This window comes from Amblyraja radiata, chromosome 10 (assembly GCF_010909765.2).
Source record: "Amblyraja radiata isolate CabotCenter1 chromosome 10, sAmbRad1.1.pri, whole genome shotgun sequence".
NCBI lineage: Eukaryota > Metazoa > Chordata > Chondrichthyes > Rajiformes > Rajidae > Amblyraja > Amblyraja radiata.
Window position 1 is genome coordinate 68,217,918 of NC_045965.1, and position 72,089 is coordinate 68,290,006.

General features: G+C 48.4%; 1 protein-coding gene and 1 long non-coding RNA gene across 2 annotated transcripts; one reads left to right on the forward strand and one right to left on the reverse strand.

Moving 5' to 3' along the window:
- Positions 1 to 6,104: 6,104 nt before the first annotated feature.
- LOC116978069 lies at positions 6,105 to 19,439 on the reverse strand. The gene is made up of 3 exons (XR_004413370.1): positions 19,308 to 19,439; positions 7,293 to 7,297; positions 6,105 to 6,115 (listed from the first exon to the last, which is right to left on the reverse strand). It is a non-coding gene; the product is annotated as an uncharacterized LOC116978069 (long non-coding RNA).
- Positions 19,440 to 19,996: 557 nt separating this feature from the next.
- On the forward strand, positions 19,997 to 54,451 carry LOC116977421 (vitellogenin-like). Its single transcript, XM_033027849.1, has 34 exons — positions 19,997 to 20,036; positions 21,088 to 21,111; positions 21,207 to 21,358; positions 24,128 to 24,379; positions 25,999 to 26,160; positions 26,952 to 27,100; positions 28,018 to 28,165; positions 29,395 to 29,552; positions 31,499 to 31,664; positions 32,606 to 32,731; positions 32,900 to 33,118; positions 33,936 to 34,153; positions 34,329 to 34,426; positions 35,760 to 35,884; positions 35,973 to 36,074; positions 36,449 to 36,576; positions 37,345 to 37,508; positions 38,702 to 38,786; positions 38,896 to 39,081; positions 40,057 to 40,207; positions 41,030 to 41,252; positions 42,200 to 42,363; positions 43,129 to 44,274; positions 45,768 to 45,905; positions 46,837 to 47,049; positions 48,784 to 48,926; positions 49,571 to 49,709; positions 49,917 to 50,046; positions 50,598 to 50,790; positions 51,600 to 51,685; positions 52,421 to 52,515; positions 52,600 to 52,750; positions 52,840 to 53,001; positions 54,200 to 54,451. The coding sequence occupies exons 1-34, from the start codon at positions 19,997 to 19,999 to the stop codon at positions 54,298 to 54,300; spliced, it is 5,937 nt and encodes a 1,978-aa protein (XP_032883740.1). The 3' UTR covers positions 54,301 to 54,451.
- Positions 54,452 to 72,089: the final 17,638 nt, after the last annotated feature.

The window sequence follows — 72,089 nt, forward strand, 5'->3', positions numbered from 1 at the left end:
CTCGACTCCAACGGAAGAGCATTCCATCTGGGGGGGGGCAGCAACAAGGCGGTAGGACCGCTTACCGGGCGCTCCGCCATCCCCGACACCGTGCCGAGCCCAGTCCCGCTAGCGCCTGAGCAGCGGACTGGATGTAAAGCTACCGAAGAAGCGTCCGGCCGGTGGCTTCCGACTTGTCGGATGGGGACGTCTCTCCACCCGCACGGGGGAGAGACAGCCGCCTGAGCCGCTTGGAGCGGCTCCTGGAGCAGGTGCTCCAGCGAGACGCGCTGCGTGAGGGGCGCTCTTGCAGGGGGAGTTCAGGCACTCCCTCCACAGTGCCTTGTGCACTGTCCATTGCTTCCTCCTTACCCGAGGGTAGCTTTGGTGACCAGGACTGGGCTGGTCAAGAAGAGGGGACGCTGGCTGAAGATGTCGGGAGTATGCAAGGGGTGCAGGAACAGGAAGAGCTGCTGGGTGTGGTGGACCGCTACGTGGCAGCCCCACGTGCAGGAAGCCCGTTAAAGGCCAAACTAGCGGCCAGCATTAACCACCTCTCCAACAGGCCCCTACAGGAGCAGGTGGTCAATGAGGCCTTAGAAACGTATACAGCTCCAGAGAACTGTGAGTCCCTTAAAGTGCCGGCTGTAAACAGCCAAAACTGGGGGCACGTTGGGGCAAATATTCGGAACCAGGAGCTAAAACTGCAGCGGATCCTCAGGCTCCTGACGTCAGCCATCACATCGTTTGCTCGTTCCGTGGACAATACGGAGATGACCACAACCTTCGTAAACAAATCATAAGACCTGCCATAAATCCTAAATTTGCGGGGTTGTGCAAAACCCCAGCCACTGAGCCAGACCCACTGCTCTTTGGCAAAAACCTCACAAAGCAAATGAAGGATATGGAAGAGGCCTTAAAAAACTTTCGGTCTCATGAGGGCAGGCCCCAGGACGAGCAAACCAAAAACAATAATTCCCAAGCGGCAGCACCCCATCGCGTCCACCAGTCGACGTCTACCATATGGGACTGGTGAAAGCTCGGGGTCTGCATTCTATCACTGGAAGTCTTCTTTAGACCAGGGCCCAGAGTGGACCCCATGGAAAATGCGCCACCCCCCAACATCACCGCAACGTCAGACAACGCGCAAGACTCGTTGGACCGGGAGAAAACAGAAGAAATACCCATAACCATGGAGGTAGGTGGGTCAGGTTCCTACCAGCGCATAGAAAGTAGGGGCTTAATACTAACAGGGGGGAGATTACACCTGTTTAAAGAAGCACGGGAGTCTATCACGAGTGGTCAGTGTATACTCAATGGCATTAGTGGATACAAAATATAATTCATACTAGAAAAATTGCCACCAGTTCAACATTCACCCCAGAGGGTATTTTCCCTCTCAGTTAAAGAAAAACGAGAGGGACAAGCTGAACTGGTGAGACTAATTACAAAGGGTATCATTGAAAAAACAAAACATGAACCCTTGGAATTCGTATCAAATATATTCACTAAACCCAAAAAAGATGGTGGATGTCGCATCATCATTGACTTAACTTCACTAAATATGTTTGTTAATTTCAAAATGGAAACTTTTGTTACTGCCAAACAACTAATTTCCAAAGGATACTTCATGGCAAGCATTGATCTTAAAGATGCTTACTGTTCAGTACCATTCACAAGGATCATCGCAGATACCTGAAATTTACCTGGATGGGGCAGCAATGGCAGTTTAAAGCATTACCCAATGGCTTAACATCAGCCCCAAGATTATTCACCAAGAGACAAAAACATATTGTCATGGCATATCTTGATGATATCTTAATAGTAGGCAAGACCATGGAATTGACTATGTCAGCTGTATCAGCTACCAAACAGTTGTTCGAAATCCTGGGATTGTCTTACATCCAGATAAACCTAAGTTGAAGCCATTCACAATCATGCACTACTTGGGCTTCACAATTAATTCAGTCTACGTGACTGTAACATTGCCAAGAGACAAAACAGTTGAATTGGCACAATCATGCAACAATTTAATGGTCAACGAATGACCAACTATTCGACAAGTAGCAGAGTAATTGGGAAAATGGTAGCAGCATTTCCGGCTACACAATTCGGACTTTTGCACTATCAAAACTTACAAAGAGCAAAGGTACAGGCACCAAAACGACATGCAGGTCATTATGATCATGTCATGAAGTTACCCACTGAAGCAATATCAGAACTACAGTGGTGGGCAAAAAACGTTTGGCATAGTTTCAGCCCTATTATCATCACTAACCCTACGTTAGTTATCCAAACAGGTGCCAGTGCTCAAGGCTGGGGAGCAACTAACTCCATATCCAGCACAGGTGGTAAATGGACTAACCCAGAGTCGTCATTACTACTTACACTGGGCATTAATTATCTAGAGATGTTGGGTGCCTTTTATGGTTTAAAAGCATATGCATCAAATATGCATCACTTGCATGTACGGTTACAAATAGATAATACTACGGTGGTGGCCTACATTAACCATATGGGCGGCATAAAATCGTTATCATGCGACAAGTTGGTCAACACAATTTGGCAATGGTGTGTCGAAAGACATATTTGGCTATCAGCAACTTACCTGCCAGGTAAGCTAAATACAGTGGCAGACACCAGCTCACGTAAATTTAATGACAACATCGAATGGATGTTAAACCCAAAAAAATTTGCAAAAGTTGTCAAGCAATATGGCACGCCAGATATCGATTTATTTGCATCAAGGCTAAATCACCAGGTACCTATGTATGTCGCTTGGGAACCAGACCCTGAGGCAGCAGCGGTAGATGCGTTCGCGCTGGATTGGGGAAATTCTTCTTCTATGCATTTCCTCCCTTCTGCCTCATTAGTCGGGTACTACGCAAAATACAAATGGACTCTGCTTCAGGTATTTTGATAGTACACGACTGGCCTACGCAGCCATGGTTCCCAATACTCCATGACATGGTTGTTGAAACTCCGATGGTATTCCCCAGTGACCCAGAGTTATTAACACCCAGTGTCGGGCATAAGCCACCCGTGCCATGAAAAAAAAAAAATCAAACTCGTGGGTTGCAGATTCTGCACAGACCACTTCTGGGACTGGGATTATCATAACAAACCGTCGACACCATGTCAGCATCCCTCCGAACATCCACTAAAAAACAGCACTTGTCCAGCATCAAAAAAAAAATGTTTTTAAATGGGAGAAGTACTGCTTGGATACAGGGACCACCTACTCAACCGCTACAGTTACCAACGTACTGGAATTCCTGGCGAACCTTCATCACGATGAAGGACTCAGCTACAGAGCCATCAACACAGCTAGAAGTGCCCTGTCTGTCTATTTAAAACAAGCTCCAGGACAACAGGCCATGGGGTCCCACCCGCTGGTGGTCAAACTAATGAAGGGTATTTATAACTCTAACCCCCTAGACCAAGGTACACCCATATATGGGATGTCAGTGTGGTCCTGACATACCTCAGGGGATGGCCACCAGCCAGATCCCTCAACCTGGAACAATCTATGCTCAATACACTCATGTTGATGGCACTTGTATCTGCACAGAGGGTCCAGTCACTACACCTATTGCGACTGGACACCATGCTCACAGCTCCAGACCAGATCTCTGTCATTATCCAGGGACTGATCAAACAGAGCAGACCAGGAACACCTAATCCAGTCGTGGAATTCCGGGCTTACCCGCCAGAACCACGGTTATGTGCCATGACCCACCTACTGTCCTACATAGACACAACCAAAAATATTCAAGGGAGTGGAAAAGCCTTGTGGGTCAGTCATAAAAAACCTTATGGTCGGGTGACGAGCCAAACCATTTCGAGATGGCTCAAGCAGGTACTAAAAGCTGCCGGGATAAACACTAACATGTACAAATCTCACTCCACCAGGGCATCATCCACGTCGACGGCCAAAAGAATGGACGTGCCTATAGACCACACCCTGGCTACAGCAGGATGGTCGGGGGAAAGACTGTTCAGAATTTTTAAATAATAAGCCGTTGGCAAAACCTGCTTTATTTGCAGAAATTTTTTTACAGACTGCAAATATTTAATTTAAGCCCAGGGGAGCAATTTAATTTCTTTGTTGTTATTGTTAAAAAATACCATTGTGTTTTTTCTACAAACAGATTCATTGGTTAATTACGATAACACACTTCCTCCCTCAAGGACTTCGGCAGTGAGTGAAGTAATAACTGTTACACGGTTTGAAATCACAGAGCTTTAAAATCTTCACGTAGTCACTCACGTGACTCCGAAGTAAAATAGTAAGATTAAACGAGAACTTACCAGTTTGAAGTTTGATTTGTATTTTATGAGGAGTTACGATGAGGGATTACGTGCCCTCCGCTCCCACCCTCAATAATATGGGTCAAACTGATAACTGATGTCTCCTTTTCTTTACTATGTTTATTTCAATAACTGCGTCTATCTGTGATTCCACACCGCTGCTTTGAAGTATGCCGCGCATGCGCGCTGAGCGGGTTCTTCACGTAATCCCTCATCGTAACTCCTCATAAAATACAGATCAAACTTCAAACTGGTAAGTTCTCGTTTAATCTTACTATTTTACTTCGGAGTCACGTGAGTGACTACGTGAAGAACCCGTCCAGCATGCATGCGCGACATGAGCGTTCACGCAGTGCAACAGCGACGAACAGGAGTACAGGGCGCTCCCGCTACAGCTTAAAAAAGACGGACCGTCAGGTAAATTTATTCTGAGGTCGTATTTTCGATAAAAGTTGCTTTGCTTTGTCTCACCAGGTCGAGACAACTGGAAACATGAGCAAAACAAGGCAAGCAAAAAAGACCGCCCCCCGTTCGACTCCAACAGAGGAGAGTTCCATCAGTGGGGGGCGAGAGGCGGCAGGACCGCACACCCTGCGGTCCGCTATTCCTAACACCGAGCCGAGCCCAGTCCCGCTAGCGCAGCCTGAGCAGCGGGCTGGAAGTAAATCAACGCGGAAGACAAACCGGCCGGTAATGTCCGACACCTCGGACGAGGACTTCTCACCGCCCGAGAGCGACAGAGACAGCGGCCTGAACCGCATGGAGCGGCTCATGGAGCAAATGCTCCAGCGAGACTTGCTTAGGGAGCTGGAGCAGTCTCGCAAAGGGAGTTCAGGCACTCCCGCCACAGTGCCTCACAAGGCACTGGCCATCGCTTCCCCCTCAGCCGAGGGCAGCGTTGGCGACCAGGGCTGGGCTGGTCAAGAAGAAGGGTCACTGGCCGAAGATGTCGGGAGTATGCTTGGGGTACAGGACCAGGAATAGCTGCTACGTGGCAGCTCCACGAGCAGAGCCAAAACTAGCGGCCAGCATAGACTACCTGTCCTTCAAACCCCTACAAGAGCAGGTAGTCAATGAGGCACTAGAGCTGTTTTCGGCCCCAGAAACTTGGGCCTCGCTCAACGTGCCGGCCGTCAACAGCCAAATCTGGGGGCACGTTGGGCAGAACATCCGCAACCAAGAACTAAAATTACAGCGGATTTTCAGGCTCCTGACGTCAGCCATCACTTCTTATGCTCGTTCCGTGGATGGGGGGGGGGAAATGACCACAAACCAGCAAGATACATTAGCTCTGCTGTGTAACACCCAATTCGAGATCAACAAAGGAGATAATAAGACCTGCCCTCAACCCGAAATTCGCAGGGTTGTGCAAAACACCGGCCTCAGAGCCACAAATCCTGCTCTTCGGTAAGGACCTCTCTAAAAAAGTGAAGGACCTGGAAGAAGAGTCCAAAACATTTGGCCTCATGAGGGCAGGCCCCGGGACGAGCAGAGCCACAAAACCCAAGCGGCAGTACCCCACCGCGTCCACCAGTCGACGTCAGCCTCATGGGACTGGTGAAAGCTCGGGGTCCGCACATTACCCCCGAAAGCCTTTTTTAGGCCAGGGCCCAGAGCGGACCCCATGGAAAATGCGCCACCCCCAACCAGCAGCACATCAGACAACACATCGTCCAACGAAGAAATAGAAGAAACACCCATAACCATGGAGGTAGGTGGGTCTGGTTCCTATCAGCATATAAAAAGTGGGGGATCTATACTAACAGGGCGGAGATTACACCTGTTTGTGGAAGCATGGAGGTCTATCACGAATGATAAATATATACTCAACAGCATTCGTAGTCTGAAGAAGGGTTTCGGCCCGAAACGTCGCCTATTTCCTTCGCTCCATAGATGCTGCTGCACCCGCTGAGTTTCCCCAGCAATTTTGTGTACCTTCGATATTCCAGCATCTGCAGTTCCCTTTTGAACAGCATTCGTGTAGAATTTGTTCAAGAAAACATGCCACCAGTTCAGCATACACCCCAAAGGGTCTTTACCCTCTCAGTTAAAGAAAAACTAGAGGGCCAAGCAGAACTGGTGAGGCTACTCACAAAGGGTATCATTGAAAAAATCAAACATGAACCCTTGGAATATGTCTCAAATATATTCACTAAAACTAAAAAAGATGGTGGACGTCGCATCATAATTGACTTAACTTCACTAAATATGTTTGTTAAGTATATACATTTCAAAATGGAAACGTTTGTAACTGCCAAACAACTGATTTCCAAAGGATACTTCATGGCAAGCATCGACCTTAAAGACGCTTACCCATTCAAAAGGATCATCGCAGATACCTGAAATTTACCTGGATGGGGCAACTATGACAGTTTAAAACGTTGCCTAATAGTTTAACATCAGCCCCAAGATTATTCACCAAGATATTAAAACCAGCCTTGGCAATATTAAGAAAACAGAAACATATTGTCATGGCATATCTTGATGACATCTTAATAGTAGGCAAAACCATGGAATTGGCTATATCAGCTGTGTCAGCTACCAAACAATTGTTTGAAACCTTGGGATTTGTCTTACATCCAGATAAATCTAAGTTGACGCCATCCACAACCATGGACTATCTGGGATTCACAATTAACTCAGTCCACATGTCTGTAACTTTGCCAAAAGACAAAGCAGCAGAATTGGCACAAACATGTAACAATTTAATGGTCAACGATCGATCAACCATTCGACAAGTGGCAAGAGTAATTGGAAAAATGGTAGCAGCATTTCCAGCTACACAATTTGGACCTCTGCACTATCAAAACTTACAAAGAGCAAAAGTGCAGTCAGTAAAACGACATGCAGGTCACTTTGACCGAGTCATGAAATTACCCACTGAAGCAAAATCAGTTACAGTGGTGGGTAGGGAACATTTGGCATAGTTCCAGCCCTATCATCATCATTAACCCTATGTTAATTGTTCAAACAGATGCCAGTGCTCAAGGCTGGGGAGCAACTAATACTATATCCAGCACAGGTGGTAGATGGACTAATCTAGAATCATCTTTACTACAGACACTGGGCATAAATTATCAGGAAATGTTGGGTGCATTTTATGGCTTAAAAGCATATTCAACAAATATGCATCACTTGCATGTTCGATTACAAATAGATAATACCACGGTGGTGGCCTATATTAACCATATGGGCGGTATAAAATCGATATCATGTGACAATTTGCTCAACACAATCTGGCAATGGTGTGTGGACAGACATATTTGGCTATCAGCAACTTACCTACCAGGTAAGCTAAATACAGTGGCAGACACCAGATCACGCAAATTCAATGATAACACCGAATGGATGTTAAATCCCAAAGCATTTGCTAAAATTACAAAGCAATATGGCACGCCAGATATCGATCTGTTTGCATCCAGACTAAATCACCAGGTACCAATGTATGTCGCTTGGGAACCAGACCCTGAGGCATCAGCGAATGATGCGTTTGCACTGGACTGGGGGAAATTCTTCTTTTATGCTTTTCCTCCCTTCTGCCTCATCAGTCGGGTACTACGCAAAATACAGATGGACTCTGCTTCAGGTATTTTGATAGTACCCGACAGGACTACACAGCCATGGTTCCCAGTGGTCCTCGACATGGTCGTCGAGACCCCAATGACTTTTCCCAGTAGCCCAGACTTGTTAACTCACCCAGTATCAGGCATAAGCCACCCATGCCACGATAAAATTAAACTCCTGGGTTGTAGATTTTTAAAAGGCCTCTGCTGGGCCTGGGATTGTCAGAAAACACCATCAACACAATGACAGCATCCCACCGCATATCCACAAGGAAACAATACTTGTCAAACATCAAGAAGTGGGAAAGATACTGTTCGAACACAGGAACCACATACTCAACTACAACTGTAACCAATGTACTGGAGTTCCTGGCAGGCCTTCACCACAATGAAGGACTCAGCTACAGCGCCATTAATACAGCCAGAAGTGCTCTGTCAGCCTATTTAATTCAGGCACCAGGACAACAGGCCATGGGGTCCCACCCGCTGGTGATCAAGCTCATGAGAGGCATATTTAACTCTAAACCCCCCAGACCTAGGTACACCCAAATCTGGGATGTCAGTGTGGTCCTGACATACCTTAGGGAATGGTCACCAGCCAGTGCCCTCACCCTGGAACAATTAATCCTGAAGACGGTCATGCTGATGGCACTTGTCTCAGCACAAAGAGTCCAGTCCCTTCATCTATTACGATTGGACAACATGGTTGTAACACAAGACCGTGTCTCATTTACCATCCAGGGGCTGGTCAAACAGAGCAGACCAGGAACATCAAGCCCAGTCATGGAATTCCGGGCTTACCCACCCCACGGTTATGTGTCATGACCCACTTATTGAACTATATTGACACAACAAGAATTCCCCGAGGGAGAGAAAAAGCCTTATGGGTCAGCAACAAGACACCTCATGGTCGGGTGACGAGCCAAATTATTTCAAGATGGCTCAAGCAGGTGCTGAAAGCCGCTGGTGTAAATACTAACGTGTATAAATCTCACTCCACCAGGGCAGCATCCACATTGCCGGCTAAGAGGATGGACGTGCCTATGGACCACATCCTGGCTACAGCGGGGTGGTCTGTGGAAAAAAAAAAAACGTTCCAAACTTTTTATAATAAGCCGTTGGCAGAATCTGCATCATTTGCAGAAAAAATATTAGAATCTGCAGATATATAATTTAAGCCCAGGGGAGCAATTTGTTTTTGTTATTGTTTAATAAACACCATTATTGTTTTTACAAACCGATTCATGGTTGATTACGATAACATACTTCCTCCCTCGAATGACTTCGGCAGTGAGTGAAGTATGAACTGTTACACAGTTTGAAATCACAGAGCTTTAAAATCTTCCTGGACGGGTTCTTCACGTAGTCACTCACGTGACTCCGAAGTAAAATAGTAAGATTAAACGAGAACTTACCAGTTCGAAGTTTGATCTGTATTTTATAAGGAGTTACGATGAGGGATTATGTGCCCTCCGCTCCCACCCTCAACTATAGAGATCAACTGATATTTAAGTTCTCCTTTTCTTTACTATGTTTATTTCAATTATTGTGTCTTTCTGTGATTCCACACCGCTGCTTTGAAGTATGTCGCGCATGCGTGCTGGACGGGTTCTTCACGTAATCCCTCATCGTAACTCCTCATAAAATACAGATCAAACTTCGAACTGGTAAGTTCTCGTTTAATCTTACTATTATACCATCTACCACCTGTACTGGATATAGTATTAGTTGCTCCCCAGCCTTGAGCACTGGCATCTGTTTGTATTGTTAATGTTGGATTATTGATAATGATGGGACTGGAACTATGCCAAATGTTCTCTTTCCACCATTGTAACTCTGATATTGCTTTGATTGGTAATTTCATGGTTCGGTCAAAGTGACCTGTAAGTTGTTTTAACGCTTGCACCTTTGCTCTTTGTAGGTTTTGATAATGCATAGGTCTAAACTGGGTAGCTGGAAATGCTGCTACTAATTTCCCAATTACTCTTGCCACTTGCTGAATGGTTGGTTGATTGGTAACCATTAATTTGTTACAGGCTTGTGCCAATTCTGCTGCTTTTTCATTTGGCAACGTTACAGACATGTGGACTGAGTTAATTGTGAATCCCAGATCGTCCATAGTTGTGGATGGCGTCAACTTAGATTTATCTGGATGTATGACAAACCCCAAGGTTTCAAATAAATGTTTAGTAGCTAATACTGCTGAATTAGCTAATTCCATGGTTTTGCCTATTATCAAAATATCATCAAGATATGTCATAACAATATGTTTTTGTTTCCTTAGTATTGCCAGGGCTGGTTTTAATATCTTGATAAACAGTCTTGGGGCTGATGTTAAATCATTAGGCAACGATTTGTACTGCCATTGTTGCCCCATCCAGTTAAATTTTAGGTATCTACGATGATCCTTATGAATGGGTACTGAATAGTATGCATCTTTTAAGTCGATGCTTGCCATAAAGTATCCTTTGGATATCAATTGTTTGGCAGTTACAAATGTTTCCATTTTAAAGTGTATATACCTAACAAAAGTATTCAACATGGTTAAGTCAATGATGATGCGACATCCACCATCTTTTTTGGTTTTAGTAAATATATTTGATACGAATTCCAAACGTTCATGTTTAGATTTCTCTATGATTCCTTTTGTATGTAACCTCACCAGTTCTGCTTGACCCTCGCATTTTTCTTTTAGTGAGAGGGTAAATCCCTTTGTAGTGCATCCTGAACTGGTGGCATACTTTCTTGAATGAATTCAAGTTTATATCCTTGAATACGTTTTAGTATATAATTGCCAAGTGTGATAGTCCTCCATGCTTCCAAAAACAGGTGTAACCTCCCCCCTGTTAGCAAAGGCCCCCTTTTATGTACTGGTAGGAACCAGACCCACCTACCTCCATTGTTATTGGTAGAATGTTCACTTCTTGGGCTTCTGGTTCTTTGTTTGTCGGGGTGGTGCTGTGTGGGGGTGGTGCATCTTCCATGGGGTCCGCTCTGGGCCCTGTCCTAAAAAAGACTTCCGGGAATGATATGCGGGCCCCATTCTTTCACCATTCTTTCACCAGTGGATGCGTAGGGGTACTGCCGTCTGGGTTGCATGGTCTTGCTCATTCCGGGGCCTGCCCTCATGAGTCCAAATGCCTTGGATTCTTCATCCAGATCTTTTAGTTGCTTTGGTAGGTCTTTGCCAAATAGCAGGATCTGTGGCTGTGAGTTCGGCGTTTTACACAGTCCTGCAAATTTTGGGTTGAGGGCAGGTCTTATGGCCACCTTCCGGAGGTTGTTGATCTCATACTGTGTGTTGCACAGCAGAGCCAGGGTGTCTTGTTGGTTGTTTGTCATGTCAATCCCGTCCACGGAATGAGCATATGATGTTATAGCCGACGTCAGGAGCTTCAGTATTTTTTGTAATTTGAGTTCTTGGGTTCGGATACCCTGCCCAATGTACCCCCAGATTTGTCTGTTAACGGCTGGTACATTGAGTGATATGCAATTTTCGGGAGGCTTATATATCCATCGCCTCATTGATTACCTGTTCTTGGAGTGGATTAAAGGACAGGTAGTCAATACTGGCCGCCAGTTTGGGCTGTAACGGCCGTCCCGCTCGCGGTGTTGCCGCGTAGCGGTTCACCACTCCCAGCAGCTCTTCCTGATCCTGTACCCCCAGCACACTGCCGTGTTCTTCAGCCAGTGACCCCTGTTCTTGACCAGCCCAGTCCTGGTCGCCAATGCTCCCCTCTGCTGAGGGTGATGCGATGGCCAGTGCTTGTAATGCACTGGAGCGGGAGTGCTTGTGCTCCCTTGACGAGCTTGCCCCATCTCCCGGAGCTGTAACATAGAAACATAGAAATTAGGTGCAGGAGTTCGGCCATTCGGCCCTTCGAGCCTGCACCGCCATTCAATATGATCATGGCTGATCATCCAACTCAGTATCCCGTACCTGCCTTCTCTCCATACCCTCTGATCCCCTTAGCCACAAGGGCCACATCTAACTCCCTCTTAAATATAGCCAATGAACTGGCCTCGACTACCCTCTGTGGCAGGGAGTTCCAGAGATTCACCACTCTCTGTGTGAAAAAAGTTCTTCTCATCTCGGTTTTAAAGGATTTCCCCCTTATCCTTAAGCTGTGACCCCTTGTCCTGGACTTCCCCAACATCGGGAGCAATCTTCCTGCATCGGGAGCATCTAGCCTGTCCAACCCCTTAAGGATTTTGTAAGTTTCTATAAGATCCCCTCTCAATCTCCTAAATTCTAGAGAGTATAAACCAAGTCTATCCAGTCTTTCTTCATAAGACAGTCCTGACATCCCAGGAATCAGTCTGGTGAACCTTCTCTGCACTCCCTCTATGGCAATAATGTCCTTCCTCAGATTTGGAGACCAAAACTGTACGCAATACTCCAGGTGTGGTCTCACCAAGACCCTGTACAACTGCAGTAGAACCTCCCTGCTCCTATACTCAAATCCTTTTGCTATGAAAGCTAACATACCATTCGCTTTCTTCACTGCCTGCTGCACCTGCATGCCCACTTTCAATGACTGGTGTACCATGACACCCAGGTCTCGCTGCATCTCCCCTTTTCCTAGTCGGCCACCATTTAGATAATAGTCTGCTTTCCTGTTTTTGCCACCAAAATGGATAACCTCACATTTATCCACATTATACTGCATCTGCCAAACATTTGCCCACTCACCCAGCCTATCCAAGTCACCTTGCAGTCTCCTAGCATCCTCCTCACAGCTAACACTGCCCCCCAGCTTAGTGTCATCCGCAAACTTGGAGATATTGCCTTCAATTCCCTCATCCAGATCATTAATATATATTGTAACGAGTCGACCTGAAATGTCATGGAGTCGTAGAGTCATTCAGCACAGAAACAGGTCCCTCATCCTAACTCGTTCATACTGACCAAGATACCACATTTAAGCTAGTCATATTTGCCAATGTTTCGTCCCTCTGATCCTGTCCTATCCATGTATCTGTCCAAATGACCATTAAACGTTGTTTTAGTCCCAGCCTCATCCACCTCCTCTGGCAGCTCGTTCCATACACCTACCATCCTCTGAGTGAAATAGTTGCCCCTCATGTCTCTTTTGAAACTTCTCCCTCACACCTCAAACCTACATCCTCTGCACGTCTTTGGGATGTGGGGGGAATCCGGAGTACCCAGAGGAAACCCACGTGGTCCCGGGCAGATATGCAAACTCGACACAGACAGCAGCCGAGGTCAGGATGGAGCCCGGGTTCCTGGCACTGAGAGGCAGTGGCTCCACCCGCTGTATCACACATGATCACAGCTGATCTGATACACACCTCATATCTTCAGTGCCAGTTCCCCCATCTTCCAAACATTTCTCTCCCTCCTTTAGGTTTAGGGTAATCATAGAAACCTAGAAACATGGAATTAGGTGTAGGAATAGGCCATTCGGCCCTGCAGGCCAGCACCGCCATTCAATGTGATCATGGCTGATCATCCAGAATCAGTGCCCCCTGTTCCAACTTGGCAGATGACACAAAGCTGGGTGGCAGTGTGAGCCGTGGGGAGGATGTTATGAGGCTGCATGGATACTTGGACAGGTTGGGTGAGTGGGCAGAAGCATGGCAGATGCAGTATAATGTAGATAAATGTGAGGTTATCCACTTTGGTGGCAAGAACAGGAAGGCAGATTATTATATGAATGGTGTCAGATTAGGAAAAGGAGAGGTGTAATGGGACATGGGTGTGCTTGTACATCAATCACTGAAAGTAAGCATGCAGGTACAGCAGGCAGTGAAGAAAGCCAATGGCATGTTGGCCTTCATTGCGAGAGGATTTGAGTTTAGGAGCAAGGATGTCCTACTGCAGTTGTTCAGGACCCTGGTGAGATCGCACCTGGAGTATTGTGTGCAATTTTGATCTCCGAATTTGAAGAAGGACATTAGTGCTATTGAGGGAGTATAAAGTTCTTAAAGGATTGTACAGGCTAGATGCAGGAAAAATTGTATCGATGTTGGGTGAGTCCAAAACCAGGGGTCACAGTGTAAGAATAAGGCCTACCCCTTATTCTTACACTGTGACCCCTGGTTCTGGACTCCCCCAACATGGGGAACATTTTTCCTGCATCTACCCTGTCCAATCCCATAAGAATTTTATATGTTACTAGATCAAGTGCAGACCCGTTGGGTCTGTTTCCCCAACGGCGTTTGTGTGGGGGGGGGGGGGGGGGGGTGAGAAGAGGGGAGGGAGGGGAGGGGAGAGGAGGAGGAGGAAACGGGATAGATTTGGGAGGGAAAGGAGAGCTGGGGTAGGGGGTGAGAGATGGGGAGAGATGTAGGGGAGGGGGGATGGGGAAGAGGGGAGGAGGGAGGGAGGGGGGAGAGGGGGGGGGGGAGAGAGGGGAAAGAGTGGGAGGGAGAGTGGAGGGGAAGGGGGGAGAAGTGGAAGAGTGGGAAGGGAGGAGGAGAGGGGTAGGGGGAGTGATGGAAAAGGGATAGGGGAAGGGGGTGTGGGGGAGAGGGAAGGGGTGGGGGAGAGAGGGATGGGAGAGGGGTGAGGAGAGGGGGAGGGGGCGGAGAGAAGGGGGAGAGAAGTGGTAGAGTGGGGAGGGAGGGAGGGGTAGAGGGGTAGCGGGAGTGGTGGAAGAGAGACGGGGGAGTGGTGGAAGAGGGACAGAGGGGTAGGGGAAGGGGTGGGGGAGAGAGGGGAAGAGAGAGGGGGGGGGAGGGAGAGGGTGGGTAAGGGGATAGAAGTGGATGAGTGGGGAGGGAGGGGTAGGGAAGTGGTGAAAGAGGGACAGAGGGGTAGGGTTAAGGGGGTGGTGGTAGAGAGGGAAGGGGGGTGGGGGAGAGAGGGAAGGGTGGGAGAGGGAGAGGGGTGAGGAAAGGGAAACATAGAAGCATAGAAATTAAGTGCAGGAGTAGGCCATTCGGCCCTTCGAGCCTGCACCACCATTCAATATGATCATGGCTGATCATCCAACTCAGTATCCTATACCTGCCTTCTCTCCATACCCCCTGATACCTTTAGCCACAAGGGCCACATCTAACTCCCTCTTAAATATAACAATGAACTGGCCTCAACTACCTTCTGCTGGCAGAGTGTTCCAGAGACTCACCACTATCTGTGTGAAAAATGTTTTCCTCATCTCAGTACTAAAGGATTTCCCCTTTATCCTTAAACTGTGACCCGCTTGTCCTGGACTTCCCCAACATCGGGAACAATCTTCCTGCATCACACAAATGCAATTCAGGACTTTTCTCTTCACAAGCTAAGTCAGAATGACGGTTAGTGAAGAATTCGAATAATCGCTGAGCGTTCAGATGCTGCGCGCGCCTCCTGCACCAAAGGAGGGGGGGGGGGCGTGTGTCGTCACACACAAATATCTTGTAGCGGAGAGCTCCGCTATAAGATCTTTGGTCACATACTAAGCACGTGCCTCCACAAACAGATGAGCGTCTTCTTGAATGGAGAGCGCGTGGCCGCCTCCACAAACAGTCACACACACTGAGGACCCGCCCCCACAAAAAATATTTTGTGAGGAAGGGGAGGAGGGTGGAGAGGGAGAGGGGGAGGGAGAAGAGGATGGGGGAGAGAGGTGAAGGGGGGGGGAGGGGTTGGAGCGGGCGTGCATGAGTCGAGAGAAGAAAAAAGGGCAGAGAGAGAGAGAGGCTTGTACAACATCAAAAAAGCTGGATAAACTCAGCGGGTGCAGCAGCATCTATGGACCGAAGGAAAAGGGCAACCAACGTTTTTGGCCGAAACCCTTCTTCCGGGTTTCAGCCAAAAACGTTGACCATTCAATTCGCCCCATAGATGCTGCCGCACCCGCTGAGTTTATCCAGCTTTTTTTATGTCTACCTTCGATTTTCCAGCATCTGTAGTTCCTTCTTAAAGACAGAGACTGTGCACGGTAAGGGAATGAGGAGGGAGAGGGGGAAGAGTGTGGAGGGAGGGGGAGAGTGGGATTGGAGGGGGAGAGGGGTGGGGGGAGAGAGAAGTGGAAGAGAGGGGAGGGAGGGAGGGAGGGGGAGAGGGGTAGCAGGACTGGTGGAAGAGGGACAGGGGGAGTGGTGGAAGAGGGACAGAGGGGTAGGGGAAGGGGTGGGACAGGGAGGGGAAGAGAGAGGGGTGGGGGAGGGAGAGGTGTCGGGTAAGGGGATAGAAGTGGAAGAGTGGGGAGGGAGGGGTAGGGGGAGTGGTGAAAGAAGGACAGAGGGGTAGGGGGAAGGGGGTGGTGGTAGAGAGGGAAGGGGGGTGGGGGAGAGAGGGATGGGTGGGAGAGGGAGAGGGGTGAGGAGAGGGAGACATAAACATAGAAATTAAGTGCAGGAGCAGGCCATTCGGCCCTTCTAGCCTGCACCACCATTCAATATGATCATGGCTGATCATCCAACTCAGTATCCTGTACCTGCTTTCTCTCCATACCCCCTGATCCCTTTAGCCACAAGGGCCACATCTAACTCCCTCTTAAATATAGCCAATGAACTGACCTCAACTACCTTCTGTGGCAGAGAATTCCAGAGATTCACCACTCTCTGTGTGAAAAATGTTTTTCTCATCTCTGTCCTAAAGGATTTCCCCCTTATCCTTAAACTGTGACCCCTTGTTTTGGTCTTCCCCAACATCCGGAACAATCTTCCTGCATCTAGCCTGTCCAACCCCTTAAGAATGTCATACGTTTCTATAAGATACCCCCTCAATCTTCTAAAATCTAGCGAGTACAAGGCGAGTCTATCCAGTCTTTCTTCATTTGAAAATCCTGACATTCCAGCAATCAGTCAGGTGAACCTTCTCTGTACTCCCTCTATGGCAAGAATGTCTTTGAGCATTGGGCATTGTGACATCACACGATGGAACGTTCACCATGGGCTCGGACTGGTGCTGATTCTATGGGTGAGAAGCCAGTTTATTTTTGAAATATTTGGGGGGGGGGGGAAGGATTTGATTAAAAACGTGTACTTAAACACGACAAAATGTAATGAGGTGTGGATACTTAGAAAGAAAAGTGAAATCTCAATCGAAATGGAAAAGATGTCGGCGATTCTGCGTCTGGTTTCGGAGTTGCAGGGAATCAAAGGAAGAAATGCAGTCGGAAGTCGTACATGTAAATGGATCCATTCCGATTGGACATCTGCGAGCATTTGGCATTGCGATTGGACATCTGCGAGCATTGGGCATTGTGACATCACACGATGGGAACGAATCGAAAGGCAGACAGGCAGCCGGACGGACGGCAGGCGACAGGCACACAGTTTTAATATATAACTAGACCAAGTGCAGACCTGTTGGGTCTGTTTCCCCAACGGCGTTTTGTGGGGGGAGGGAGGGGAGGGGTGGCTGCGGCATCAAACTCACATTAACCACCCCCCAAACACACAGGTGGGGGGAGGGGGAATGTGAAGAGGGGAGGGAGGGGAGAGGAGGTGGAGGAAACGGGACAGATTTGGGAGGGAAAGGTGAGCGAGGTAGGGGGTGAGAGAGGGGGATGGGGAGAGAGATGTGGGGGAGGGGGAGGATGGGGAGGTAGGAGAGGAGGGAGGGAGGGGGAGAGGGTGGGGGAGAGAGGGGAAAGAATGGGGAGGGAGAGTGGAGGGGAAGGGGGAGAGGTGGAAGAGTGGGGAGGGAGGTGGAGAGGGGTAGGGGGAGTGATGGAAGAGGGACAGAGGGGTAGGAGGAAGAGGGCGGGTGGAGAGAGGGAAGGGGGTGGCGTAGAGAGGGAAGGGGGGTGGGGGAGAGAGTGATGGGTGGGAGAGGGAGAGGGGTGAGGAGAGGGAAACATAGAACCATTGAAATTAAGTGCAGGAGTAGGCCATTCGGCCCTTCGAGCCTGCACCACCATTCAATATGATCGTGGCTGATCATCCAACTCAGTATCCTGTACCTGCCTTCTCTCCATACCCCCTGATCCCTTTAGCCACAAGGGCCACATCTAATTCCCTCTTAAATACAGCCAATGAACAGGCCTCAACTACCTTCTGTGCCAGTGAATTCCAGAGATTCACCACTCTCTGTGTGAAAAATGTTTTTCTCATCTCGGTCCTAAAAGATTTACCCCTTATCCTTAAACTGTGACCCCTTGTTCTGAACTTCCCCAAAATCTGGAACAATCTTCCTGCATCTAGCCTGTCCAACCCCTTAAGAATTTTATACATTTCTATAAGATACCCCCTTAATCTTCTAAAATCTAGCGAGTACAAGGCGAGTCTATCCAGTCTTTCTTCATATGAAAATCCTGACATCCCAGGAATCAGTCTGGTGAACCTTCTCTGTACTCCCTCTCTATGGCAACGATGTCTTTGAGCATTGGGCATTGTGACATCACACGATGGAACGTTCACCAGGGGCTGGGGCTGGTGCTGATTCTATGGGTGAGAAGCCAGTTTAGTTTTGAAATATTGGGGGGGGGAGAAGGATTTGATTAAAAACGTGCACTTAAACACGACGAAATGTAATGAGGTGCGGATACTTAGAAAGAAAAGTGAAATCTCTACCGAAATGGAAAAGATGTCGGCGATTCTGCGTCTGGTTTCGGAGTTGCAGGGAATCAAAGGAAGAAATGCGGCCGGAAGCCGTACATGTAAATTGATCCATTGCGATTGGACATCTGCGAGCATCGGTCATTGTGACATCGCACGGCGGGAACGAATCAAAAGGCAGACAGGCAGCCGGACGGACGGCAGGCAACAGGCACACAGTTTTAATATATAATAGATAGATTTTAAGTTGTCCTCTCATCCTTCTAAATTCCAGTGAATACAAGCCCAGTCGACCCGTTCTTTCATCATATGTCAGTCCTGCCACCCTGGGAATTAACCTGGTGAACCTACGCTGCACTCCCTCATCATTGTCAAGTGAACGATGTACAAAGAAAAGCTTTGTTTTACACTCCGTCCAAACAGATCAGACAATACTGGACATAGATGCAATCTAGTCAAACCAAAGTATCATACTTTTGTTTACACCCCAAGGGTGGTGGGCGTATGGAACGAGCTGCCAGAGAAGGGAGTTGAGGCTCGGACTATCACAATGATTAAGAAACAGTTTGACAGCTACATGGATAGGACAGGTTTAGATGGATGTAGGCCAAACGCGGGCAGGTGGGACTAGTGTAGATGGGAGACTTTGGCCGGGGTGGGCAAGTTGGGCCAAAGGGCCTGTTTCCACGCTGCATCACTCTATGACTCTACAATAGGCGATGCAAAGGGGAAGATATAGAATGCTGAATATCATTCTCAGCATTGTTGCAGAAGTCCCACGCCCGCAATGGGGTAGAGGTGAATCGGACAGTACTATGACTCCATGACTTTTCAGGTCGTCTCCCCCCAGTCTGAAGAAGGGTCCCGACCTGAAAGGTTCACTATCTCTTCCCTCCACAGATGCTGCCTGACCTGCTGGTTTCCTCCAGCACTTTGCGTTATGCTCCAGATTCCAGATTGATGCTTCAGAACATCTAGCATTCCTTGTGTCTCCACAACAAGGGAGAGTGAACGCTGGCGCCATTAGTTACCGCTGCTCTCTCTTTCAATTGTGTGTTGTTGATGTCCCTACTATTTTGTTTTGTTTTTTGTTTCATTCTGCTTATATGTTTTGTAATCTGCTTATTAAATTGTGTAAGGCGGTCCGTGAGAGTCTTTAAAGGCGCCCATAAGTATAATGTTAATAATAATAATAACAACATCCTTCTCCTGATCACACTTCTATATCATCACAATCATGTTGCATTTACGTGCAGAATCTAACAAGTGGACACACTTTCCCTTTGGCCGTTAGATTGGGAGGAATTGGTTGAATTGTTTACCGTTTGGAAAAGATTCTCGCAACCCAATGTCAAGCTGAACAAAGTCAACAACAAACTTGTGGAATGAACACACATCGTGTGTCACCAAAGTCACTGCGTTGATAAGGGGCGAGTTATCTCGATCTAGTCCGGTCACCCTAACCTACGTGGTCACGTCACACCTGATGTCAAGCCACATCATCTCACAAACATCTAATGGTGGCAAGTTTTCACCTCTCTTCAACATGACTCTGGATGTGTGGAGATGTGCCAAACATCTCGACCGTTGAACCCGACAAGAAGTGGCCGACTCAGCACTCGTGGTCAGCTGACCCAGAAGAGCCGGCTATATATTGGGCAGCAAAACCCAGAGAAGGCAGATTCAACATGAAGTCCCTCATCTTCCTGTTGGCTCTCGCCCTTGTGGGTAAGTCTAGGCTTTGGTCTACCTTATGCAACATAACTTCCTCAAACTCAACAGCGATAAGACAGAATTCCTCCTCATAGGCTCCAAAGCCACACTCAGCAAAATCAATAACCTCACTCTCACCATCGACGGAACCACTGCAACCTTGGCGTGATCTTTGATTCCACCCTCTCCCTTGAGCCTCACATCCGCCATGTCATTAAAACCTCTTTCTTTCATCTCCGCAACATCGCCAAACTCAGACCCTCTCTCACACCGCCCGCTGCTGAAAGACTCATCCATGCCTTCATCTCCTCCCGACTGGACTATTGCAACTCACTTCTCCTTGGCATCAGCTCCACCTACATCAACCGACTCCAACTGGTCCAGAAAGCAGCCGCCCGACTCATCACCCACACCAAATCCTGGCATCACATCACTCCAGTCCTCAAACAACTTCACTGGCTTCCCATCTCCCACCGGATCACCTACAAAATCCTGATCCTCACCTACAAAGCCCTCCACCATCTGACCCCCCCCATATCTCACTGACCTCCTCTTCCCCTACCAACCCTCACGGTCCCTCAGATCCACATCAGCCGGTCTCCTCTCCATCCACAAGTCCAACCTCCGCAGTTTTGAGGACAGAGCCTTCTCCAGGGCAGCTCCCAGGCTCTGGAACTCCCTCCCCCAACTGATCCGCAATTCCGTGTCCATCACCATCTTCCAGTCCCGCCTCAAGACCCATCTCTTCACCTCTGCCTATCCTTAGCCCCACGTCCCCCTCCCTTTTCATCTGTGCATTAATTGCCTCATATTGTGTTTTGAATTGTATTCTGTCTTTACTTTGTGTACTAGTCATGTCTCTACTATTTATTTCATTCCCCTTACATGTTTTTCCTCTACCTGCTAAATTTTTGTAAGGTGTCCTTGAGACTCTTGAAAGGCGCCCATAAATAAAATTTATTATTATCATTATTATTATTACCTTGTCCACTTCTCAAACCAACTTTGTGAGTGTCTGTTCAATTCATTTCCGATGTTCATTTCTGCTTCTTCCTTCCTTCCACAGGGAGTGATCATGTCAGTAAATATGGTACGTATATCCTTCCTCTCCCTCAAGCCGCAGAGACTTTCCTAGCCAGGCCCATCTTTATTGCCATGCTACCTTTGTTTTTTCTCTTTGTACAGATCCCAGCTTCTCCGAAAACAGCCTTCACATCTACAGGTATGAAGGTGTGATTCTGTCTGGACTGCCCGAGAGAGGATTGAACCAAGCTGGAGTTAGGCTGATCTGCAAAGTGAAAATCAGGGGCGTTGGACAAAGACAATACCTGCTGCAGGTAGGTGGACAATCCTGCAATGTTTCAGCAGCCAGAGCATGTTGTAGCGAAGGTGGACACAGAATGCTGGAGTAACTCAGCGGGACAGGCAGCATCTCTGCAGAGAAGGAATGGGTGACGTTTCAGGTCGAGAGCTTTCTTCAGTAGGGACTTGTACAACCTTCCAGCAGAAGGTTTCTTGATTAGTGCGGGTGTCAAGGGTCATGGGGAGAAGACATGAGAATGGGATTGGGAGAGAAAGATAGATCAGCCATGATTGAATGGCAGAGAAGATGCAATGGGCCAAATGGCCGACGTCTACTCCTGGAACCTATGAAGGATTTGCTTGTGTGGGAGAGAAATACCAGGGATTCTCCAGCACCATTCCTGGGGCAGAGTGTTTCACATCCGAGGAGGGAACAAAGAGACGTGTTCTGTTTTCCCTGGAGGCACTGGGGTCAGTATGGACACGGCGGGCCGAATGGCCTGTTTCCATCCCTTTATGACTCTGTTAACCAGAAACCGAATTTGATGGAAACACTCGGCAGGTCAGGCAGCATCTGTGGAAAGAGAAAAACGTTTCAGTCCAGACGCCCTTTGTCAGAACTATTTTAACAAAGCTTCACCCTGAAATGTTCGTTCCTTATTTCTCTCCACAAATGTTGCCTGACCCGCTGAGAGTTTTCAGCCATTTAGGATTTGATTTCAGATTTCATTCGTCTTGCAGTTCTTCTTTGTGTTGGTTTTCAGGGAATATTCAGTCATGGGCACGAGGTTCGAGTCCTGTCATTATTCAAGCTTGTTCTAGTTGAACCACAGTGTTCAATATTCCCAACCACATCTGGGAACAGGAAGGGAGGGAGAACTGGGCAGATGTGGAAATGTTCCACGTCACACGATGGCCAGTATTGACCACGGAGCCACACAAAGACAAACTATTCCTGCCCATCAGTGGGGAATACACAGAGATGGTCGAGGACTTTGCCAGAAGGGGTCTGGATCTTCAGGAATATTCTGACACAGGGAGGAAAACCCGGAAGACTAAAGGACGAGCGAATGAGCGGGATGGGGAAGCGATAACAGAGTTTAGTTTTGTTTATTGTCACGTGTACAATGAAAAGTTTGTTTGTCAGCATAATCTGAGGAACGACATTCTTGCCATAGAGGGAGTACAGAGAAGGTTCACCAGACTGATTCCTGGGATGGCAGGACTTTCATATGAAGAAAGACTGGATAGACTCGGCTTGTACACGCTAGAATTTAGAATATTGAGGGGGGATCTTATAGAAACTTACAAAATTCTTAAGTGGTTGGACAGGCTAGATGCAGGAAGATTATTCCCGATGTTGGGGAAGTCCAGAACTAGGGGTCACAGTTTAAGGATAAAAGGGAAGTCTTTTAGGACCGAGATGAGAAAATCATTTTTTACACAGAGAGTGTTGAATCTGTGGAATTCTCTGCCACAGAAGGTAGTTGAGGCCAGTTCATTGGCTATATTTAAGAGGGAGTTAGATGTGGCCCTTGTAGCTAAAGGGATCAGGGGGTATGGAGAGAAAGCAGGGATGGGATACTTAGTTGGATGATCAGCCATGATCATATTGAATGGCGGTGCAGGCTCGAAGGGCCGAATGGCCTACTCCTGCACCTATTTTCTATGTTTCTATGTTTGTTACGTGGTCTCTGTGGAAAGACTATACATGATTACAATCAAACCATCCACAGAGTATAGATACTGGATAAAGGGAATAACGTTTAGTTCAAGATAAAGTCCAGTAGAATCTGATTAAAGATAGTTTGAAGGTTTCCATTGAGTTTGATGGGAGGTCAGGATCACTCTCTGGTTGGTGAGAGGACGGTTCAGTTTCCCGGTAAAGTGCAGGACGTTACAGAGCTAGACTCTGTAAGGTGCCAGGAAGCTGACATCTGTTCCCTTATCTCCCAGTGTAGTTACAAGTCTAGTTCAGGAATCCTGATATGACCAGTATGTGTTCTGGTTGCACTAACAGCAGGGACATGGTTAGCAAGTTTGGTTGTGTTTGGCACACTCGCTGTGAGTGGCAGTCGTACCCTGAACTAGAGCCCACAAACAGTTGGGAATTTGGTTAACAACAAGTGTGTAATACAGTGAACATGGATCCCAGTCCCAAAGACAGTTGAATGACTGGACTTTAATAGTCCTTGCAACACAGGACAGGTTGGACACACTTGGATTGTTTACTCTGGAGCATCGGAGGCTGAGGGGAGACCTGATTATAGAAAATGATGAGAGGCAGAGATTGGGTAGAACCTTGTTCCCCAGGTGGAAATGTCAAAGACCAGAAGGTGAGAGGGGGAAGGTGCAAGGAGATGTGTGGGACAAGTGTTTTACACACAGAGAGGTGGGTGCCTGGAACACACTGCTGGGGAGATGGTGGAAGCAGATACAACAGTGATGTTTAAGAGGCATTGAGCCAGACACATGAACAGCTGGGGAATGGTGAGATAGAATCATGTGAAGTTTAAATTGGCATCATGTCTGGAACATTCAAGGTGGGCCGAAGGGCCTATGCCTGGTCTGTCCTGTTTCATGTTCTATCACATTATAACTCTTGCACAACTTGCAATCTGGTCAACTGGCTAAGCAGAACATGACTTTTCTCTGAGCTGCCTTCTTCACAAAGTATGTAGTGTGTGTGCGTGGTCTAAACTTCAATGGATGGGTGCAAACAAACACCTTCCTAATGAGTTGATCATACGATGTGGAGTTAGAACCTTGTTTGTGCATGGACTGATGTCAACTTGCTTTCTCAGATTGAAGAACCCCGCATCCAAGAACTCAATGGAATTTGGCCAAAGGACCCGTTCACTTCCGCCAAGAAGCTGACGGAACGATTGGCTCCACTCTTGACCAAAGCCGTGAAGTTCGAGTACATCAATGGACGTGTGGGGACCATCTTTGTCCCGGCCAACCTGCCTGAAGACATCCTCAACATCCACAGAGGGATCCTCAACATCTTCCAGATCACCATCAAGAAGGCTCAGTCTGCCTACGACCTGCAAGAGGTAAGGATTTGTTCTCCATCCTTACTCTCGCTCCACAGCCGCTCACTTTCACATTCCCTTTAGTTTATTGTCCCGTGTACCGAGGTACAGTGAAAAGCTTTTGTTGCGTGCTAACCAGTCAGCGGAAAGACAAGACATGATTACAATCGAGCCGTCCACAGTGTACAGATACATGAGAAGGGAATAACGTGTAGTGCAAGGTAAAGCCAGCAATGTCCTTTCAAAGATAGTCCGAGGGTCACCAATGAGGTAGATAGTAGTTCAGGATCGCTCTCTAGTTGATGTGAGGACAGTTCAGTTGCCTGATAAAAGCTGGGAAGAAACTGTCCCTGAATCTGGAGGTGTTCGTTTTCACACTTCTGTACCTCTTGCCCGATGGGAGAGGGGAGAAGAGGGAGTGACCGGGGTGAGACTGGTCCTTGATGATGCTGCTGGCGTTGCCGAGGCAGCGTGAGGTGTAGATGGAGTCAATGGAAGGGAGGATTTTTTGTATGATGATCTGTAGCAATGTTACAAAATTTTGAGATTTAAAAAATCAAGTCTTTAATTTATCCCATCAGATAAAGCATAAAAAGAAGTTTAATTTGACACCTAATTCACTTTCATATCTTCAGTATTAAAAAAGTTATGGCCATTTTCATACTCGGAAATTGGCATCTTGTTCCCTATTGCTTTTCCATTGACTTAACACAAAAGCTGTGATCGAGAACATTTAAAGGCCGATAATTTTCTTAAAATTTAAGAGAACTGAAATAAATTTTCAGTTATAGATTGAAGCATTCTGAAACAAATATGAAACAATCTTACTTAGATGACTTGAAATTAAAGCATATAATTAGTTAGTTACCTAATTGTAGCTAATTACAAAATTCAATTACTAGATCTAAACATCTATCCATTTCTTAAGAATAGATTAACATTTTTAAATAGCCTGTCCAAATAACATTCACACAATAATTCAGAATATAACATAATTTTAAAATCTCATTGTCATGGGTTTATAGGCCAAATGGAAGGAATTTAATGTTTAATACCTGTAAATTAATGGCCATTTAAATCAGCTTGCGAGTGGGTTTTACTGGAACGGGACCATTTAGAACGTTCAGTTGCGGTGAATTTATACCCCCATATCTGCAGCAAATACACTGCTGGATCTTCGGGGGGAAAATCACCGTTTCGCAACTTAAAATGTGAATTAAATACATCTTAAGCAACACTTTTATACATAAAAATAAACTCCTTTCTTTTACCTGGTCCTCCATAAAATCCGTCCCAGTTGTCGGCATTGACGGCTTCAGAAGCTGCTTTTAAAATCATTCCAGCGATTAACTTGTCAGGTGAATTTCTTTTTTTAAACACACAGAACGGCCGTAGGAACGATTCTTTAGCAAAATCTTGCACTATAACAAATATAATTCAGGACCAGGTCGGGAAAAAAACCCCGTTTTAACCCCCCCCCCCCCCCCCTCAAATGCGCCAAAATCGCGCACACGGCCAGTGGCAGAATTACAGCGCCGCTGAAGGTAAGTTTTGTAACATACCTATGATCTGGGCTGTGTCCACAATTTGCTGCTCTTCCCCCTTCTTGTCCAATAACACTTGGAGTTGCTCCCGTGCAGGCTGGGATTGAAGGGATCTGCCATGCGAGATACCTGGTCCAAGAAGACAAGAGGAAGGAACGTGTAACCATCATTAAGTCCAAGGACCTGAACAATTGCCAGGAGAAGGTGGTGAAGCACACTGGCATGGCCTACACACAACTCTGCCCCAGCTGCCAACTGGTGAGTCTTTCATTGTTCATCCATCTCAGGTCAACACAACCCAATGTGACCATCAGAGGCTTAGTTTCCTTTAGAGATACAGCACGGATACAGGCCCTTCGGCCCACCGAGGGTGTCAGGTGATATGGGGAGAAGGCAGGAGAATGGGGTTAAGGGGAGAGTTAGATCAGCCATGATTGAATGGCGGAATAGACTTAATGGGCCGAATGGCCTAATTCTGCTCCTATCACTGACGCCCGTCTAAGCATTGTAACAGCCACCTGCTTCTTACCAGAGTCCCAGTTCCCTGCTCTTTCTATCCAGCTTTGAAAAGTGCAGAGAAGATTTATGAGGATGTTGCCAGGACATGAGGACCTGAGCTACAGGGAGATGTTGGGCAGGCTTGGACTTTATTCCCAGGAGCGCAGGAAGATGAGGTGATCTTAGGAGGTGCATAAGATCATCAGGGGAATAGATAAGATGAATGCACGGTCTCTTGCCCAGAGTAGAGGAATCAAGAACCAGAGGACATAGGTTTAACGTGAGAGGGGGAAAGATTTAATAGGAATCAGGGGGGTAACATTATTACACAAAGGGTGGTGGGTGTATGGAACGAGCTGCCAGAGGAGGCAGTTGGGGATGGGACTATCACAATGTGTAAAAAACATTTGGACAGGTGCATGGATAGGGCAGGTTTGGAGGGATATGGGCCAAACGCAGGCTGGTGGGACTAATGTAGATAGGACATGTTGGTGGGCGTGGGCAAGTTGGGCTGAAGACCGGTAACCACCATGTTCTTGTCCCACCAACAGAGAGGCAGGAATATCCGAGCCTCTGTGACCTTCACCCATGTCCTGAAGCCCACTGCTGCCGGGGCCATCCTGCAGGAAGCCAAGGTCCGGGAGGTGCATCAGTTCACTCCCTTCCATGAACTGGACGGTACAATGCGCGTTGAGGCCAGGTATGTACTCACACACTAAACCCTCCGCTGACCAATGTCCAATCATTCCCATCATCACATCTCAGCCAAGACTGGTCTTTGCTTCGGATTCTCATGTCACCGCCATGATTGCTGCTCCCTCTGCTGTGTTCTGATTAAATCAACCTTGTCTGATGGACAACCAATTATTGACTGATTGATTGAATGATACAGCATGGAAACAGCCCCTTCGGCCCACCCAGTGCATGCTGACCCCCAATCACCCGTTCATACTAGTTCTATCTTATCCCACCTTCGCATCCACTCCCTGCACACTGGGGACAATTTACAGAGGCCGATTAATCTACAAACCCACACATCTTTGGGAGATGATAGCAAACTGCAGCACTCTGAGGAGACTGGGTAGTTCCCTTCAATGGTGGGGAGGTCAGTACTGTGATGGACCTTCGATGGTGGGGGGGGGGGTCAGTACTGTGATGGACCTTCGATGGTGGGGGGGGGGGTCAGTACTGTGATGGACCTTCGATGGTGGGGAAGTCAGTACTGTGATGGACCTTCGATGGTGGGGGGGGGGGTCAGTACTGTGATGGACCTTCGATGGTGGGGGGGAGGTCAGTACTGTGATGGGCCTTCGATGGTGGGGGGGGGGTCAGTACTGTGATGGACCTTCGATGGTGGGGGGGGGGAGGTCAGTACTGTGATGGGCCTTCAATGATGGGGGGGGGTCAGTACTGTGATGGACCGGCCAGTGTCCACCATTCTCTGTAGTCTCCATCATTTCTGGGCGTTGGAGTTACCTAGCCAGACCGTGATCCAAAGCTGGCACTGCCAACCGTGTGGCACTGCCCTGGGGCGGCAGTGGGCTGTAGAGCATGTTTGAGATTCCGTGGCGGCCATGTTGGTGACGGAGACCTTGTGATGAATGTTTCCCATTGCAGACAGAGCCTGATCTTGGAGCAGATCACCACAGCAACCATGAGTGAAGTGCCCGACTTCCAGATCCAACGCACCCTTCAGTTCCGCAGTGACAGCAACGTTCTCCAGCAGCCCTTCACTCTCATCCGTGACCAGAACATCATCCTTAAGGTGAAGCTCAGCGCCTCCTCACTGCTCACGGGGAGATAGGAAACCTCTAAGTATAGTTTAGTTTATTGTCACGTGTACCGAGGTACAGTGAAAATATTTTGTTGTGCCCCAACCAGTCAGCGGAAAGACAATACATGATTACAATTGAACTGTCCACAATGTACAGATACATGATAAAGGGTATAAAGTGAATAAGGTTTAGTGCAAGATAAAGCCAGTAAAGTCTAATCAAAGATAGTCTGAGGATATCCAATGAGGTAGACAATAGTTCAGGACTGCTCTCTAGCTGGTGATAGGATGGTTCAGTTGCCTGATAACAGGTGGGAAGAAGCTATCCCTGTACAAAACGTTTGTCTTATAACATCATGTAAAGGACATTTGGACGGGTTCATGGATAAGGAAGGTTTAGAGGGATGTGGGCAGGTGGTGCAAGTGTAGATGAGGCATCTTGGTCGGCGTGGGAAAGTTGGGCCATAAGATCTGTTTCCGTGCTGTGTGACTCTGTCACTCTATGTTGGTGAGACCACACTTGGAATATTGTGCTCAGTATTGGTCACCCTGCTGTGGGAAGGCAGTTGTTTGGCTGGAAAAAGAGAAGATTTACAAGGATGTTGTCAGGATTTGAGTGATTGAGGTATCGGGAGAGATTGGGCAGGATGGGACTTTATTCCTTGGAGCACAGGAAGCTGAGGGGTGATCTTATAGAGATGTATTAAATAATGAGGGGAATAGATAGGGTGAATGCACAGTCTTTTCCCCCAGAGTAGAGGAATCAAGAACCAGAGGATGTAAGTTTAAGATAAGTTTTGAGGAACTTTTACACAGAGAACTACAAAGGTTTTTCACTTGGGTGGGCTGTATGGAACCAGCTGCCAGAGGAAGTGGTTGAGGCAGGAACATGAACAACATTTAGAGGATGTGTAGGAAGGAACTGCAGATGCTGATTTACACCAACGATAGACACAAAATGCTGGAGTAACTCAGCGGGACAGGCAGCATCTCTGTATAGAAGGAATGGGTGATGTTTCAGGTTGAGACCCTTCTTCAGATGTGTGGACAGGGACATGGTGAGGTAAGGTTTAGAAGGGCTAAATGCGGGCAGGTGGGACCATTGATTGTTGATGGGACATGTTGGTCGGCAAGGACTAGTTGGACCTGTGGCTGTTTGGTGTGACTATAAGACTGTGTTAGTCCTGGACTTCACCTTGTCTCCCACTTGTTGTGTGTAGGTGAAGGACACACTGAACCACATTGCCCAACACAATGTACAGACTATCCACAGTGATGCACCCTCTCGATTCCTGGAGCTCATTCAGCTCCTGCGATCCGCGGATCATTCCAGCCTGGCTGAGATTTGGAGACTGGTGAAGAGCCAGCCTGAGTTAAGGTAAGCCATCGTATTCTGCCTCTTTGTGTGGAGAAAATAATAGTCTTGTGTAATTGCAAACTTGTTATTTAGAAGCGAGTGGCCCTAGTTCTAGATGGCTCCATGGGGGAGGGGAATCATACACTGGGTGAAAACACAACAGGATGTATCTGTTTCCATCTAGCCTTGTCTCACTCACCTACATTCCAGCCAGTGTTCGCCCAGCCTGTACAACCTTCCCTCATTACACCTGCTGACATAATACAGACAGCAGTGTCGTAGCAGTTTGCCTCACATTACCTTTCCCTGGAGACACGAGGAACTACAACTCTTTCTGACCTGTCGTTTAGTTTAGTTTATTGTCACGTGTACTGAGGTACAGTGAAATGCTTTCATGTTGCCTGCTATCCAGTCAGCAAATAGACTGTACATGATTACAATCGAGCTGTCCACAGTGTACAGATACAGGAGAAAGGGAATAACATTTAGTGGAAGATGGAGTCCGGTGAAGTTATTAAAGATAGTCCGACGGTCTCCAATGAGGTAGATGGGAGGTCAGGACCGCTCTCTTGGTGATAGGACGGTTCAGTTGCTTGATAACTGCTGGGAAGAAACTGTCCCTGAATCTGGAGGTATGCGTTCATTTTCACACTTCTGTACCTCTTGCCCGATGGGAGAGGGGAGAAGAGGGAGTGACTGGGGTGAGACTGGTCCTTGATGATGCTGCTGGCCTTGTCGTGGCAGCGTGAGGTGTAAATAGGGGAATCCTGTGCCTGAATCTTGAGCAAAGCACAAAGGAACTCAGCAGGTCAGGCAGCATAGAAACATAGAAACATAGAAATTAGGTGCAGGAGTAGGCCATTCGGCCCTTCGAGCCTGCACCGCCATTCAATATGATCATGGCTGATCATCCAACTCAGTATCCCCAGCATCTGTGGAAGGAAATGATGCAGGTGCTGTCACAACATTTAAAATACATTTAGACAAGGACATGGATAGGACAGGTTTAGAAGAGTCAAACGCGGGCAGGTCAGTAGTGTAGATGGGGCATGTTGGTCGGCATGGGCAAGTTGGGCTGAAGGGCCTGTCTCCATGCTCTATGACTCTATGAGATAACGTTTCGGGTCGGGACCCTTCTTCAAGCAAAAGGATTTGAGTATAGGAGCAGGGAGGTTCTACTGCAGTTGTACAGGGCATTGTGAGACCACACCTGGAGTATTGCGTACAGTTTTGGTCTCCAAATCTGAGGAAAGACATTCTTGCCATAGAGGGAGTACAGAGAAGGTTCACCAGACTGATTCCTGGGATGTCAGGACTTTCATATGAAGAAAGACTGGATAGACTTGGCTTGTACTCGCTAGAATTTAGAAGATTGTGGGGGGATCTTATAGAAACTTACAAAATTCTTAAGGGGTTGGACAGGTTAGATGCAGGAAGATTGTTCCCGATGTTGGGGAAGTCCAGGACAAGGGGTCACAGTTTAAGGATAAAGGGGAAATGCTTTAGGACCGAGATGAGAAAAACATTTTTCACACAGAGAGTGGTGAATCTCTGGAACTCTCTGCCACAGAAGGTAGTTGAGGCCAGTTCATTGGCTATATTTAAGAGGGAGTTAGTGTGGCTAAAGGGATCAGGGGGTATGGAGAGAAGGCAGGTACAGGATACTGAGTTGGATGATCAGCCATGATCATATTGAATGGCGGTGCAGGCTCGACGGGCCGAATGGCCTACTCCTACTCCTGCACCTATTGTCTATGTTTCTATGTTTCAAACTCAAACGTTTCTGCCATCGTTCTTCAGAAGTTTGCTTGTCAGAGTAACACGTTGCCGACAGTAATGGCTAGACTGCACAAGTGGAAAAAGGAAATCTGTGCCAGGGGGTTGACTGGAGGAAAGGTCCAGTGAGCCATCTAGAGTTGGCCAGACCAATATTGATTCAAGGAGCTTGTGTTGTTCCATGATTGCAGGCGTTGGTTCATTGAAGCACTTCCTGCCGTCGGGACGATCGACTCCCTGAGATGCCTCAAGAGCCGCATGCAAGAATCGGAGATCAGTCGCATGGAGATCCTGCAGACTTTACTGCTGGCAATGCACCAAGTCAAGACCGATCGTCCAGTTATGAACTTAGCCATCGTGAGTATTCCCATTATCCATCTGTTTGATGTCTCCTTGATGTACCAAGTCAGCAGCTCAACTGACTCAGCTCAGTTCAGTTCAGTCTATTGTCACATGTACCGAGGTACAGTGAAAAGCTTTTGTTGCAACTAACCAGTCAGGGGAAAGACAATACATGATTACAATCGAGCCATTCACAGTATACAGATACATGATAAGGGAATAACGTTTAGTGCAAGGTAACACAATGTTTAGTCACAGGGTGGTGAATCTATGGAATTCTTTGCCACAGACGGCTGTGGAGGCCAAGTCATTGGACATTTTTAAGGTGAAGCTTGACAGATTCTTGATTAGTACGGGTGTCAGGGGTTATGGGGAGAAGGCAGGAGAATGGGGTTGAGAGGGAAAGATAGATCAGCCGTGATTGAATGGAGGAGTAGACTTGATAGGTTGGATGGCCTAATTTTGCTCCTAGAACTGTTGAACTTATTGTGAGAACCTTTAGCTGTCCACACAACCTGCCTCAGTGTAAACTTCACTGAGCTGTGACCAGAGTCGCACTTAAACCTAGTTGAGGAAGGAAAGTAATTAATCTCCCAACTAGACTCAAGGGACTGCAGATGCTGGAATCCTGAGCTAAACACAAACTGCTGTCGTCTCAGCAGCTCAGGCACATTCCCTGCATCTGTCCATTGGAGGGAAGATGACATTTTGGGTCTGGACCCTTGGTCTTTAGCTGGGACTGGGTTGAAGAGGTTTAGATGGGCACGTACGTATATATGCAGGGAATGGAGGGATAGGGTTGATGTGCAGGCAGAGGAGATTCGGTTATCTCAGCATCATGTTGGGCATGGACATTGTGGGCCGAAGGGCCTGTTCCTGTGATGTACTGCTCTATGTTCTAGTCCCAGCAGCTGGAAGATTTGCTTTGACATCTCGTTTGCTTTCTCTTGCTGTAGGAGATCATCAACCTCAGTGCGATCAAAGAAATCCCGTTCCTGCGCAAGGCCACGCTCCTGGCGTACGGTTCCATGGTCTTCCGATTCTGTGCCGACAAGTCTACATGCTCCGATGATGTGTTGAAGGTGAGTTCCTGCAACCGACCCCATCTGGTCCCCGCCCCGGTCCCCCAGTCCCCCTGGTCCCCTGTCCCCCAGTCCCCCAGTCCCCCAGTCCCCCAGTCCAGACCCCCGGCCCCCCAGACCCCCCTCATGCTACTGTGCACCAGTCTAAACACAAGGCATCTCTTGCAGCCACTTCACAACCTGCTGGCTGAAGCCACCAGCCAACGTAACGATGAGAACATCGTGCTGGGCCTGAAAGCCATCGGCAATGCGGGGCAGCCCGGCAGCATCAAGAGTATCGTCAAACTGTTGCCGTCCTTCGGAACCGTCTCCACCAACCTCCCACTCAAGATCCGTGTGGACGCCATCATGGCTCTGCGCAACATCGTACACAAGGACCCCAAAACGGTACGGCTTGGTTACCTTCACTTGCGGCCAATGTCGTCTTTGTTTAGTGACATCCCCCAGATGGGCAACTTGTTGATACGCCCGGTGAATTGTGGCTGGAAGTGGACTCCAAGAGTCCAGTCAGGAGTCAAGAGTCTTGACCATCCAACTTACTACTTGCCTCATTGGGCGGCACTTGATTAGTGCGGGGGTCAGGGGTTATTGGGAGAAGGCAGGAGAATGGGGTTAGGGGGGAGAGATAGATCAGCCATGATTGAATGCTGGAGTAGACTTGATGGGCCGAATGGCCTAATTCTACTCCTATCACATGATCTTATGATCTAATGGCACGGCGGTGCAGTGGGTAAAGCCCTGCCTCACGGCGCCAGAGACCCGGGTTCGATACTGACCTCGGGTGCTGTCTGCGCGGAGTTCTCCCTGTGATCGTGTGGGTTTCCTCCGCGTGCTCCGGGTTCCTCCCACATCCCAAAGACGTGCGGGTTTGCAGGTTACGGGGGTACAATAACAACGTCTGGCCAGTTACAAGTTTGGAAAAGGTTAGGAAAAGTTTACGGATATATGGACCATGTGCGGGCAAATGGGACAAACTTAGATGGGGCATCTTGTCAATGAGGATGAGTTGGGCCGAAGGGCCTGTGTCCATGTTGTAAGCCCCCATTAATGGTCAGCATGGATGTGTTGGGCCAAAGGGCCAGTTTCAGTGCTGTAGACTCTATGACTCTATAATTGGGTTTCAGGCTGTTTCTGACCTGTAGACTCTATGACCAGTCCAGGGCAGTTACTAAGACAGGTCCTTGTCATCTCTCTCTCTCTCCAGGTACAACGCATTGCTGTGCAAATCTTCCTGAATCGCAAGAACCACCCAGAGGAGCGGATGATGGCGTGTGCCGTGCTCTTCCTCACCAAGCCTCCACTCACCCTGGTCTCCATGGTGGCCAACTCACTGCTGACTGAGACCAGCCTACAAGTGGCCAGCTTCACGCATTCACACATCAGAGCGCTATCCATGAGCTCCCTGCCCGGCATCCACTCTCTGTAAGTACCCAAGGCACTGGTTCATTCATCCATGCACGCCCGCTCCACAGTGGCAGCACCGTGCTGAGTGCTGAAGGCAGGGTGCCTCTCACCAATACATCCATCATAGAGTATAGACCTTCTCAAGGTATGAATCCGCCAGCCTAGTCAGCATCACTGCTTCTTGTTCCCACAGGGCGACCTCCTGCAATCTCGCCCTGAACATCCTCAGCCCCAAGCTTGAGCAGTTGGGCAACCGATTCAGCAAGGTTTACCGCATGGACACCTTCATGTGTAAGTACCTGGCTCCCACCCTCAGTGGCATTTTCAACGCCAGCTACAGAAACACAAAGACTGAACCATAAGAGTTTTGAATGCAAGATAGTGGCATGGAATATTGCAGCTGACAGCTGAGCCTGCAATAGGGAGTTTGCTTCATGTACATTCTCATCATTCACGGGATGTCCAACATGTCAAATGCTGCAGAACTGGCCTGTTGTTTGATTCTCATTTGTTTCATTAGTTGGGACATCATGATGCCATTGTACAAATCACTGGTGAGACCACAGTCTGGCAGCTCGTTCCCTTCACCCACCACCCACTATGTGACAGAGTTATCCCTCCGGTAATGGGAATACTGTGTGCAGTTTGTGGCACTCAGCTACAGGAAGGATGTCACTAAATTGGAAAGGGTACAGAAGAGATTGTGTAGGATGTTACCTGGACTTGAGTTACAGAGAGAGGTTGGGACGTTACTATGGAGTGTCGGAGACTGAGGGAGCAGCTTATTGGGGTGTACAAGATCATCAGGGGCACAGATAAAGTCAACACTCACAGACTTTGTCCCAGCATAGAGGATTCTAAAACTAGAGGCTACAGATGTAAGGTGAGAGAGGAGAGGTTTAAGAGGGCTGTCAGGGGCAACTATTTCCACAGAGGGTGGTCTGTATCTGGTCTGAGCTGCCAGACCTGTAGAAATAGATACAACTATGGCTTTCACAAGACTGTTGGACAAATACATGGATAGGAAAGGTCTACTGGGTCATATATGGGTCAAATGCAGGCAAATGGGATTAGCCTAATTTGCCAACTTGGTCGGAAAGGACATGTTGGGCCGAAGGGCCTGTTTCCATGCTGTGTGATCTCCACACAGTGGCGCAGCGGTAGAGTTGCTGCCTTACATCATTAGACACCCAGGTTCAATCCCGACTATGGATGCAGTCTGTGCGGAGTTTGCACGTACTCCCTGTGACCACGTGGGTTTTCTCCGGGTGCTCCGGTTTCCTCCCACACGCCAAAGACGTGCAAGTTTGTAGGTTAATTGGTTTGTGTAAATTGTCTACAATGTGTGTGTGTGTGTGTGTGGGTGTGTGTGTGTGTGTGTGTGTGTGTGTGTGTGTGTGTGTGTGTGTGTGTGTGTGTGTGTGTGTGTGTGTGTGTGTGTGTGTGTGTGTGTGTGTGTGTGTGTGTGTGTGGGGTCGTGCTAGTGTACAGGGTGGTCATTGGTCAGTGGCGACTCGGTGGGCCGAAGGGCCTGTTTCCACGTTGTATCTCGACCGTACTAAACTAATGTAAAGGTAAGAGTTTGTGTGAGGTGATAAATCATTGTTGTGTTCTTGTGCTGCAGACCGTGTGATGGCAGGAATATCGGCGAAACTACTTATGATCAAGTCATCCAGCACCGTCATTCCAACAGTCTTGATGGGCAAGATCAAGGGTCATGCTTTGGGTGGTGAGGTGGATCTCATTCAGGTAATGACTCAAGCTGTGAGGCTACAGGTGTAACACACATTGATTCAATGAATGAAGGCATTCTCACCATCTATGTCCATCCCTACAGGTTGGTTTGAGGGCTGAGGGTCTACAGGAAGTCATCACAAAGTCTCGATCAACAGACATCAGGATCACAGAGAACAGATCCATCCGTCGTATCTTGAGCAAGGTGAGGCTGGGCACCAGTACACCAACGTTATTCTCTCGCCAGTCCCAGAGTCACACAGTGTGGAAACAGGCCCTTCATCCCAACCTGCCCACGCCGACCAACATGCCCCATCCACACTAGCCACACCTGCCCACGTTTGGCCCATATCCCTCTAAACCTACCCTATCCATGTACCTGCTCAAGTGGCGATGAAATGTTATTATAGTACCGGCTTCAACTACTTACACCGGCAGCTCGTTCCCTACACCTGCTCCTCCTCTGTGTTAAAACGTTGCCCCTCAGGTTCCCATGAAACCCTTTCCCTGCTCACCTTTAACCCCTGACCTCTGCCCCTGGGGTGCCTACACTCACACCAAGTTCATTCTCTTCTCCAGATTGTTAACTGGAAGGACTTCCCCGAGGAGGAAATCCTGGGCTCAGCTTACGTCAGAGTGTTCGGACAGGAACTGGCCTTTGTCCAAATCCGCAAAGACACCATCGATCAAATTGGCCAGGTACGGAGGTGGTAGGCAAAGCCAGTGGGGGTTGGGTTTGGTTTGGTTTAGTTTATCCTCACCTGTACTGAGCTCGAGTGAAAAGCTTTTGTTAGCCTGCGATCCAGTCAATGTAAAGACTATTAATGAATACAGACGAGCCATCCACAGTACACAGATACAAGAGGAAGGGGCCAACATTGAGTGTGAGATAAAGTCCGATTATAGATAATTCAAAGATCTACAATGAGATAGATGGGAGGTCAGGACCACAACCAGCAATGTCTTCCTTCAGTTTAGCAACAGTCTTGGTTTGGTTTAGTGTGGTTTATTACCACGTGTGTCGAGCTGCAGTTAAAAGCGTTTTTGTTGCGTGCTATCCAGTCAGCGTAAAGACTGTGCATGATTACAATCGAACCGTCTACAGTGTACAGATACAGGATAAAGGGAATAACATTTAGTGGAAGATAAAGTCCAGTGAAGTCAGATTAAAGATAGCCCGAGGGTCACCAATGAGGTAGATGGGAGATCAGGACCGCTCTCTGAGAAGAAACTGTCTCTGAATCTGGAGGTGTGTGTTTTCACACTTCTGTACCTCTTGCCTGATGGGAGAGGGGAGAAGAGGGAGTGACCGGGGTGAGACTGGTCCTTGATGATGCTGCTGGCCTTGCCGAGGCAGCGTGAGGTGTAGATGGAGACAATGGAAGGGAGGTTGGTTTGTGTGTATTGATCCTAGAGGTGGGATGGTCACACTAAACACTAGCCTTGGTGTTACAGTTCATGACGGAACGCCTCAGTGACCAGTGGAGGAATTACCTGCAGCAACTCAACAACGGCATCAACTTCCAGCCCGCCAAGGCCATCATGGCCGCCGAGGTTCGCCGTGTTGTTCCGACTGCCGTCGGTCTCCCTATGGAACTCAACTTCATCTCAACTGGTCTGGCTGTGGCCAAAGGAAGCAGTAAGGCTCTCTTCCCATCTTGATGGATCCATCCTCCTGCTTCTCCATCCTGTCTCCCAGGCTGGGAACCTGAGTCCTGGAGTCATACTCAAAGCTGACCAACATGTCATAGAAACATAGGAACAGAGGACATAGGTGCAGGCGTTGGCCATTCAGCTCTTCGAACCATTCAATATGATCATGGCTGATCATCCACAATCAGTACACCGTTCCTGCTTTCTCCCCATATCCCTTGATTCAGTCTAAGAGCTGTATCTGACTCATGTCCCACCTACACTAGTGCCACCTGCTCACGTTTGGCCCACATCCCTCTAAACCTTTCCCATCCATGAACCTGTATACCTTTGTGAAAACAGAGTCTATACTGGGTCCCAGAGATGATCGAACAGTACCGTACAAGAACATCCCTTTGGCCCACAATCTTCATCAGTTCATAGGTTCTAGGAGCAGAATGAGGCCATTCAGCCCATCGTCTACTCCATCATTCAATCATAGCTGATCTATCTCTCCCTCTCAAGCCCATTCTCCTGCCTTCTCCCCATAACCCCGACACCCGTACTAATCATGAATCTGTCAATCGCTGGTCAGCGTGGACAAGTCCACACCAAACATGAAGCCTAGTTAAACTAGTTAAACTAGTCTCCTCTACCTGCACGTGATCCATATCCCTCCACACCCTAAAGCCTGTCAAACACCACTATTGTATCGGCCTCCACCACCACCCATGGCAGCGCGTTCCAGGCACCCACCACCCTCTGTGTAAAAAATCAAATGCCCCGCACATCTGCATTAAAACCTTGTCCCTCTCACCTTAAAGCTTTGCCCTCTGGTCTTTGGCATTTCCACACTGGTCAGGGTCAACCCCAGGTCGCTGGAGAGATAGATGATGGAGCAGCACTACCCGCTGCACAGTGCCCGCGCCTCTGGGGCAGATCTCGAGCCAAGAGTGTTTAATTGTCACAAGGATCAACATGCAACAATGATATTGTTACTTCCACCAGCTAAACTGGATTTGAAGCAAGTACTGAATAGGCAGCAATAAATAAATAAAACACCTAATCTGGTGCAAAAGAAATCAAAGCCCAAAGTCTGAATGTGACAAGGATAACATAAAAGGAACTTTGCGTGGTTATGGTCAACGTATAACGTTAATCACACTTAACATGGTTTTCATTCTCTTTCCCTCAATACAGTTGAAGTCCGCTCTGATCCTGCCATTTCCCGACTTCCTCAGTTACTCACCTCCAAGATTCAGCTGAAGGCTCGTCTGTCCCCAAGGTAGGGACTAGCAAGGAATTTAGTTCCTGAGATCATGACTGCCTCATTGAGCCGATGGTGCCAACCTCTGCCCTCATCCACTCACCAAGGCTTCCTTTCTTCTCTGCAGTGTGGCCATTCACACCAGGGCCTTCATGGGCATCAACATGCGTTACATCCGCTCAGGAGTGTGTCTTCAGTTCAACGTCCGTTCAACCATCCCCATGGACATAACCGCCAAGATCAACCTGAAAGAGGGCAACTTCAGGATCGACACCACTCCCGCTCAGAAGGAGAACAAGATTGTCAGCATTGAGTGAGTTCACTCACCATATCCTCTTGTTTAGCACAATGATGGGTGGCACTAAATGTATTTGTGAGCAGCACGGTGGGACAGCGGTAGAGTTGCTGCCTTACAGCACTTACAGCACTAGAGATCCCGGTTTAATCCTGACTACGGGTGCTGTCTGTACAGAGTTTGTGCGTTATCCCCATGACCATGTGCGTTTTCTCCGAGATCTTCAGTTTCCTCCCACACTCCAAAGACGTACTGGTTTGTAGGTTAATTGGCTTGGTATAAATGCAAATTGTCCCCAGTGTGTGTAGGGTATTGTTAGTGTGCGGGGATCGCCGGTCGATGGGGCGAAGGGCCTGTTTTCATGCTAAACTAAACGAAACTAAATTATCTCTAAACTAAACCTAATTATCCCAGGGATGATAGGGTTAACATATGATGAGCGTTTGTCGGCACTGGGCCTGCACTCGCTGGAGTTTACAAGAATGACGGGGAATGTAGAGGATGTTTCCACTAGTGGGAGAGTCTAAGACCAGAGACCATAACCTCAGAATAAAAGATCGTACCTTTAAGAAAGAAATATGGAGGAATTTCTTTATTCAGACGGTGATGAATCTGTGGAATTCTTTGCCACAGACGGCTGTGGGGACCATCAAGGGTTATATTTAAGGCAGAGACAGATTGTTGATTAGTCCGGGTGTCAGAGGTTATGGGGAGAAGGCAGGAGAATGGGGTTAGGAAGGAGAGATAGATCAGCCATGATTGAATAGCGGAGTAGACTTGATGGGCCGAAAGGCCTAATTCTGCTCCTGTCACCTCTGAACTTGTGAACATATGTCTGACCGTGAGCTGTACAGTACAGCGTGATCTTGTGCGGCTGGGCAAGTGGTCTGAGGAACGGCAAATGCAGTTTAATGCAGGACATTTAGTGTTTGTGTTTATGGCCCATTGCTGTTTGCGTTTGCATTATTTACTGACATGATCTACGATATCCAGTTCTCAGGTTTATGCCATCTCAGCGAATATGGAGAACCTTTCCTCAGTGAGACGGGTGCCCATCTTGCCTCGGTCGACAAGAAGGGACATTTCCAGCCAAAGATTCCAGTCGTCGGCTCAGTCAGGGAGAGTTCCAGATGAGAGGAATGTAGTAAGTATTCTCCACAAAATACACGCTTCACAGGTCGTGTTCTCTTCCATGTGGTGAGGTACAGCTACATTGCGAACCTTGCTCGCAGCAGCATCACACACACACATACACTCAGACACACAACAAAACAGTCTTTCATTGTCCTATGTGCTGGAAACACAACAATGGAATTCCTACTTGCTGCAGTTTAACCGGTCTGTAAACTCAAGGCTTAAAGATAACACAATTCACCAAAAAAAACATAAATTGAAAAAACCTAATATTAATGCAAAAATCCAAAGTCCTTAGTGTAACCAAGTCAGTTCATAGACGTCAATAACACACATTGTACAGAAATTACATATAAAGTATGCAAAGTACACATACATTACATATAAATGACACATAAATCACACATAAATTACACATAAATCACACATAAATTACACATAAATCACACATAAATTTTCCATCACGTTTACAAGCCAGTGAAAAGAAAATGATTGTGAAAACATGAGACATTAGTGTAAACCACAATTAGGTAGCATCCTCAGTAGTGCCAGAGTTAGTCCATAGTGTTCCGTTGTTGAGGTGGGATTAGGGATGTGTGGGTGGGTTCAAGAACCTGATGGTTGTGGGAAAGTATCTGTTGCTGAGCCTGGTGATGTGGGTCGTGAGGCTTGTGTACCTCCTGCCCATCGGCTGCAGTGAGAAGGGGGCACCGTGATGAGAGATGCCGCCATCTTCAGGCAGCTCCTGGTGTCGATGCTTTTTAATTCCCCGCCCGTGCAGCGTTAATGCAAAATTCTTGATTCTCCTGGCTCATCACCATTGTGTCCACAGGCACAGGTCGCCCCAGAAACCCTTGCTGACCAAATCCCATGCTCTGGAGAGGATCAGCGTCCGAGGTTGCCCAACAAAGCTGCCTATCGTGCGTGCATGAGAGCGGACAAGATCGGAGTGCAGGCTTGTATTGATGGAAGAATGGAGAATGCTCTTTCCATCAAACACATCCCACTGTACCGACTGATTGGCCGATACCAGCTGAATATCACCATTATCCCAGGTGAACGAACATTCATCTCCCTCCTTTAACAAACCTCCAACAAAAAGTCTTTGTTGTTCCAGGTCATCAGCAGAGTCACAGAGTGATACAGCACAGAAACAGGCCCTTCGGCCCACCACGTCCATGCTGACCTTTATGTCCATCTACACTAATCGCACTTGCCTTCTTTGGTTTAGTTGAGTTTATTATTGTCCCGTGTACCGAGGTACAGTGAAAAGCTTTTGTTGCGTACCATCCAGTCAGCGGGAAGACTATACATGATTACAATCGAGCCGTCCACAGTATACAGATACAGGAGAAAGAGAACAAGATTTAGTGCAAAGATATAACACGGAGGTCAGATAAAGTCCAAGTTAATGATAGATGGGAGGTCAGGACCATTCTCTAGTTGGTGAGAGGACGGTTCAGTTGCCTGATAACAGCCGGGAAGAAACTGTCCCTGAATCTGGAGGTGTGTGTTTTCACACTTCTGTACCTCTTGCCTTAGAGGGGAGAAGAGGGAGTGACCGGGGTGAGACTGGTCCTTGATGATGCTGCTGGCCTTGCCGAGGCAGCGTGAGGTGTAGATGGAGTCGATGGAAGGGAGGTTGGTTTGTGTGATGGTCTGGGCTGCGTCCACAACTCTCTACAATACCAATGCCTGACACCAAGTGTCTATCTATGTGCCCCGTAAACATAGTGAATGTATCTGATTCCTCGGGCAGTGAGTTCCAGATTTCAACCACTCTCTGTGTGAAAAATCCTCGGCTTCCCTTTAAATCTCCTTCCTGGCACCTTCAACGTCAAGCTAATGGTAAAGTAGAGATCATGTCCTCCTTAGTTGGCCAATGTTGGTGTGGTAGTAGCTGACTCGAAGAACCTTACGGTAGAACCTTGTAGGTTAACGGGATTGGGACGAGTCTTTGCTAACAAGGGTGTGATGATCTTCATCTTGTCTCATCTTGCAGTCAGCTCAGGAGCAGACATTGAGAAGATTGTGCTGGAGATACAGACTGGAGCCAAGTCTCTGACCAAGATGATAAAGCTGGAGGATAAGGAGACAAGAATGGAGCAAACTCCATCTGTAATGAGCTCAGATAGACTGGGGAGGATTCTGATGAAGCAGGCTAAGGTACGTACTGATTCATCCACATATTACACCACCTGACCACACCATCTTGTGCTGATGAGTAAATAGTGGCTGGGCTGGGTAAAGCCAGGACAGTTCACACCTGGCAATGTTTGCAATTAATCTCATGCTGTTGCAGAGAACATGGCCACTATGCCCGTGCCGACCAGTGATCACCAGTAGTCCTCTACACACTGGGAACAGTTTACAATCTTCACTGAAGCCTAATTAACCCACAAACCTGCACGTCTTGGAGTGTGGGAGGAAACTGGAGAACCCGGAGAAAACCCACACAGGTCACGGGTAGAGCGTGCAAACTCTGTACAGACAGCACCCGTAGTCAGGATTGAACCCGGGTCTCTGGCGCTGCCCACTCTACCAGCAGTGTCACAGTTATCTCCTAATGTGTGTGACCCTGTTGTGTTTCTCCTCCCAGAGTAACAGAACACTGAGACAGTCCAGTTCCAGTTCCAGTTCCAGCAGCTCCGGCCACCTGTCGGGCAGCAGACACTTGCGGGCTGGCAGCATCATCAGTGGCCGCAGCAGCAGCAGCAGCAGCAGCAGCAGCAGCATCAGCAGCAGCAGCATCAGGAAGAGCAGCAAACACAGCAAGGGGCAGACCCGCAGCATGCGACGCAGCAGCAAGGTCAATCTCCGTGGCAGCACCAGGCACAGCGGCAGCCTCCATCGCAGCCGCCGTCTCAGCCTCCGTCGCCGTGGCAGCCTTAGCACCTCCAGCATTCACAGGAGCAGCCGCATGGTCAGTAGCATGAGGCGATCCATGGTACCCACCTGGCCAACCCTGCCCACCTGCCCAACCCTGCCCACCTGCCCAACCCTGCCCACATGACCAACCCTGCCCACATGACCAACCCTGCCCACCTGCCCAACCCTGCCCACCTGCCCAACCCTGCCCACATGACCAACCCTGCCCACCTGCCCAACCCTGCCCACATGACCAACCCTGCCCACCTGCCGAACCCTGCCCACCTGCCCAACCCTGCCCACATGACCAACCCTGCCCACCTGCCCAACCCTGACAACCCCACCAACCCTGCCCACCTGCCCAACCCTGACAACCCCACCAACCCTGCCCACCTGCCCAACCCTGCCCACCTGCCCAACCCTGCCCACCTGACCAACCCTGACAACCCCACCAACCCTGCCCACCTGCCCAACCCTGCCCACCTGACCAACCCTGCCCACATGCCCAACCCTGCCCACATGACCAACCCTGCCCACATGACCAACCCTGACAACCCCACCAACCCTGCCCACCTGACCAACCCTGCCCACCTGACCAACCCTGCCCACCTGCCCAACCCTGACAACCCCACAAACCCTGCCCACCTAACCAACCCTGACAACCCCACCAACCCTGACAACCTCACCAACCCTGCCAACCCTGCCCACCTGCCCAACCCTGCCCACATGACCAACCCTGCCCACCTGACCAACCCTGACAACCCCACCAACCCTGCCCACCCGACCAACCCTGCCCACCCCACCAACCCTGCCCACATGACCAACCCTGCCCACCTGCCCAACCCTGCCCACCTGACCAACCCTGCCCACATGACCAACCCTGCCCACCCGACCAACCCTGCCCACCCCACCAACCCTGCCCACATGACCAACCCTGCCCACCTGCCCAACCCTGCCCACCTGACCAACCCTGCCCACATGACCAACCCTGCCCACCTGCCCAACCCTGTCCACCTGACCAACCCTGCCCACATGACCAACCCTGCCCACCTGCCCAACCCTGCCCACCTGCCCAACCCTGCCCACCAGCCCAACCCTGCCCACCTGACCAACCCTGACAACCCCACCAACCCTGCCCACATGACCAACCCTGCCCACCTGACCAACCCTGCCCACCTGACCAACCCTGCCCACCTCACACATGGTGAAGTGAGTGGATGTGGAGAGGATGTTTCCACTAGTGGGAGAGTCTAGTACCAGAGGTCACAGCCTCAGAATTAAAGGACGTACCTTAAGGAATGAGATGAGGAGGAATTTCTTTAGTCAGAGGGTGGTGAATCTGTGGAATTCTTTGCCACAGGAGGCTGTGGAGGCCAAAGTCAGTGGATATATTTATGGCAGATTCTTGATTAGTACGGGTGTCAGAGGTTATGGGGAGAAGGCAGGAGAATGGGGTTAGAAGAAGGGTCTCGGGCCGAAACGTTACCCATCCCTTCTCTCCAGAGATGTTGCCTGTCCCGCTGAGTTACTCCAGCATGTTGTGTCCTCCAGCAGAAAGACTATACATGAGTACAGTCAAACTGTCAACAGTGTACAGTTGCAGGATAAAGGGAATAACGTTTAGTGCAAGGTGAAGTCTGATTAAAGAGTCTGAGATCACAGGTACCATCCCCTGCCCGTTCCACTGCTGAAGTCTCTACTTGAGAGACCCCCCCACCCTCACCCTGCCCCCCCCTCACAACCTGCCCCTACCCCCTCACCCTTCCCCTCCTCACACTGCCCCCCCTCACACCCTGCCCCCCCTCCTCACCCTGCCCCCCCTCACCCTGCCCCCCCTCCTCACCCTGCCCCCCCCCCTCACCATGCCTCCCCTCAGCTGTCCCCCCCTCACACTGCCCCCCCCCCCTCACCCTGCCCCCCCCCCCCCCCTGGGTGACCCACCAGGACCACATCTCCACGCGGTTCAGCTCTCAGTATCATGGGCTCACCTCAACAACAACATGCCACTGATCCCCAGACAAGGTCCAGGTCATGTACCCACAATAATGAGCCTGGACATAACAGTGAAGGACACTGGGCAACAGAAAGAGGAGGCTAATGCTTTTTATTCAAATATCATTTCCACAGAGTTCAAGCCGTCACATCCTGGAACTTCGATTTAAGTCTGGACATGTCAGTCGGGTAAGTTCATCTTCCCCATGCCATCCCCCCTCCTCCCTCCCCCTCCTCCCTCCCCCTCCCCCTCCTCCCCCTTCCCCCTCCCCCCTCCTCCCTCCCCTCCATCAATCTGTGGAATTCTTTGCCACAGACGGCTGTGGAGGCCAAGACATTGGGCATTTTTAAGGTGGAGATTGACAGATTGTTGATCACTGCGGGGGTCAGGGGTTATGGGGAGAAGGCAGGAGAATGGGGTTTGGAGGGAGAGATAGATCAGCCATGATTGAATGATGGAGTAGACCTGATGGGCCGAATGGCCTAATCCTGCTATCACTGAAGATGATGAACTGACCCAGTGATGCAGCCTGGAATCAGATTAATTATTTATTGCGAAGGTGCCTTTATAAATATAAAAATGTGGCCATTTTGGGCCATTTGTCTTTACTTGAATGGATGTTGGGATTTAGAAGTAAATGGTGAAGGTGTCTGGCGGGCAGTGATGCAGTTTGCTGCAAATGTTCATTGTGTTGTCTGTCTGTGCTCAGTCCACAGCCAGCAGGCGGTCAATCCAAGTCAGCCGCTCGACATCTCAACGCTCCAGCTCTCGTCTCATCAGCAAACTCAGGCACTCGTCTAGAGGCACGTCTAGTCGCAGTTCCTCCATCCTCCGCTCATCCACTCAGGTGGGTCTTGGCCACGGACTCCCCCTCCCTCAAAGGGTCAGGGTGGGGGGGGGGGCAGGGTGGGGTGAGTCAGGGTGGGGTCAGGGTGGGGTCAGAGCTGGGAGGGTCAGGGTGGGTCAGGGTGGGGTGGGCAGGGTGGGGTCAGGGTGGGGTCACGGTGGGGTCAGTGTTGGGAGGGTCAGGGTGGGGAGGGTCAGGGTGGGGTCGGGGGGGGTCACGGTGGGGTCAGTGTTGGGAGGGTCAGGGTGGGGTCGGGGGGGGGTCAGGGTGGGGGGGGGTTCAGCCTGCCTCCATTGGGAAGGGGAACTGATACAGACGTTGGCACATGGTGATGCTCCTGTACAAGGGGTTGGTGAGACCACACTTGGAGATACTGTGTACAGTTGTGGTCAACCAGCTACAGAGGGGATGTCATTATGTAGGAAAGGGTTCAGGAGAGATTGACCAGGATGTTACCTGGGCTTGTGGGCTTGAGGTATCGGGAGAGGCTGGGACTTTATTCTTTGGAGCGTAGGAGGCTGAGGGGTGACCTTATTGAGGTGTACAAGGTCACGAGGGGTGTAGATACAGTGAACACTCTGTCTTTAACCCGGGGTAGAGGATTCTAAAACCAGAGGGCACAGGCTTAAGGTGAGAAGGGAGAGATTTAAGAGCAAGCTGAGGGGCAACATTTTCACCCAGAGGGTAGTCCGTGTCTGGAACGAGCTGCCACAGGAAGCTGGAGAAGTGGATGCTATCATGACTTATAAAATACATTTGGACAGTTCTATGGATAGGAAGGGTTTAGAGGGCAATGGGCTTACAGGTACTAACCCAACATGCCAACTCAGTCAGCATGGACAAGGTGGGCTGAAGGGCCTGTTTGCCCGCTCTCTGACTCTGTGACTGTGCCACTGGGAGACTAAGAGATGGATTGTCTTTGATATTGCAGCGTTACTTGGTGGGCAAAGCTGGAACTCCATTACTGGTCGTGCTTCTCCGGGTGAGACGTACGGATGGAATACAACAAGGTTATCAGCTGACGGGATACGGCAAGATATCATCACAGATTCCTAGGGTGCACGTACGCCTGGTGGACCTGGAGCCCAAGAACAACTGGAAGATCTGTGCTGATGCATTACTACCCCGATCCCACAAACTCTTGGTAAGGCTTTCCATTCCTTTATCTTTAGAGATACAGCACGGAAACAGGCCCTTCGGCCCACTGAGTCCGTGTCGACCAGTACACTAACGCCATCCTACACACACGCGCCACAATTCACAATTTTTTACAGATGCCAATTAATGTACTAACCTATCCGTCTTTGGAGTGTGGGAGGAAACCGGAGCACCTGGAGAAAACCCACACAGGTCACAGGGAGAACGTACAATCCCCGTATAGACAGCACCCGTAGTCAGGATCGAACCCAGGTCTCTGGCGCTGTCAGGCAGCAACTCTACCGCTGTGCCACCGTGCCGCCCACATGGGACTTTGGAAGGGTCGCTAGTGATTAGGAGAGAGGACTTCATCAGCTCAGGCATGGAGCAATGCGAGAGGAAGGGCAGGCTGGGACATTATTCCTTGGAGCGCAGGAGGATGAGCAGCAATCTGAGAGAGGTATATAAAATCATGGGGCTTAGACAAGGTGAATGCAGACTTTTGTCAGCACTCGAGGGTCTGAGCTACAGGGAGAGGATGGGCAGGCTGGGACTTTGGTGCTTGGAGTACAGGCAGAGAGCGGTGATCATACAGAGGTTTATATGATGATGGTCTATTACCCAGAGAAGGGCAATCGAGAACCAGAGGGTCTAGGTTTAAGATGAGAGGGAACAGATTTAATTGGAACCTAAGGGGCAACTTGGTTTTCACAAATGGAACGAGCTGCTGGAGGAGGGATTTGAAGGAGTTCGTATTTAATAGACTATTGGACCAAACTTGGGTAATGGGACTAGCTTGGATGGGGCATCATTGATCGAGTTGGGCTGAAGGGCCTGTGACTGAAGTACAAGGGCAGTGAGCTCACATTGAGACCTCATGGGAGATAGCTCAGAGAGAACTCCAGTTCTATGGAGGATACAGATAGATGACATCAGAAGAAAGCATCTCAAGAAAGGTCCCGACGTGAAACGTCACCTATCCATGTTCTCCACAGATGCTGCCTGACCTGCTGAGTTACTCCAGCACTCTGTGAAACGTCACCTATCCATGTTCTCCACAGATGCTGCCTGAACCACTGAGTTACTCCAGCACTCTGTGAAACGTCACCTATCCATGTTCTCCACAGATGCTGCCTGACCCGCTGAGTTACTCCAGTACTCTGTGAAACGTCACCTATCCATGTTCTCCACAGATGCTGCCTGACCCACTGAGTTACTCCAGCACTCTGTGAAACGTCACCTATCCATGTTCTCCACAGATGCTGCCTGACCCGCTGAGTTACTCCAGCACTCTGTGAAACGTCACCTATCCATGTTCTCCACAGATGCTGCCTGACCCACTGAGTTACTCCAGCACTCTGTGAAACGTCACCTATCCATGTTCTCCACAGATGCTGCCTGACCCGCTGAGTTACTCCAGCACTCTGTGAAACGTCACCTATCCATGTTCTCCACAGATGCTGCCTGACCCGCTGAGTTACTCCAGCACTCTGTGAAACGTCACCTATCCATGTTCTCCACAGTTGCTGCCTGACCCGCTGAGTTACTCCAGCACTCTGTGAAACGTCACCTATCCATGTTCTCCACAGATGCTGCCTGACCCACTGAGTTACTCCAGCACTCTGTGTGTTCAACACAAGATCCTGCCATCTGCCGTTGCTCGTGGTTCCATCTCCAGGTATCCGATGTTTCCAGGTGTCGAGCTTCGTGGTTTCATTGCAACTTCTTTTACTTTCTGCAGACGTTGACAAGATGGGGTGAAAACTGTGAGAAATACCGCGTTGCAGTTACAGTCTCCACTGGTCAACTTGCAAGTCACCCAGCTACAAAAGTCAAGATGCAGTGGTCTAGAATCAACGAGAACTTGAAATATGGTGGCAGAATGTAAGTCCTTAGTCATGTCATTGCCTGCACTGGCCTCATATCATCACCTCTTTGTTATATATGCTCTATACTGAACACATAGAATCATCACACACAGATTGGCTTCACACTTGATGAGTGTTTGACAGCACTGGGCCTGTACTCGCTGGAGTTTAGATGAGGGGCAACCTCATTGAAACGTACAGAATAATGAAAGGCCTGGATAGAGTGGATGTGGAGAGGATGTTTCCACTAATGGGAGAGTCTAGAACCAGAGGGCACAGCCTCAGAATTAAAGGACATCTACGGGCGACCATTTGCTGACATTGGATGCGCCAACGAAGAATTTCACTGTGACTTGTCACATGTTACAATAAAGTATTCAACTCTTTAGTCAGAGGGTGGTGAATCTGTGGGATACATTGCCACAGACGGATGTGGAGGCCAAGTCAGTGGGGGGCATTCTTAAAGCGGAGGTTGACAGGAAATTGATTAGTACGGGTGCCAAAGGTCACAGGGAGAAGGCAGGAGAATGGGTTTGAGAGGGAGAGATAGATCAGCCATGATTGAATGGTGGAGTAGACTTGATGGGCCGAATGGCCTAATTCTGCTCCTGTGTCTTAAGAACTTGTGGTCTTACTGCAACCATTTGCTCCTTGTCTCAGGGTTGGCGACTACCTCCCAGGACTGGCCTATTCACTGGGATTATCACAGAGCTACAAACTTAATCGTGACCGCCAGATTACTGTGATGGTCGCACTAACCTCCCCACGAACCATCGACACAATAATCCGCTTGCCCAAGGTAACATGTAACTTTATTTCTTTCTGTCCAAGTTTGGCTGGATCGACCATCTGGGCCCCAGTTACACGTTGCTTCAGCTTCAGTCCAGTTTAATGCCACGTGTACCGAGTGAAAAGCTTTTTGTTGCGTGCTAACCGGGCAGCGGAAAGACAATACATGATTACAATGGAGCCAGAGGGTGAACGAACCGTTTTGCTTTGGTTACAGATGACAGCGTTCTATCAGGGTCTCCGTATCCCCACATCCCTGCCAGTCCATGCTGTCAGCAAACGTTTACAGGAGGAAGGATTCCACAGCATCGCCGAACTCTCAGAGACCTTCCTCACAATGAACCAACGTTAGTATTCTTCAATGTTCTTGTCTCCAGATCTTGATTCCTCTCCTCTACCCATGTCCTATAACTGGGAATATCCACAACAAACATCTTGTGTATTGTCTCAGGCTAGATATGTTCACCAACCAAGATGATCCATGTTAAATTTGGATCAGTACCACTGATTGCTTCTCTCCATAGATGCTGCCTGTCCCGCTGAGTTACTCCAGCATTTTGTAGTCTCGCCCTGATTCGTACGTTTGTACCTTCTCCCCATGTCAGTGTGGCTTTCCCCTTTTTACTGAAGCCAAACTAATCTACAAACCTGTACATCTTTGGAGTGTGGGAGGAAACCGGAGCAGCCGGAGAAAACCTACGTGGTGATGGGGAGAAAGTACAAACTCCGTACAGACAGTCATTTGAAGTTAATACACATGTTGGCCTTGCCTGAGAGGTCAACATATAACCTTGTTGACTCTATGACTGTTCCAGTGGCGGAGCAGATGTGGGAGGTCAGAGGGACATCTCCAACTCCTTCCTCCCTTCTAATGTGATGACCTTTAACTTTTCTTCAGGAGAATGCGTTGTTGTAAACGATACAGTTTGGTCATTTGACGGGAACAAATTCAACCACAGTCTTTCCAACGATTGCTACTATGTCCTGACCCAAGACTGCTCCGATAGTCCGAAGTTTATGCTGTTGATGAAGCGTGCACAAACCGATAAGATGAAGAAGTCCATCAAACTGATTGTGTCCGTGAAAAACTTGTGAGTGTGTGCGTGTTTAATGTGCGCGGTGACCATTCACAGTAAAGTTTCACACATGGAGCCTTAGGTGAGAACATTGGTGACAACTCTGCAAACATCCATTGGTGTTGAAGTCATCCATACAGAAACAGGCCCTTCGGCCCATCGAGTCCACACCATCCATCAACCACCCATTGTACTATTCCTACATATTATTCTCCCTGCATTCTCACCATCAGCCCACGGATTCCACCTCTCACTCACACACAGGGGGCACATTTTACAGCAGCCGTTTAGCCCACCAACCCTGCAGGTCTTTGAGAGGTGGGAGGAAACCGGATCACCCGGGGGAAACCCACGCGGTCACAGGGAGGACGTGCAAACTCCACACACACAGTAGCAGCCAAGGTCAGGATAGAACCCGGGTCTCTGGTGCCGTAAGGCAGCAGCACTACCCGCTGCACCACTGTTCCGCCCTGTTACTAATTCCTCACCTTACACCCCTAACTGGGATGGAGAAGTATTTATACGTGTGGATGGACACAAGGTGCTGGGGTCACTCAGCAGGACGGGCAGCATCTGTGGAGGGAATGGACAGGTGACATTCTGGGTCACACTGATGCAGGAGTCGGGAGAAAGCTGTTACATGAATGGAAACAGTGGAATGACGGCTCGATGGGGAGTAATTCTCCATCGGTGGTGTGTAGTTCAACACTTACTCTGATTCTACACCAGAAACGTCACCCATTCCTTCTCTCCAGAGATGCTGCCTGTTCCGCTGAGTTACTCCAGCTTTTTGTGTCTAAGACAATGTGTTTGCTTTATAACAGGACCATTGAGGCAGTTCCTTCTTCAGACCGAATGATAGTATTGGTGAATGGAATCAAACAGTCTGCAGGGAAACCAATTCTACCAGGTGAGTGGCCTTTCCCTTATTGAGGGGATGTGGTGAGACAGTCACACTTTAAATGCCTCTTCAAACTGCAACAGCGCTGTTAACCTGCCTGAATTAGCGAGCAGGTAGGGATTGTCACCTTGTCGTGGTGGAGAAGCTTGTGTGGTCCTGAGATCCTGAGAGTGATGCCGTCTGGAGCTATGCTCCTGGCAGGGCCACACATGGCGGTAAGGTCGAGGGGGAGGTCTCTGACAAAGAGCAATCCAACCAAGACCTCAACTTTAGATCAGTTTAACTTGGCATCATGTACAGCATGGACATTGTGGGCCGAAGGGCCTGTTCCTGTGCGGTACTGTTCTACATTCTATGTTCTTGCAGTAACCTCTGATCCTGGTATCATTGTAGAGCAGGGAAATCACAAACACAAGCGTTTCTTTGTCTCAGATTTATCACAATGAGAAAATCAATATATTTTAATACAAAAGCGAAATAGACCCAGTGCTAATAATCTGGACATGTCCATCTGGTCAGTCAGTGGACAATCTGTAGAACTCATGGAGAAGGCAGGCGAATGGGGTTGAGAGGGAGAGATAGATCAGCCATGATTGAATGGCAGAGTAGACTTGATGGGCCGAATGGCCTAATTCTCCTCCTATCACTCATGAACATTTAGCAGGTTAGCTTATTACAATGTGTCAGTACAAGGTGTCACAAGATGAAAGTATCTGTTGAACAAAAGACTGTCCTGTCTTCCAGCTGGTGTAGAAGTTGTACAAAACTTAACTGGAATCACTCTGCGGATCCCGTCTGTGAACATCGAGAAGTTGTACTTTGATGGAGAACGTGTCCAGGTAGCTCACGCTCACTAACAGATTCAAACTTTCAGCGTTAACTTTGTGGTCGCACTGTTCTGATGTATCTGCCTTTGTGTGAAGATTGTCGTGGACCAGATGATGAGCAAGACGTGTGGCATCTGTGGCCTTAACAACGATGAGAAGAAAATGATGATGCCCAGCCGGGAGGTCGCCGAGGACCAGGACCGTCTCTTTGAGTCCTGGTTGTGTTCGGGAACGTCGTGCAAGGATGGTAAGAGGCTCCGCCTGGTTGTGTCATCGTCCCCCCACTCCCGGCCGCTGCTCGGCTCCCTGACAAACCACACTCTGTTTGTCTTTCAGATTGCAAAGTAAGGCAGGAGTTTGTGGAACTAGGAACTGTGGTGGAGTTTGAAGGACAGGCATCCAGATGCTATTCTGTAGAACCAGTACAACGGTGCCTGGCAGAATGTACACCCATGGAAACACGATCTCGCCGTGCCCGCTTCCACTGCTTGGCAGCCAGTGAGTTCACTTACTTCACATCCCATCCACAACCTTTATATACACCTGGTGTCGTGTAGAACATCCAGTCTCACTACCATGTTAGAGAATTCCAGTTACAGTCGTACTGTGAAAAATCTCAGCAACTGCTTCATCCCAGGGAAGTGGAATCAAGAACTAGAGGGCAATGGGTTTAAGATGAGAGGGAAAGATTGAATCAGAACCTGAGGGACAACTTTAACATTCAGAGGGTGGTGGGTGTATGGAACAAGCTGCTGGAGGAGGTAGTTGTGGCAGGTACAATAACAACATTAGAAAGACACTTGGATGGGTATCAATGGTTGAAATGGTTTAATTATTATCACCTGTAGCAAGGTACAGTGAGATACATTGAAATACAATGACAGCTGCATGAGTGGGAAGGTTTAGAGGGATCTGGGCCAGGGACAGGCAAATAATGATAGTTTAGATGGGTCAGCATGGACTAGTTGGACCGAAGGGTCTCTTCCATGCTGTATCTCTATACAACATTGAGGAAAATAGTCATACTTGAATTGAAGTGAATTAAATTGCAAGATACAGAATTACAAATGTCCCTCCAGCCCACTGAGTCCACACCAGACATCGAGCGCTCGTTCACACGAGTTCTAAATCAATCCACTTACACATCCATTCCCTACGTACTAGCGCCAATTTACAGATAAGGACACAGAGTGTTGGAGTAACTCAGCGGGTCAGGCAGCATCTGTGAGAACATGGTTAGGTGACGTTACACAGAGTGCTGGAGTAACTCAGCGGGTCAGGCAGCATCTGTGGAGAACATAGGTAGGTGACGTTTCGGGTGGGGATCCTTCTTCATACTGATTGTAGTGGGTGGGTAAGAAAGTTGGGAGAGGGTCGGGCAGATAATGGGTGGACATCGCTGAAGGGAGGGTTGTTTGTGAGACATTAGACGCCAGACATTAGAGACTGAAGGTGTGAAACAAAAGGACATTCTGCAATTTACAGATGAGTACTAAACTACACACCTGCATGACCCTAGGATAAGGTCACGGGGAGAACGTGCAAACTCCACACAGACAGCACCTGAGGTCAGGATGGAACCCGGCTCACTGGAGCTGCGAGGCAGCAGCTCGACCCGCTGCGCCTCCGTGCTGCATAAATGTGTCAAGTTGTTGCTGTGAGTTGTGCAACTAATCAGGAGTTTGTTTCTCGACAGATTACACAGTGACTGACATGAGTCTCTTTAACAAGAAGTCAGAGGACATGCGTCGATCTGTCGACTCCCACACTGACTGCATGTGTCGCTGTTCCCAATGATCAAGATAAACGGCAACCTTCACACCTGCTGCATCAGCAACCTTGGAATATTACAATGCTTTGCAAATTCTGACCATGTAGAAAAGTAAATTCAACATCTTGAATTGTTCTTTCAAAAACATTAATAAAGATTTTTACAGCATCCAAAAAATAGTTTGTGAATCGTTTGTGTAACAACGGTGGTTTTATGGAAGTAATAGATGATGCTGAACTTGCTGTCATATGTTTATTAGTTCTCAGAGCAGACATTGGCCATTCCGCCCACAAGTCCACAGGTCATAAGCCATCAAGTCTTCTCCACCATTCAATTGTGCCTGATCTAACTCTCCCTCCTAATCCCATTCTCCTGCCTTCTCCCCATAACCCCTGTCACCCGGACTAATCAACAATCTATCTATCTCTGCCTTAAAAATACCCATTGACTTGTGGCCTCCACAGCCGTCTGTGGCAAATAATTCCACAGATTCACCACCCTCTGACTGAAAAAATTCATCCTCATCTCCTTTCTAAGGCTGTAGCCTCTGGTCCTAGACTCGCCCACTAGTGGAAACATACTCTCCACATCCACTCGATCTAGGACTTTCACTATTCAGACAGTTTCAATGAGGCCCTCCCTCAAGTTTAGTTTAGTTTAGTTTAGAGATACAGCGTGGAAATAGACCCTTCGGCCGATTCTGCACCGACCAGCGATCCCCGCACACTAACACTATCCTACACACACTAGGGATAATTTACATTTATACCAAGCCAATTAATCTACAAACCTGTACGTCTTTGGAGAGTGGGAGGAAACAGGAGATCCCAGGGAAAACCCACGCAGCTCACGGGGAGAACGTACAAACTCCGTACAGACAGCGCCCGTAGTCAGGACCCGGGTTTCATCCTGACCACGGGTGCTGATATAAAATTGGGTGGTTTTGCAGATAGTGAAGATGGTTGTGAACGATTGCAGCAGGATCTGGACCGATTGGCCAGGTGGACGGAGGAATGGTTGATGGAATTTAATACAGAGAAATGTGAGGTGTTGTATTTTGTAAAGTCTAACAAGGGCAGGACCTACACAGTGAATGGTCGGCCTCTGGGTAGTGTTGTAGAGCAGAGGGATCTAGGAGTACAGGTGCATGGTTCCATGAAGGTCGAGTCGCAGGTAGATAAGGTGGTCAAAAAGGCTTTTGGAACTTTGGCCTTCATCAGTCAGAGTATTGAGTATAGAAGTTGGGAGGTCATGTTGCAGTTGTATAAGGCCTTGGTGAAGCCGCATTTAGAATATTGTGTTCAGTTCTGGGCACCATGTTATAGGAAAGACGTCAAGCTGGAAAGGGTTCAAAGAATAGACACAAAATCCTGGAGTAACTCAGCGGGACAGACAACATCTCTGGAGAGAAGGAATTAGTGACTTTTCTGGTCAAGACCTTTCTTCAGACTGATGCCAGGGGAAAGGAAGTGTCAGGTGCGAAAATAGGTCAAAGGGAATGGAGATCAAGGAAAATGTGGAGTAGATCTTTGTTAGTTCGGAGAAGTTGACAACAAAGCAAAGAGATAGAATGTAGTTGGAGACAGTCAGACTGGTGGGAGAATTGGGAAGGGGGAGGGGATGGAGACAAAGGGAAAGCAAGGGCTATTTGAAGTTAGAGAAGTCAATGTTCATACCGCTGGGACGTGACCTACCCAAGCGAAATATGAGGTGCTGTTCCTCCAATTTGCGCTGGGCCTCACTCTGACAATGGAGGAGGCCCAGGACAGAAAGGTCAGATTGGGAATGGGAGGGGGAGTTGAAGTGCTGAGCAACCGGGAGATCAGGTAGGTTTAGGCGGACTGAGCGGAGGTGTTCAGCGAAATGATCATCGAGCCTGCGCTTGGTCTCGCCGATGTACAGGAGTCCACACCTTGATCAGTTCCCCCTCCTCCACATTCATAACCAGGACAGAGTCCCCCTTGTCCTCACCTTCCACCCCATCAGCCGTCACATACAGCATATAATCCTCCAACAGTTTTGCCACCTCCAACGGGATCCCACTACTGGCCACATCTTCCCATCTCCACCCCTTTCTGCTTTCCGCAGAGACCGCTCCCTCCTCAACTCCCTGGTCAATTCATCCCTTCCCACCCAAACCACCCCCTCCACAGGTACTTTCTCCTGCAACCACAGGAGATGCAACACCTGTCCCTTTACCTCCCCCCTCGACTCCATCCAAGGACCCCGACAGTCTTTCCAGGTGAGGCAGAGGTTCACTTGCACCTCCTCCAACCTCATCTACTGTATCCGCTGTTCCAGGTGTGGACTCCTGTACATCAGCAAGACCAAGTCAAGTCAAGTCAAGTCAAGTCAAGTTTATTCGTCACATACACATACGAGATGTGCAGTGAAATGAAAAGTGGCAATGCTCGCTCGCGGACTTTGTGCAAAAAGACAAACAAACAAACAAACAACCAAACAAAATACAAACAGAATGGAACAGAATCACATATTCTTTTTCATATTAAATATTGTGGGAAAAAAAGGGAAAAAAACAACAATTTTTTTAAAAAGCAGTAGAGTGGTTCAGTAAGGTTAGTCCCTGGTGAGATTGGAGTTTACAGTCCGAATAGCCTCTGGGAAGAAACTCCTTCTCAACCTCTCCGTTCTCACCGCATGGCAACGGAGGCGTTTCCCTGACCGTAGCAGCTGGAACAGTCCGTTGCAGGGGTGGAAGGGGTCTCCCATGATTTTGCCGCCTCCAATGCACAAGCGTTGACTAAGCGCAGGCTCGGCGATCGTTTCGTTGAACACCTCCGCTCAGTCCGCCTTAACCTACCTGATCTCCCGGTTGCTCAGCACTTCAACTCCCCCTCCCATTCCCACACTGACCTTTCCGACCTGGGCCTCCTCCATTGTCAGAGTGAGGCCCAGCGCAAATTGGAGGAACAGCACCTCATATTTCGTTTGGGTAGTTTACACCCCAGCGGTATGAACATTGACTTCTCTAACTTCAGATAGCCCTTGCTTTCCCTCTCTCTCCATCCCTCCCCCTTCCCAGTTCTCCGATTTGTCTGACTGTCCTCGTTTACTTTTATCTCTGTTTGCTTTGTTGTTACCTTCTCCTACCTAACAATGATCTATTCAACATTCTCCTTGATCTCCATTCCCTTTGTCCTATTTTCACACCTTACACTTCCTTTTCTCTGTATCTCACAACACCTGGAGTATTGTGTGCATTTTTGGTCCCCTAATTTGAGGAAGGACATTCTTTTTATTGAGGGAGTGCAGCGTAGGTTCACCAGGTTAATTCCCGCGATGGCGGGACTGACATGATGAAAGACTGGATTGACTGGGCTTGTATTCACTGGAATTTAGAAGGATGAGAAACATATAAAATTATTAAGGTTTTGGACAGGCTAGATGCAGGAAAAATGTTTCCGATGTTGGGGGAGTCCAGAACCAGAGGTCACAGTTTAAGAATAAGGGGTCGGCCATTTAGGACTGAGATGAGGAAAAACGTTTTCACCCAGAGAGTTGTGAATCTGTGGAATTCTCTGCCACAGAAGGCAGTGGAGGCCAATTCACTGGATATGTTCAAGAGAGAGTTAGATTTAGCTCTAAGGGCTAAATCTAATTAGAATCGAGGGATATGGGGAGAAAGCAAGAACGGGATACTGATTTTGGATGATCAGCCATGATCATATTGAATGGCGGTGCTGGCTCGAAGGGCCGAATGGCCTACTCCTGCACCTATTATCTGTATCTATGTTTCTATGATGGGACAGGTTTGTAGGGATATGGACCAAGCGCAGGCAGGTACGACTAGTGTAGCTGGGACATTATTGGCTGGTTTGGGCAATTTGGGTCGAAGGGCCTGTTTCCACACTGTAAGACTCTATGACTCTACAATAGATAAAGCAATGGGGAAGATACAGAGTGCAGAATATATTTCTCATCATTGTAGCGCATCAGCTCCAGAGACAAAGTCCAATGTCCACAATGGGGTAGACAGTACCCTAGCTTATGTCCGATTCAACTCTACCCCATTGAGCACGTTGGTCTCATTAAACCCCCAGTGATCCGGGATCCACACCCTGTGGGGTGGAGAATTCCACAGATTCACCTCCATCTGTGGGAGGAGTTACTCTGTGAGTAGTTACTTGCTGCCCCTTGCAACCCCCTTCATCAACCCCAAAACCCCAAAGGGTCTTCATTGCCACATCTCAAACAAAACTTAAAATGCTGCAGGAACTCCATGGGTCAGGCAGCACAGAGTCATAGTCATAGAGTGATACAACATGGAAACAGGCCCTTCGGCCTAACTTACCCACACCGGCCATCATGTCCCAGCTACACAAGTCCCACCTGCCCGCGCTTGGTCCATATGCTTCCAAACCTGTCCTATCCATGTACCTGTCAAACTGTTTCTTAAATGATGGGATAGTCCTAGCCTCAACTACCTCCTCTGGCAGCTCTTTCCATACATCCACCACCCATTGTGTGAAAAAGTTACCCTTCAGATTCCTTTAAAATCTTTTCCCATTCACCTTAAACCTGTGTCCTCTGGTCCTCGATTCCCCTACTCAGGGAAAGAGACTCTGTGCATCTACCCGATCTATTCCTCTCATGATTTAGTATACCTCTATAAGATCACCCCTCATCCTCCTGCGCTCCATGGAATAGAGACCCAGCCTACTCAATCTCTCCCTGTAGCTCACACCCTCTAGTCCTGGCAACATCCTCGTAAAACTATTTTCTGAACCCTTTCAAGCTTGACAACATCTTTCCTATAACATGGTGCCCAGAACTGAACACAATATTCTAAATGCGGTCTCACCAACGTCTTATACAACTGCAACATGACCTCCCAACTTCTATACTCAATACTCTGACTGATGAAGGCCAAAGTGCCAAAAGCCTTTTTGACTACCTTATCTACCTGCGACTCGACCTTCATGGAACCATGCACCTGGACTACTAGATCCCTCTGCTCTACAACACAACCCAGAGGTCTACCATTCACTGTGTAGGTCCTGCCCTTGTTCAACGTCCCAAAATGCAACACCTCACACTTCTCTGTATTAAATTCCATCAACCATTCCTCCGCCCACCTGGCCAATCGGTCCAGATCCGGCTGCAATCGTTCATAACCACAGTCACAGAATGCGGGAGGAAACCGGAGCGCTCGGAGAAAATCCACGGTCACAGGGAGAACATGCAAACTCCGTACAGACAGCACCCGTAGTCAGGATGGAACCCGGGTCTCTGGTGCTGTGAGGCAGCAGCTCTACCCGCTGCACCACCGTGCCGGCCTTTTCCCCACCTCTTTAATTTTTATTTTTAGTTGTATCAATTAGCAACTATTACTTTGCCCGATTACCTAGATAAACTTGCTATGTGGTATAAGGAACTATAAGAAACTAGTGCAGAAGATGGTTGTGATGAGCTGGGAAGTAAATTAGAAACAAACTTGAAAAACCAACATCAGTAGTTGACATGATTGAGCGGCACAGTGGTGCAGCGGGTAGAGCTGCTGCCTCACAGCGCCAGAGACCCGGGTCTCATCCTGACTACGGGTGCTGTCTGTACGGAGTTTGTACGTTCTCCCCGTGACCTGTGTGGGTTTTCTCCAAGATCTCCGATTTCCTCCCACACTCCAAACATGTGCGGGTTTGTACGTTAATTGGCTTGGAATAAATGTAAATTGTCCCCAGTGTGTGTAGGGTAGCGTTAGTGTGCGGGGATCGCTGGTCGGTGCGGACTCGGTGGGCCGAAGGGCCTGTTTCCACGCTGTATCTCTAAACTAAACTAAACTCAACCAGGGGCCAAAGAATCGATGCCAAAATGTGATAAGGATTGAGAGTTTGGCGTGACGGATCATAGATTACAACATGACATTCAAACAAAGACAATGTCAAGTGTCCCTAGTGGATGCCAATTGGTCAACATGTCTGTGCCCAATGAGACTGGAACACAGTTCAAGGCTGTACAGCACAATTCAATCCTGAGCATGTGAGGGTGGGAGGGAGAGGCTATCTCTCTCAACATGAACTACCCCACACAACACCATTAAATGTTCCAAAGGAATGACATGAAAATGAAAAATAAAGCGTGACAAGGGAACAAAACCGAATAGTGAAAGGCCTGGATAGAGTGGATGTGGACAGGATGTGTCCACTAGTGGGGGAGTCTAGGACCAGAGGGCACAGCCTCAGAATAAAAGGATGTTCCTTTAGGAAGGAGATGAGGAGGAATTTCTTTAGTGGGTGGTGAATCTGTGGAATTCTTTGTGGAGGCCAAGTCAGTGGATATTTTTAAGACGGAGATTGATTAGTACAGGTGTTAGGGGTTATGGGGAGAAGGCTGGAGAATGGGGTTGAGAGGGAAAGATAGATCAGATATGATTGAATGGAGCAGTAGACTTGATGGACTGAATGGGCTCATTCTGCTCCTCGTACTTACGGACATAAACAATAATAATAATAATAAATTTTATTTATGGGCGCCTTTCAAGAGTCTCAAGGACACCTTACAAAAATTTGGCAAGTAGAGGAAAAACATGTAAGCGGAATGAAATAAATAGTAGAAACATGACTAGTACACAAATTAAAGACAGAATTCAATTCAAAACATGGATGATCGGCCATGACCGTATTGAATGGCGGTGCTGGCTCGAAGGGCTGAATGGGCGACTCTTGCACCTATTGTCTATGTTTTCTCCAGAGATGCTGCCTGACACAAGAGTTACGCCAGCACTTCTTGTCTTTGGTATAAACCAGCAGTTCCTCGTTCAGAATGACGGAGACGGCTTCACGCCATGATGAGTAATCCAGTGCGTAGATCCAGTTTCACATAGTCATAGAGTGATACAGTGTGGATACAGGCCCTTCAGCCCAACATGCCCATACTAGCCTACATGTCCCATCTACACTAGTCATAGAATGATACAGTGTGGAAACAGGTCCTTCAGCCCAACTTGCCCACACCGACCAACATGTCCCATCTACACTAGTCATAGAGTGAAACAGTGTGGAAACAGAAACAGGCCCTTCAGCCCAACGTGCCCATTCTAGCCAACATGTCCCAACTACACTCGTCATAGAGTGATACAGTGTGGATACAGGCCCTTCAGCCCAACATGCCCATACTAGCCAACATGTCCCATCTACACTAGTCATAGAGTGAAACAGTGTGGAAACAGGCCCTTCAGCCCAACGTGCCCATACTAGCCAACATGTCCCAACTACATTCGTCATAGAGCGACCTAGTCGATGGAGGGGGCAGTTCTGATGGGAAGAGGGATGCTGTTCCACAGTCTAGGAGCTGCAACCGCAAAGGCACGGGCACCCCTGAGCTTATGCCTAGACCGCGGGATGTTCAGTAACCCCCAAAACAGAAGCAGAACACGTTCACACTCTGCACAGATCACTGCGGCTTCAACAGCAAGAACATAGGAACATAGAACATAGGTGCAGGAGTAATAATAATAATAATACATTTTATTTATGGGTGCCTTTCAAGAGTCTCAAGGACACCTTACAAAAATTTAGCAAGTAGAGGAAAAACATGTAAGCGGAATGAAATAAATAGTAGAGACATGACTAGTACACAAAGTAAAGACAGAATTCAATTCAAAACACAATATGAGGCAATTCAAGCACAGATGAAAAGGGAGGGGGACGTGGGGCTAAGGATAGGCAGAGGTGAAGAGATGGGTCTTGAGGCGGGACTGGAAGATGGTGAGGGACACGGAATTGCGGATCAGTTGGGGGAGGGAGTTCCAGAGCCTGGGAGCTGCCCTGGAGAAGGCTCTGTCCCCAAAACTGTGGAGGTTGGAATTGTGGATGGAGAGGAGACCGGCTGATGTGGATCTGAGGGACCGTGAGGGTTGGTAGGGGGAGAGGAGGTCAGTGAGATATGGGGGGGGGGGGGCCAGATGGTGGAGGGCTTTGTAGGTGAGGATCAGGATTTTGTAGGTGATCCGGTGGGAGATGGGAAGCCAGTGAAGTTGTTTGAGGACTGGAGTGATGTGATGCCAGGATTTGGTGTGGGTGATGAGTCGGGCGGCAGCGTTCTGGACCAGTTGGAGTCGGTTGATGTAGGTGGAGCTAACTGCTAAAATATGGTATACATGTAATGGGCAGAACTTCCTTGACATGTTTTGGTTTAGTTTAGAGATACAGCGTGGAAACAGTCCCTTCGACCCACTGAGTCCACACCGACCAGTACACTCAGTACACTAGAGACAATTTACTCTCTTACCAAGCCAATTAACCTACAAACCTGCACGTCTTTGGAGTGTGGGAGGAAACCGAAGTTCTCAGTGAAAACCCCACGCATGTCACGCGGAGAACGTACAAACTCCGTACAGACAGCACCCGTAGTCGGGATGGAACCCGGGTCTCCAGCGCTGTAAGGCAACATCTCTACCGCTGCGCCACCGTGACGCCCTTGTACATAAGAGGTGCATAAGAAAATTAAAGCATAAGAGATGGGATAAAAGGAGGCCATTCGACCCATCATTCCTACTCTGTAATCCAAGAATTTCAAGCAACACGCTCCTAACTCTTCACTCTCCGCCCTCTCCCAAGCCTAATATTCCCATCTCTCTCACCATCTCCCACTCCCCCAGTCTCCCTGCTCCTTCCCTCTTGTATCGGATCCATGAATCTCTAATTTCCCTTTTGTTCTCCCTCTTTCACTTCCCTTCCCATCCCCTTCCACCCACATCCCTCATCCGGCTTCACATTTCACTCCTCATCGTCTCTCCGCATCCGACACCCTTTTGTCACCTCCAGCCTTTGTCACTCACTACACCCATCTGCCCATCCCTCCCTCAACTGTATCCACCTATCACTTGCCAGACTTTGTCCCGCCCCCCCCTCTCCCCCTTTATTTCACCAGTCTGAAGATGGGTCCATTCCATCCACAGATGCTGCCTGACCTGCTGAATTCCCCCAGCACTCTGTGGTTTGCTCAAGATCATAGTTGAACTTCCCCTTCATTGTCCATCACCCTTTAGAAAGGAGATGAGGACAATAGACAATGGGTGCAGGAGGAGGCCATTCGGCCCTTCGAGCCAGCACCGCCATTCAATGTGATCATGGCTGATCATCTACAATCAGTACCCCGTTCCTGCCTTCTCCCCATATCCCCTGACTCCGCTATCTTTAAGAGCCCTATCTAGCTCTCTCTTGAAAGCATCCAGAGAACCGGCCTCCACCGCCCTCTGAGGCAGAGAATTCCACAGACTCACAACTCTCTGTGAGAAAAAGTGTTTCCTCGTCTCCGTTCTAAATGGCTTACTCCTTATTCTTAAACTGTGGCCCCTGGTTCTGGACTCTCCCAACATCAGGTACATGTTTCCTGCTTCTAGCGTGTCCAAACCCTTAACAATCTTATACGTTTCAATGAGATATCCTCTCATCCTTCTAAACTCCAGAGTGTACAAGACCAGCTGCTCCATTCTCTCAACATATGACAGTCCCGCCATCCCGGGAATTAACCTTGTAAACCTACGCTGCACTCCCTCAATAGCAAGAATGTCCTTCCTCAAATTAGTGGACCAAAACTGCACACAATACTCCAGGTGTGGTCTCATTAGGGCTCTGTACAACTGCAGAAGGACCTCTTTGCTCCTATACTCGACTCCTCTTGTTAAAAAAGGTCAACATGCCATTCGCTTTCTTCACTGCCTGCTGTACCTGCATGCTTACTTTCATAGACTGATAAACAAGGACCCCCATATCCCGTTGTACTTCTCCTTTTCCCAACTTGACACCATTTAGATAATAATCTGCCTTCCTGTTTTTGCTACCAAAGTGGATAACCTCACATTTATCCGCATTAAACTTCATCTGCCATGCATCTGCCCACTCCCCCAACCTGTCCAAGTCACCCTGCATTCTCATAGCATCCTCCTCACAGTTCACACTGCCACCCAGCTTTGTGTCATCTGCAAAATTGCTAATGTTACTTTGAATGCCTTCATCCAAATCATTGATGTACATTGTAAATAGCTGCGGTCCCAGCACCGAGCCTTGCGGTACCCCACTAGTCACTGCCTGCCATTCTGAAAGGGACCCGTTAATCCCTACTCTTTGGAGGAAGGAATGTCTTTAGTCAGAGGGTGGTGAATCTGTGGAATTCATTGCCACAGACAGCTGTGGAGGCCAATTCAATGGATATTTTTAAGGTAGAGAGATAGATTCTTGGTTAGTACAAGTGTCAGGGGTTATGGGGAGAAGGCAGGAGAATGGGGTTGAGAGGGAAAGATAGATCAGCCATAGTTGAATGGCGGAGTAGACTCGATGGTCTGAATGGTTTACATGCACTTATGAATGTACCCCCTATGTCCTGCATACCCAGTCATCGACCCACCTCTGACCACGTAATCAGTGACTGGTTCCCCAGGGAAGAGAATTCCAAACATTCACCAACAGGCAAGAGCTGAGATCTTCACCTCTTCTCATAAGTCCATGACATAGGAGCAGAATTAGGCAATTTGGCACATCGAGTCTGCTCCGCCATTCAGCTGAGTCGCCTCTGCACTCTCTCCAGCTTGAGAGAAGTATCTGTCGAACGAACGAACGTAATGGGTTAATTGGGTGCTGTAAATGCACTAATCTAGATGAGGGGTGGTATCTGGCGTAGATGATGGGAATGAGAAGACAATATCATGGGTTATTAGGATCAATGTATGAAGTGGGTCCTGAACTGTCGGCACAGACTTGGTGGACCAATCTTCACATTCAATGAGTTTGTCTTTCCACAGAGACTCAAAGAACTGCAGATGCTGAGACCCTGAGCAAAACAATGGGGGAAACACATGGGACATTCATGAGGGTGTTGCCTTAATGAGGATGTTGCCAGGACTTGAGGGTGTGAGCTACAGGGAGCGGTTGAGTAGGCTGGGAGTCTATTCCTTGGAGCGCAGGAGGATGAGGGTTGATCTATTAGAGGTGTACAAAATCATGAGAGGAATAGATCAGGTAGATGCACAGAGTCTCTTGCCCAGAGTTGGGGAATCGAGAACCAGCGGGCATAAGTTTAAGGTGAAAGGGGAAAGATTTAATAGGAAACTTGTTTACACAAAGGTTGTATGGAACGAGCTGCTGGAGGAGGTAGTTGAGGCAGGTACTATCATAACGTCTGAGATACATTTGGACAGGTACATGGATAGGACTGGTTCACTGGGATATGGGCCTAATCACAGGCAGACTGTGTCTTGACCCGAAACGTCACCCATTCCTTCTCTCCAGAGATGCTGCCTGCCCCGCTGAGTTACTCCAGCACTCTGTGTCTATCTTCAGTGTAAACCAGCATCTGCAGTTCCTTCCCACATGTTTCTATCCACAGAACCTGTCCGACCAGCTGAGTGTTTACAGCATTTTCTCTTTTTGAATTCCATTTGAAGATTTGCGATCTTTAAAAGTTCTTAATGATGCTGTGTTTGAGAACACTTGGGATTGTTGAAATAAATGAAGAACCTTTGTAGAAGTGCAGATCCCGTGAATAATTGCCTGTGTGGTGACATAATGTTCACCTGCGTCATCGTTCCGTGTTCCTTCACAACAACCTGTTGACTGGCAATGACATTGATGTCACAGTGACCCGTGGGACTCACACGGTGAAGATCGACCACCCTATGTCAACCTATGACTTGGGCCAATCCTGCAGAATCAATTAATATTATTTTTAAAAAGCCGAGGTTACTGGCTTTATAAATGTCAGGTTGTCCTTCTGGGGTTGTTGAACAATGTCCTTGTCAAATAACCCGAGAATCCAAAATGAATTTATCAATATATGAAGGGAAAAGAGGGGTGACTAGGGAATGAATGGGGCCCCTCAGAAACCTAACTGTTCAACTCTGTATCAAGCCTCAGAAGATGGACAAGGTTCTCTATCAGTGTTTCCCCTGTTTTTATCGTGGAGAAAGACATGAAAACTGGGAAACCTGCTTCATTTAAAGGAAATGTTGAATTTAGGAGAGGATAACAGGGCACACCTCTAGAAAGGAGGTGAGAAGGAATTCCTTTAGTCAGAGGGCAGTGAATCTGTGGAATTCATTGCCACAGACGGCTGTGGAGGCCAAGTCAGTGGATATTTATTAAGACAGATGGATTCTTGATTTGTACAGGTGTCAGGGGTTATGGGGAGAAGGCGGGAGAATAGTGTTGAGGGGGAAAGATAGATCAGCCATCATTGAATGGCACAGTAGACTCGATGGGCCGAATGGCCTACTTCTGCTCCTATGGCTTCTGAACATGAAATGCCTCGTGGACAGCCCACATTACAGATTTGTGGGACATATGAAGGTAGATAAATCTCCCGGGCGTCACAAACTATATTTACAAAGACTTTGTATTCTATTTACAAATTCCTTCGCTCCATAGATGCTGCCTCACCCGCTGAGTTTCTCCAGCATTTTTTGTCTGCCTATAGAAAATTAGGTGGTAGTCTGTAGTTGCGATCCAAGGATAGGTAGCATGAGGTGTCTGAGAGTTGCCACCTGGACTCAGACCGGTGGAGGTCAGTGCACCAGACTACCACGCACCTCCCTCGCCGGCAGCTTCGATTACCCAGTCGGGGTTGTTGCAGAATGAGCGGAGGGCTGTAGGGGAAAAAGGGCCTGTCCCACTATACGAGTTTATCCGAGAGCTCTCCCGAGTTTAAAAAAAAATCAAACTCGTGGTAAATACGTAGAATGTACGTAGCTTCAGAATTAAGGGACAGAAGTTTAGGGGTAACATGAGGGGGAACTTCTTTACTCAGAGAGTGGTAGCTGTGTGGAATGAGCTTCCAGTGGAAGTGGTGGAGGCAGGTTCGATTTTATCATTTAAAAATAAATTGGATAGGTATATGGATGGGAAAGGAATGGAGGGTTATGGTCAGGCAGGCAGATGGGACTAGGGGAAAAAAGTTGTTCGGCACGGACTTGTAGGGCCGAGATGGCCTGTTTCCGTGCTGTAATTGTTATATGGTTATATGGTTATATGGTAGAGCTCGGGGACGTCTCGTAGCGGCTCGTAACGCTAACGGCAGGTACTCGGGAAACGCGGTAAGCTCGTGAAACTCGTGAAGTTTATTCAACACTGTGAAAAATTTCCAAGAGTAAAAAATACTGGCGATGAAGTACCACGAGTTTGATTTTTATTTAACTCGGGAGCGCTCTTGTGTAAACTCGCAGCGTGGGACAGGCCCTTTATTTAGGAGATCGCAGATCAGATGATGAAGTTAGTTATCAAGAACTACGTGCGATCTTGATCAGCTGGGCAAGTGGGCCCAGAACTGGCTCAAGGAGTTTCACTGGGCACAGCGGAGTTTAGTTTAGTTTAGAGATACACTGCGGAAATAGGCCCTTCAGCCCATCGAAGGTAGACACAAAATGCTGGAGTAACTGAGCGGGACAGGCAGCATCTCTGGAGAGAAGGAATGGGTGACGTTTTGGGTCGGGTCTTGCCTGGGCCTCCATCCCCGTTACCACGGCTACCTTCAGCACCGACCAGCAAATCCCTGCACATTAACACAATCCTACACACAATAGGGACAATTAAAAAAAACATTTACACCAAGCCAATTAACCTACAAACCCGCACGTCTTTGGAGTGTGGGAGGAGACTTAAGATCTCGGAGAAAACCCACGCGGGTCACGGGGAGAACGTACAAACTCCATATCAGCACTGTAAAGGGCCTGTCCCACTGTATGAAATAATTCACGAGTTCTCCCGATTTTCCCCTGATTCGAACTCGGAGAATTACGGTAATAGCCGCTGGTAGGTACTCGGGGCTCTCGTGGACATTTTTCAACATGTTGAAAAAACCTCACGAGCTTACCGGGTTTCCCGAGTACCTGCCGTTAGCGTTACGAGCCGCTAAGAGACGTCCCGAGCACTGACGTACCCGCTACGTACATTCTACGTACTTACCACGAGTTTGATTTTTTCTTAAACTCGGGAGAGCTCTTGGGTAAACTCGTATAGTGGGACAGGCCCTGAAGGCAGCAACAATACTGCTGCGCCACCGTGCAGTTGTGGGGTAGTGCCACTCGGCTGGGCTTCAACTACCAGGCCCCCCCCCACTCTCAACCCTTCTCCCCTGTCATGTGGAACCTTATCAAAGGCAAGGCCATTTCCATTAAGTGACGCAGGTTTCCCAGTTTTCATGTCCTTCTCCACGGTAAAAACAGGGGAAACACTGATTGAGAACCTTTTCCATCTTCTGCGGCTCGGTGCGGATTGACCAGTTTGGTTTCTGAGGGGCCCCCATTCTTTCCCTGGTATAGGAGCAAAGAGGCCCTTCTGCAGATGTACAGGGCCCTAGCGAGACCACACCTGGAGTATTGTGTGCCGTTTTGGTCTCCAAATTTGAGGAAGGACATTCCTGCTATTGAGGGAGTGCAGCGTAGGTTTACAAGGTTAATTCCCGGGATGGCGGGACTGTCATATGCTGAGAGAATGGAGCGGCTGGGCTTGTATACTCTGGAGTTTAGAAGGATGAGAGGATATTTTATTGAAGCATATAAGATTATTAAGGGTTTGGACACGCTAGAGGCAGGAAACATGTTCCCGATGTTGGGGGAGTCCAGAACCAGCGGCCACACACAGTTTAAGAATAAGGGGTAAGCCATTTAGAACGGAGACGAGGAAACACTGTTTCATACAGAGAGTTGTGAGTCTGTGGAATTCTCTGCCTCAGAGGGCGTTGGAGGCCGGTTCTCTGGATACTTTCAAGAGAGTTAGATAAAGCTCTTAAAGATAGTGGAGTCAAGGGATATGGGGTGAAGGCAGGAACGGGGTACTGATTGTGGATGATCAGCCATGATCACATTGAATGGCGGTGCTGGCTCAAAGGGCCGAATGGCCTACTCCTGCACCTATTGTCTATTGTACACCACTCTGTGTCCTTCATATATTGATAAATTCACTTTGGATTCTCGGGTTATTTGACAAGGACATTGTTCAACAACTCCAGAAGGACAACCTGACATTTATAAAGCCAGTAACCTCGGCTTTTATAAAAATAATATTCATTGATTCTGCAGGATTGGCCCAAGAGATAGGTTGACATAGGGTGGTCGATCTTCACCATATCAGTTCCACGGGTCACTGTGACATCAATGTCATTGCCAGTCAACAGGTTGTTGTGAAGGAACACGGAACGATGATGCAGGTGAACACTATGTCACCATACAGGCAATTATTCACGGGATCGGCACTTCTACAAAGGTTCTTCATTTATTTCAACAATCCCAAGTGTTCTCACACACAGCATCATTAAGAACTTTTAAAGATTGCAAATCTTCAAATGCTGGAAATGGAATTCAAAAAAAGCAAATGCAGTAAACACTCAGCTGGTCAGACAGGTTCTGTGGATAGATACATGTGGGAAGTAACTGCAGATGCTGGTTTACACTGAAGATAGACACAGAGTGTTGGAGTAACACAGCGGGACAGGCAGCATCTCTGGAGAGAAGGGGTGACGTTTCGGGTCGAGACCTTTGTTCACTCTGTTCCGACCCAAGACGTCACCCATTCCTTCTCTCCAGAGATGCTGCCTGTCATAGAAACATAGAAACATAGAAAGTAGGTGCGAGAGTAGACCACCAGGTCCGTCGAGCCCGCACTGCCATTCGCTCATGGCTGAACACTAAACAGACACACTTACCCACAAACAGTAGACACAAGACACAGAACACAAGACACTACCCTCCCCTTTATACCGCTATCACCCCTCTCCACCCCAAGAACCTCGTGATCTCCTGGGGGAGGCAAAAAACCGGATAAAAACCCAGGTCCAATTCGGGAAAAAAATCCGGGAAATTCCTCTCCGACCCCAATCCAGGCGATCGACACTTGTCCACATCACTCAGGTCTTACTATACTAACCATACCTAGGTCCATATCCCTGCCCTCTCCCCGTAGCCCCTTATCCCCTTGGCAGCTAAAAAACCATCTATTTTAGTCTTAAATATATTTAAAGTTTCTGCTTCCACTGCTCCCTGGGGCAGTGAATTCCATAAATTAACCACCCTCTGGGTGAAGAAGTTCTTCCTCATCTCAGTTTTAAAAGAGCCCCCCCTTATTCTGCAACTATGTCCCCTAGTTCTAGTTTCCCCGATCATTGGGAACATCCTCGGTGCATCCACCCGATCAAGGCCCCTCACGATCTTATATGTTTCAATGAGATCGCCTCTCATTCTTCTAAACTCCAAAGAGTAGAGTTCCAGCCTACTTAACCTTTCCTCATATGTCAATCCCCTCATTGCAGGAATTAATCTTGTAAACCTTCGCTGCACTGCCTCCAGGGCTAGTACATCCTTTCTTAAGTATGGACCCCAGAACTGTACACAGTATTCCAAATGTGGTCTCACTAATACTGTGTACAGCTGCAGCAAGACCTCCGTGTTTTTATACTCAATCCCCCTAGCAATAAAGGCCAAAACTCCATTGGCCTTCCTAATTGTCCCGCTGAGTTACTCCAGCATTTTGTGTCTATCTTCTATACAAAGATATTCAGTCAGAAGAAGAGGCCCGACCCATAAATCATCTGTTCATTCCCGTCCACAGTTGCTGACTACCCTGCGGAGTCCCTCCAACAGAGGGGGGTGGGTGTATGGAACGAGCTGCCGGAGGAGGTAGGTGAGGCAGGTGGGCAGGTACCTGGATAAGAAAAGTTTCAAAGATTATGGGCCAAACGCGGGCAGGTGGGATTTGTGTAGATGGAGCAGCTTGGTCAGTGAGGCCAAGTTGGGCCAAAGGCCCTGTTTCCATGCTGGTTGACTCTATGACCGATCAGAAGCTGTTCCTGAATCAGGTGGTGCGTGCTTTCAAGTTTAGTTTATTGTCACATGTACTGAAACGGTATTGATGCCTGATAACCAGTCCCACTCTAGTACCTTCTCATTGGGAGGGGAAGTGTATCGGGGCTGGATGCCCGTGATAAAGATTGGGCGATGTGGTTTCAACCTGGGCAGTTTGCACCCTAGCGGCATAAACATTGACTTCTCCAATTTCCGGTAGCCCTTGCTGTCTCCTCCCCTCCTCCCCTTCTCAGCTCTCTCTCAGCCCTCGGGCTCCTCCTCTTCCTTTCTTCTCCCCGCCCTCCCACCCTACATCAGTCTGAAGAAGGGTTTCGGCCCAAAACGTTGCCTATTTCCTTCGCTCCATAGATGCTGCTGCACCCGCTGAGTTTCCCCAGCACTTTTGTCTACCTTCGATTTCCCTTCGAGCCATTCGGCCCTTCCATTCAATGTGATCATGGCTGATCATCCCCAATCAGTACCCCCCGTTCCTGCCTTCTCCCCACCTTGTCACCTGACGTTAGTGTTGTGCAGTGTTCAAGAGACTGATGGTTGTTGGGAAGAAGAGGTACTTGTCACCTATTGTCCAGGCCTGGATATTATCCAAGTCTTGCTGCATTTGGATGTGGACAGCCTGATTATTTGCAGAGTAACGCTGCTGCAGACAGTCAGTAGGCCCAGGCTCGTGGTTGCATCACGGCCTGGTTCAGCAACTTGAACCCCCGAACTGCAAAAAGTGGTGAACACTGCCCGGTCCTTCACGGGTGCTGACCTCCCCACCTGAATAGTGAAAGGCCCGGATAGAGTGGATGTGGGGAGGATGTTTCCACTAGTGGGAGAGTCTAGGACCAGAGGGCACAGCCTCAGAATTAAAGGACGTTCTTTCAGGAATGAGATGAGGAGAAATTTCTTCAGTCAGAGGGTGGTGAATCTGTGGAATTCTTTGCCACAGACGGCTGTGGAGTCCACAAGTCAGTGGATATATTTCAGGCAGAGATATATAGATTCTTGATTAATACGGGTGTCAGG

What these genes read in the sequence shown, in the direction of transcription:
- LOC116977421 (XM_033027849.1), top strand. Translation starts at nt 19,997, where the DNA reads ATGAAGTCCCTCATCTTCCTGTTGGCTCTCGCCCTTGTGG. An exon ending in TTGAAATATGGTGGCAGAAT is followed by an intron (nt 48,927 to 49,570) that starts GTAAGTCCTTAG and finishes TCCTTGTCTCAG; the next exon opens with GGTTGGCGACTACCTCCCAG. An exon ending in CTTCCACTGCTTGGCAGCCA is followed by an intron (nt 53,002 to 54,199) that starts GTGAGTTCACTT and finishes GTTTCTCGACAG; the next exon opens with ATTACACAGTGACTGACATG.